The 68,651-nt window shown below is 51.8% G+C and overlaps 5 protein-coding genes across 5 annotated transcripts in view; 1 reads left to right on the top strand and 4 right to left on the bottom strand.

Moving 5' to 3' along the window:
* The window catches only part of UBE2F (ubiquitin conjugating enzyme E2 F (putative)), an 83,720-nt gene extending 80,015 nt beyond the window's left edge, over positions 1-3,705 (bottom strand). The window contains exons 1-2 of the mRNA XM_071562444.1: positions 3,557-3,705; positions 141-273 (exon numbers count right to left, since the gene is read on the bottom strand). Coding sequence (XP_071418545.1) covers positions 141-258 — 118 coding nt within the window. The 5' untranslated portion in view covers positions 259-273; positions 3,557-3,705. The remainder of the gene's footprint in view (positions 1-140; positions 274-3,556) is intronic.
* On the bottom strand, positions 2,550-3,830 carry LOC139675371 (basic proline-rich protein-like). The gene has a single exon (XM_071562986.1). The coding sequence runs from the start codon at positions 3,828-3,830 to the stop codon at positions 2,550-2,552; it is 1,281 nt and encodes a 426-aa protein (XP_071419087.1).
* Positions 3,831-8,234: 4,404 nt separating this feature from the next.
* LOC139675370 (interferon lambda-3-like) lies at positions 8,235-9,764 on the bottom strand. The gene is made up of 4 exons (XM_071562985.1): positions 9,600-9,764; positions 9,258-9,332; positions 8,782-9,111; positions 8,235-8,330 (listed from the first exon to the last, which is right to left on the bottom strand). Exons 1-4 carry the CDS (start codon positions 9,762-9,764, stop codon positions 8,235-8,237), a joined length of 666 nt encoding a protein of 221 aa, XP_071419086.1.
* Positions 9,765-15,527: 5,763 nt separating this feature from the next.
* Positions 15,528-20,159, bottom strand: LOC139675038 (putative methyltransferase DDB_G0268948). The gene is made up of 7 exons (XM_071562210.1): positions 20,092-20,159; positions 19,007-19,135; positions 18,577-18,737; positions 18,099-18,312; positions 17,373-17,473; positions 16,490-16,627; positions 15,528-15,959 (listed from the first exon to the last, which is right to left on the bottom strand). Exons 2-7 carry the CDS (start codon positions 19,115-19,117, stop codon positions 15,869-15,871), a joined length of 816 nt encoding a protein of 271 aa, XP_071418311.1. The 5' UTR covers positions 19,118-19,135; positions 20,092-20,159; the 3' UTR covers positions 15,528-15,868.
* An 8,125-nt stretch (positions 20,160-28,284) lies between these two features.
* On the top strand, positions 28,285-46,150 carry MREG (melanoregulin). Its single transcript, XM_071562152.1, has 5 exons — positions 28,285-28,428; positions 33,084-33,243; positions 41,794-41,884; positions 43,497-43,660; positions 44,465-46,150. Exons 1-5 carry the CDS (start codon positions 28,337-28,339, stop codon positions 44,597-44,599), a joined length of 642 nt encoding a protein of 213 aa, XP_071418253.1. The 5' UTR covers positions 28,285-28,336; the 3' UTR covers positions 44,600-46,150.
* Positions 46,151-68,651: the final 22,501 nt, after the last annotated feature.

The raw sequence follows: 68,651 nt of genomic DNA, 5'->3' as shown, positions 1-68,651 counted from the left end.
GCACTTGGCCTTGTTGAACTCCATCCCATTGTAATCAGCCCATCTCTCCAGTCTCTCCAGATCCAGAAATTCATATGCAATTTGTTTACTGGCAACCCCCCTGCAAACTGTAAATCCCCAAGCACTTCAATGCAAGTCACCTTTAACCAGCAGCTTGTCTCGCACAGACACCCTCCGGGTGGAGTCGGACGCTGGGTTGGCCGCACGGGGTCCCCTGACGCCATCGTCCCTCTTCAGCTTGCTGGCCAGCGTGAGCATCACTGCTGCCTCCACCTGCAGCACACAGGGAGCAAACCCATCACCAGACACCAGGCACTGCTGTGGAGCACGGAAACAACTCACAGGAGTTGAATAAGGAATGAACTACCAAGGTGTGTCGGGAATTAAAACTGTGGCATTTTGGTCTGTGTTTTTGCCATTGCCACCTGTGAAAAGGTTTATCCTTTTCCTGCCAAGTTCCAGGGAACAAAAGCTGAGAGTGAAGGCCTCGTCCTTGAAGAGAGAGTTTGCATAAACTACAGTTACTTGAGTCTCTTCTACTGGTTGGAGAGCTGATGGGGGGGAGCAAGGAGGAAGAGAGAGGAGAAAAAAAAAAGTGAGCGAGAGTGAGCAGCAGGGTCTGTGACCTCCTCCTGGTGGGGGTGGAGGCCTCATCTCCCTGGGCAGAGTCTCCAGGAGGCTCAAAGGGAAGGGTGAGATGGCTGGTGCTCTTGGCATTGGTAGTTTTTTCCCCCAAAAAAGCCAGCAGGGACACCTGCTGTGTGCCAATGCCTAGAGGATGTAGCCCCTGCCTTGGGGGAGTGTCCTGAGTTGGTAGGACGACCTTATGTGAGCAGCTCTGGTGACTGGGGTGCTTACACGTTTGGGCTTGGTGCTTTAGTCTCCCTCCTCTCTCCCTTCTCTTTGAGTTCCTGCTATTCAGTCACTCCTGTTCATAAAGATACTGTTTTCTGAACTCTCTACGGTGCTCAGCCTCACTTTCCCATCAGCTGTAGAACCCCCCTATCACACACGGTGTTCTCAAACACAAACAAGCTGCACCAGCTACAGGACTGAGACTCAAGGGGAGGACGGCCCAGAGTACCTGAACAATGATTTTGTTTGGGCTGTGAAAACTGAGAGAGCAGCAGCACGTTAGGCCAGGGGGAAGTTCAGTTTTGCAGCAGAAAGGTCAGGCTTCCATCAGTGCTTACAATCCCACTGCCCTGCTTGACATTGCTCCTTCAGAGGAACTGCTGTGCAAACACCCCTGCCAGGCACTCTGCTCCAGCCATCCCCACCCACAGCCCACAGGACAACACTCACAGCTGCTTTTCAGCTGGCCAAAAGATAGAAATAAAAAAGAGAAAGGGGAGGGATCACTGGGACAATGCTTTAATAGTAGGAAGTGAGCTCTGAGGCAGCTCCCAGGACACAGGAAAGGAAGTTCTGGCCAGGTGGGGGTTGGTCTCTTCTCCCAGGCACTCAGCAATAGGACAAGGGGGCACGATGGGCTCAAGCTCTGCCAGGGGACATTGAAGTTGGAGAGCAGAAAAAACTTCTTTGCAGAGAGAGTGCTCAGGCATTGGAATGGGCTGCCCAGAGAGGGGGTGGATTCCCCATCCCTGGAGGTTTTTCAGCTGAGCTTGGCCGTGGCACTGAGTGCCATGATCTGGTAAAGGGACTGGAGTTGGCCCAAGGGTTGGACTTGATGATCTCGGGGGTCTTTTCCAACCCAATCCATTCTATGATTCTAATGCTGACAAGATCCAAGCCCTTCAGGCCCCATCACCACTAAAATGGTAGGAGAAAACATTTATCCTTTAATCACATGAATTAATTCAACCAAATAAAAGGGGGGAAAAGCCTGCAAAAAGTCAGGATATAATCCCTTCTTGGGGGTTGAGAAGAATATAACAGGTAAGTGAGCAACCAGACCTTAAAAATGGGAGAACACCTCACAACAGTCCCTAACAGTGTGAAACTCTGGTGAGATCCATGGAAGGTCAAGAGCTCTGAGGCTGACAAAGAGGGGTGTGTGAACTTCAAAACATATTTAAAAACAAAAGTAAGTTCGGGGTAAATGTAAAATCCATCTGGCTCAACTGAAACGTGCCAAAGTTTATTTGTCCTGCTACCCCTAAAGAAAAAATAAGGAGACAACACAGTCTTTTTTTTCCTTGGAAAAGGGAAAAACAACAGCTGCTTTGAAAGGAAAAGGAAGTGGGGAGTAGGGCAGTCTGGGAAGTCGTGAACAGGGATCTAAATAAAAAAAAAAGAAAAAAAATCTGTAAATTGCAGGCATGCTCTCACTTCCAAAACCCCCCCACCTTTGAGGTGCCATTTCCAAATTAAGTCAACTTCCATGGGCATTAAATGCCTAAATACTTTTATAGCCTGTCCTAGAAAACCGGGAAACTCAAGAGAAGCCTGACCACTGTGGAAAAGAAATTACTCGCTTCAACACACCCCAAATTCCAACGGGGCACAGCAAGGAAGCTCCCAACAGCCCAAGGGAAGTTCCCGCACTGCAGACCCCGGGGAGGCAGCGCAGGGAGGGGGAGCTGCGCTTATTTACGGGGAAGGGCGTGAGAGCCCCGGGAATTCTCCAGCTCCCCCAGGAGCGGAGGCCCCTCGGCAGGCGCGGGGGGATCGCTGTGTTCCGAGGGTCGGCACAGCAGGGCCCGGGGGGGGTCGGCACAGCAGGGCCCGGGGGGGAGGTCGGCAGAGCAGCGCCCGGGGGGGAGGTCGGCAGAGCAGCGCCCGGGGGCGGGGGTCGGCAGAGCAGGGCCCGGAGGAGGGGGGGTCGGCAGAGCAGGGCCCGGGGGGGGGGGGGTCGGCAGAGCAGGGCCCGAGGGGGGGGGGTCGGCAGAGCAGGGCCCGGAGTGGGGGGGTCGGCAGAGCAGGGCCCGGAGTGGGGGGGTCGGCAGAGCAGCGCCCGGAGTGGGGGGGTCGGCAGAGCAGCGCCCGGAGTGGGGGGGTCGGCAGAGCAGCGCCCGGAGTGGGGGGGTCGGCAGAGCAGCGCCCGGAGTGGGGGGGTCGGCAGAGCAGCGCCCGGAGTGGGGGGGTCGGCAGAGCAGCGCCCGGGGGCGGGGGTCGGCAGAGCAGGGCCCGGAGTGGGGGGGTCGGCAGAGCAGGGCCCGGGGGGGAGGTCGGCAGAGCAGGGCCCGGAGGGGGGGGGGTCGGCAGAGCAGGGCCCGGAGGGGGGGGGTCGGCAGAGCAGGGCCCGGAGGGGGGGGGTCGGCAGAGCAGGGCCCGGAAGGGGGGGGTCGGCACGGCAGGGCCCAGAGGGGGGGGGGTCGGCACAGCAGGGCCCGGAGGAGGGTCGGCACAGCAGGGCCCGGAGGAGGGTCGGCACAGCAGGGCCCGGGGATCGGCAGAGCAGGGCCCGGAGGGAGGTCGGCAGAGCAGGGCCCGGAGGGGGGGGTCGGCACAGCAGGGCCCGGGGGGGATCGGCACGGCAGGGCCCGGGGGGGAGGTCGGCACGGCAGGGTCGGGCCGGGAGCGGTGGCAGCACCGGGAGGGGCCAGGCCCGAACTCGGAGGGCTCTGAGCGGAGGGGGGCGGCCCGCACGTACCTGAGCGCGGCGTCAGGGCCCGGCTGCCGCTGCCAACACCATCCCCGGCGCCGGCCCGGGCAGGAGCAGCGGCTCCTTCGGGCTCTTTCTTCCTCCTCTCCTTCCTCCTCCTCCCCTCCCTCCTCGAGGGGGGATCTCGCGAGAGCGCGGGTGGGGCTGGGCAGTGCGCCCGCGGGGCTCTCGCGAGATGTGGCGATGGCGCGCGCTGCCCGCTCTCGGCCGGGAGGGCGGCGCCATCTTGGGCTGGCAGAGACCCCTCAGGTGGCGCCGCCATGGCCAGATCTCCCTCAGGGCCGCCACAGACCCCTCAGGCGACGCCGCCATGGCCAGACCTCCCTCAGGGCCGCCACAGACCCCTCAGGCGGCCCCGACATGGCCGGATCTCCCTCAGGGCCGCCACAGACCCCTCAGGCGGCGCCGCCATGGCCAGATCTCCCTCAGGGCCGCCACAGACCCCTCAGGCGGCGCCGCCATGGCCGGACCCCCCTCAGAGCCACAGCACCCGGGGCCTCGCAGTGCCCGAGGGGAGCTGAGGTCTTCAAGCTAAGCTGTCTGTCCGCAGGATGGATTTTCTCACTTTTGGTTAACAGAATCTCAAATAGGTTGGAAAAGGCCTCTGCTATCGTTGATCCAACCCATGGCAACCAGATCCGTGGCCAGCCTTTCCTCAAACACCTCCAGGGATGGGAACTCCAACACCTCCCTGGGCAGCCCGTTTAATAAATTGCATTATCTTACTATCCCCTTTAGAGCCTGAATTAAGAAACAATCAAATCCAGTAGAACAGAACAAAATTCTTCCTTTTATTCAGCACTGGGAATATGGGGGATAATTCCACCAAAGACATGTCAACAAGATGTTTGTGTTTCCAGGTTTATATTCTTAGTTACAACTGAAACCCCTCCCCAAAGTCAAGCAGTTTAGTTTGGGTGACTTTTAACAGATCTAATGGGCTGTTCTTACCTCTGCAGCTCCTTTTAACTGAATAATATTACAGCTTCAGGCCTCCAACCTAGACAGGTTTTCTGATTTATTTCATACAGCTTTAATCTAAACAAGGTTTTGGTTTATTTCTTAAAGTTCATTTTACAGCTGCAGGGTTAAATTCCTCTTTGTCTAAAGCTCTGCATGGTTAAGATAACTGGCAAACTAAGGTACAAGCTAAAATAAAACAATTATATAAAATATGAAGTTAGCAAAGGTCTGATTAAAAACTTAGTGAAGACCATTATGATGTTATGGAGAAGGGGTAAAGTCCTTGAGGGGTCCCTGTATGAAGCTGTGAAAAGGGGGGTGGTTCAGATGCAACATAAATCAATATAAGTTACACTGAGCCTGTAGCAAACAGCAACACACCCAGACAGGATTAAAACAACAATTGTCAGGGCAACTCCAGGCCTGCCAGCCTGACCTCGGTGCCTGGCAGGGTTATGGAGCAGATCATCCTGAGTGCAATCACACGGCACCTTCAGGGTGGACAAGGGATCAGACCCAGCCAGCAGGGGTTTAGGAGGGGCAGGTCCTGTCTGACCAACCTGATCTCCTTTTCTGATCAGGTGACCCACGTGTTGGATGAGGGGAAGGCTGTGGATGTGTCTGCCTGGACTTCAGCAAGGCCTTTGACACTGTCTCCCATAATCACAGATCACAGGCTATTCTGAGTTGGAAAGGACCCACAAGGATCATCGAGTCCAACTCTCAAGTCAATGGCCCACAGAAGGGATTGAACCCATGACCTTGGCATTATTACAGCCAAGTTTTAACCAATATACTCCTGGAAAAGCTGGTAGCCCATGGCTTGGACAGATGTACCCTCTGCTGGGTCAGGAGCTGGCTGGAGGGCCCAGAGGGTGCTGGTGAACGGGGCTGTGTCCAGCTGGTCACCAGTGGTGTCCCCAGGGGTCAGTGTTCGGTCCAGTCCTGTTTAACATCTTTAGTGATGATTTAGATGAGGGGATTGAGTCCATCCTCAGCAAATTTACTGCTGACACCAAGCTGGGAGGGAGTGTCGACCTGCTGGAAGGCAGGAGGGCTCTGCAGAGGGATCTGGAGAGACTGGAGAGATGGGCTGATTGCAATGGGATGGAGTTCAACAAGGCCAAGTGCAGGTCCTGCCATTTGGCCACCAGAATCAATTGGGTTGGAAAATACCTCCGAGATCATCAAGTCCAACCCTTGGGCCAACTCCAGTCCCTTTACCAGATCATGGCACTCAGTGCCACGGCCAAGCTCAGCTGAAAAACCTCCAGGGATGGGGAATCCACCCCCTCTCTGGGCAGCCCATTCCAATGCCTGAGCACTCTCTCTGCAAACAAGTTTTTTCTACTCTCCAACTTCAATTTCCCCTGGCAGAGCTTGAGCCCATCGTGCCCCCTTGTCCTATTGCTGAGTGCCTGGGAGAAGAGACCAACCCCCACCTGGCCAGAACTTCCCTTCAGGCAGTTCCAGACAGTGCCGAGGTCACCTCTGAGCCTCCTCTTCTCCAGGCTAAACACCCCCAGTTCCCTCAGCCTCTCCCCACAGCACTTGTGCTCCAGTCCCTTCTCCAGCCTCGTTGCTCTTCTCTGGCCCCGCTCCAGCCCCTCAATCTCTTGCCTCAACTGAGGGGCCCAGAACTGAACACAACACTCAAGGTGTGGCCTCCCCAAGGCAGAGTCCAGGGGAAGGGTCACTGCCCTGGGCCTGCTGGCCATGCTAGTTTGGATCCAGGCCAGGATCCCCTTGGCCTTCTTGGCCACCTGGCCACACTGGTGGCTCCTCTTGAGCTTCCTGTCCCTCAGTCCCCCCAGGTCCCTCTGCCTGGCTGCTCTCCAGCCACTCTGTGCCCAGCCTGGAGCGCTGCAGGGGGTTGGGGTGGCCAAAGGGCAGGACCTGCACTTGGCCTTGTTGAACTTCATCCCAAAGAAGGACTGCTGTTCCTGGGAGTGATTTCTGCCCTCACCTTCTGCTCGGGGAATAGAGCTGAGATGCTCCTGCTGTTCAGGAATGGGGCTGATTCCCTTCCCTGGAGCAGCTGTGCCGTAGCCCTGCGCCTCCCTCCCAGGTGCAGTGGCATCACACGCCGTGTCACAGCAGCTGGGTTTCACAATGCCTTGATAGATACCTTAATGAGAGCAGGATAATCTAAATACATCTATTTTGGGGGATGAATAAACACCATCTTCTCTCCTTAGGCTTTTCTTTCCAGATCCATGTATTGTTTGGCTATCACAGTACAGCACTTTAAGCCAGTAATGTTCTAAAATCTGTTGCCTGAAAAGTCTGTAAAAAAGACTCCAGCCCATTTTGGTAGGGGATAAGAGAGCAGTGGCTTTAATGAGCACCCAGGAACACATCAACAAGCTCTAATTTCCATGGCTTTTATAATATGATCTATCCAATCATTGCACATCTCCAGTTCAACTTTTTCCCACCCCTCAGGATTTGAGTCGGGGGTTGGTGAGACCTCCTCTTCATCAGTTCTCCTCTTCCTCAGACTTCTGGAGTTTTTCCAGTGTTCTGACTTCTGGGTCACTCTGCCCTGTGTTTATGTCTCCTTTTGATATTCAACTTTCTGCTTTAAAAAAATACTAAACAGCTAAAGGAATTTGAGCTTACTGTTTTGGGATGGGGTAGCGATAGAAAGACATTAAACTCAAGCTGCTAGAGATATTAACACACTAGATCCACTTTGCTACAGCTACTGTGTTCCTAAAATCTATAAAATGTGAAAATTAAAAATCAAATCCCCTTCCTGCATCAAAACAACCTCCCCTGCCTGATGTTGGCTGTACATAGGCTCCATAGGGAGGGATTTCTTACAAGGCTTCACAACTGAGGGGTGAACTTGTGAGCAGGGCCAGGGAAGGGGTCCCAAGGCAGGCGTTGGTGTTATCTGCCTTTTCCTGGGAGTCCATGGACACACAGGCAAAGCCTTGCAGCAGCCTAATTTTTGAGGGATCAGCTGTACCTCGCTGTAACCAAACCCAGGAATCCATGTGCCATTCCAGATACACCTCTGGGGCTTTTCCTGCCTGTCTGTCCTGTTGGTCCAGGGGCATTTCCCTCCTGATGGGTTTTCATTGCCTCGGGTGCTGCTCCTGCCATCAGGTGGCAGCAAATGGGGCATGGCCAGGTGATAAAATCTATTAAAGCTGCCCTAAGCACCCAACACTCAGGCATTTTTCCCTCCCTGTCCTCAAACCAAATGGAATGAGGTTTCATTTGGACAATGTCCTTGTACGGATGTGCATGCCATACCTGACCTGTTGTATTACAGCAAAGTGTAGTAAAAACATGATGACAGCTTGTGTGTTTATAGTATCTATTTTATTTTTCATATTAAATGCCTTGTAAGAAAATAATTTATACAGAAAAATACGCATAAAATACTCTGTAATAAATAGCAGGTAAAGAAATAGATTTCCTTAAAAACATTTTGAAAACCATAAAAACAAAGATATCTCATAAATATGTTCATTCCTGTTCTTTCAGGAGGGTATTCTTTACCTCCTCCTGAGCCACTTATAACTACATAATAAACCTTAATAATTTAAGAGACTGTGAAAAAAAAACCTGTTCCCTGAGCTCAAAACAGTAAGAAAAAGGCTTAAATAGGGAGCAGAGTGCAGTGATGCAATGGAAGTTGTTTTTCCCGACCCTTGGGGCATCCCTCGGGGCCGGTGAGGCTTGGCGGGGTCTAAGCGCACTTCTCCTGCAGGGCAGCGCAGTTCAGGTCGCCCAGCACTTCGAAGAGGTGGCGGATGGCATAGTCCCGCAGGCAGCTGGAGGAGTCCTGCGGCGGGAGAAAGGGAGGGTTAGTGTGGGGCTCACTCTTCATCGAGGTAAGGTAGATTAGCGGCAATCGAGGAGGCAGAGACAACTCAGGCAGCAGTTAGATCAGAATAGACCGAGGATAAAGGACTTTATTCTTAGTTACAACTTCACTTTTTTTGTACTTTCTCCCACACTGTGTCATCCCATAATGGGTCAGTCAGCTCAGCCAAGCATATATGGAAGCATTCTACAGGCTAAAAGGTCTCCTGCATTCTGCAGGTGCTTTCGTCCCCTTTAAGGGCGCACTGCAAACTGCTTTCATTCAAGAATACACTCTGACCTGCTTCATATCAATTCCTCAAACATTAGGGGGTCCGCAGACCTGCTGAGTTAGCCCCCACGGGTTAGCACTGCAGTTGGGGAGCAGCCGTGCGGGCGCTGACACCCCGAAACCCCCTGGCCCCGCTGACCTGCGTTACTGTTCCCATGGCCACCTGCAGGTTGTGCAGCCACTGCCTCAGTTCCTCGGAGGGCTGATGCGAAGGAGACACCTGCAAGGAAAGCGGCTGGGTAAGGACCAGTGATGCCCCGCGGCGCTGCCACAGCACCGGGGCCGCTGAGCTGGCACGGGGCAGGGGCGCTTGGGGGGCACTCACGCAGCCCTGCAGATCCTTCCGGGCTGTGCTGAGGACGTGCAGGAGCCGCTGGCGCGTCTTGGCGAAGCTGGGGCGAGCGGGGAGCTGCAGCATGGCGATGGTGAAGTTCAGCTCGGCTTCCACCAGCAACACTCGGTCAGGCACCTGTGGGCAGCAGCGTCCTGCTTAGGCACCCAAAGCACCAGAGCTGGAGGATGGGGGTCTGGAAGACCTGGTTGGGGTGCGGGTGGGGGTGGGACTGGCTGACAGGAGAGGTGTACCCTCTTGTCACAGCATCACCTCGCTCTTACCGACAGGTGTGCCGATGTCCAGTTCCGATCCAAGAGCGAGGTGTTGCAGTTGCGGTTCAGCCGCCTGTTGCTGCGCTGCGGGCACAAACCAAGAGAGAGGACTGAAATACTGTCACTGTGACTTCTGGCGATGTTGTGCAAGCCCGGCCAGCCATTTGGGCTTTGAAAACAGGACAAAGTTTGGCCCAGCATCGTTCATGTCCCCAAACTCCCTCGGAAAACAACCTCTTTCTCCCCAAACTGCTGCAAAAAACATCCACCTTATCGCTCAGGTCTCGAATTCAGCATCTCCTCTGGCTTGCCCCCCATCAGCCCACAGCCCCCATTGCCAGCAATACTTACAAACGCCTTTTGCATCTCCTCCACAGCATGCCTCTCTTGGAATATGACTTGCTTGTACCTGAACAGGCTGCAGCCCTTCCCTGGGGTTCCTTCATGGGGAAAGGCAGCCCCCAGGCTGACCACCAGCACCAGCACAGGCAGTGGGGTGAGGCGGAGACACAGCATTTTGATGACGAGAGCTCGGCGGTGAGCGATGGGTTAAGGAGGCTTCGGTGCAAAATGCCAGAGAGGATGAACCAGAGAACTCCGGGCGGGATGCGCTAAATTCCTGATGCAAAGATGCCTGACAGATGCCACAGGTGACTCACTCGGCTGGGGAGTTGCTGGGTTGGTGGCTGTCCCGAGGAGCTGCTTTGCTTGCTTTTCTATCTTGGCTTTGCTCTGGTCGTTGTGGGTGCTTTGCTGCCCCATCTCCCCGGCTTTTTATTCCACCTGCTCGGTGTGATTGCGCTTTCAGGTTGGCAGGAAAACCCACGGCCTGGCAGCTCTAGCTAGAAACGGGAAAGCGAAAGCCGTGCTGTCCGGAATCCCGTCCTGCTCCGTTACCTGCCCTGCTCTGTGCTCCGCCTCGACAGGGCGAGCGCACCGGCAATGCGGGGGATGGATGCTCGGGCTGCCTCCAGCGCGCACTCTCCGAGGGGGCTGAGCAGGGGGACGCTGCTGCCACCCCGGGTGGCACAGAGGTGCTGGCAAGTTCCCTGGGCACGACCCAGCCCCGCACCACGCTGAGAGCTGCGAGAGACCCCCGCGCATGGAGCCCCACGGGGACAGCAGGCTCGGGGTGGCCAGGAGGGTTTCGATGCCTCCTGAGCGGCAGCAGAGCCCATGCCTGTTTGCCCATGGGAATGGCCATCACTGGGAGGGGGCGAAGGCAGCAGCACGGAGCAGGCACTGCACAGTGCAGGCTGCAGGCAGGACCTCTATGCCTGTATTGTCCTGGGGGACCAGGCTTGCCACCCAAGCAGGGAAAAGGGTGTAAGCAGAAGCATTTCCACCTAATGTTTCCCAGGTGGGACACAGAGTTGTGAGGGGAGACTGGCAGAGGTGAGAGGGGCTGCCACCCTACAAGTCACTGGAGCTGGCTGTGTTTTCCTCCCTGTTTAGCGTGGAAACACAAATATGGTGTATTGACACACCTCTACTGACAGCTGGAATGGTGCCCCCATTCAGTGAACTGTCCTGCTCTTGAGGTAACATCCTGCGATTGCTACTGGGCTTTTAGTTTCATGTGTTCATCAAGCATGAAATACAGAAAATTAGAGCAATACCTGGTCTTTTTAAAGCAAAGAGAATAAGGCAGTAACAGGCATAAATGCACTTTGCACTGTCTCACAGGGTAACCACACACAGAGGAGCAGTGGTGCAGGAGGACCTGATTTTTAATGTTCATATTTGGAAACAAACTGCTGATTTCAAAGAGTCCAAGCAAGTCTTGAGCAAGCGTGTGGGAAGATACACCCATGGGTGGGCAGAGTGGCATGGATGTGGTCATGGGGATGGCCTGGAATCTCTGGCCATCATCCAGTCCAACCCTTGCTTTGGAAGGGTCAGCTGGCATGCATTGCCCAGGACTGTGTGCAGTTTTAAATATCTCCAAGGATGGAACGGTGACTCTGCAGCCTCTCTGTGAGTGTTTTTTTGTGTTCAGATGCACTTTCACATGCTTCAGGTTGTACCTGTTTTCTGCTGGGCACCACCAAGAGTCCCTAAGCCTTCTCTCTCAGCCTCTTCTCGTAGGAGATGTTCCTGTCCACCATCTTCATGACCTTGACTGGACTCTGTACAGTATGTCCCATGTCTCTCTGCCCCTGGGGAGCCCGAAACGACCCAGCACTCCAGGGGTGACCTCACCAGCACTGAGTAGAAGGGAAGGATCACCTCCCTCATCCTGCTGGAAATGCTCCTCCCAGTGCAGCCCCGGATACCACTCACCTTCTTTGCCACAAGGACATGGCTCATGTTCAACCTGGTGCCCACCAGGCTCCCCAGCTCCTTTTCTGCCATGTTGCTTTCTATCTGGGCAGCCCCCAGCATGTCCTGGTGCCCAGTGCTGTTCCTGCTCAGGTTCAGGACTTTGTCCTTTGCCTTGTTGAACTTCAAGAGGTTTCCATGAGCCCATTTCTCCAGCTCTGTCCCTATGGACAGCAGCACGAACCTCTGCTGTGTCATCCATTTCTCCCAGTTTGGCGTCACCACTGGACTTGGTACACTGATGGTACCCTCTCCCTCCTTGTCCAGATCATTTCTGAAGAGGCAGAGCAGGACCAGCTGCTGACTCGCAAGGTCCATCCAACCCTTCTTGAGCTGTTCCTCTGCTCCAACAGCATCTCTGATTGCTCAGAGATGTGATGGAAATGAAGAGGAAAAAAGGGGCAGCATGGATTGGACAGTGGCTATTTCCACCTTGACCAACCTGGATGAAGATACAGCTTGGAGAAGATCCAGGACAGCAAAGCATGGTGGTGGCACAGGTTTTCTGGTCACAGACATGGCCACTGCGCCAGGATCCAGTGCCAGCCTTCCCCCTGGCACCAGGTTTGGTCAAGGTCAGTAATGAGCCTTGGCCTGGGGTTTTTGCCCACTCTCTTGGTAAACAGGACAATGGCTCTTTCTTTTCTCCGCCATTAAAGAAAGACACAGATAATTTTTATTCAATGCAACAAAGTTCACGATGGATACAGCTGTGAAATAGAAGGCCTAACCAGCATAAATAACTCCATGTATGTTGCCCAACCAAGCACAGCTCAGCTGGAAGAGATGTCACCTCAGAGAAAATCCCAGCAAATGTAAAAGAGAAACATGGCACCCAAGAGAGAGGGGTGATGCACCATGAACCACTGTCCCACACCACAGATCCCTGCCGAGACACTCTTGGGTCACCCATGTGGTCACAGCAGAATCACATCCCCATGGGAACCAGCTTTGGCTCCTGTTCCCCATCACCGTGGCTTTTATGTCTCAGCTGTCATTTCTGTTTGGAGAAGTAAAGTGAAACCTTCATCTCTTCACACACGTAAAAGGAAATTCAGAGGCACCAAAGAAAAGCGAAACCTGGGAGGTGAAGCCGGGCCGTGCGCGCAGCCCCCGGCACTCAGGGTGGATGAGATGGAGGGTGAGGAGCTCTCCTGGGTGCCTTGCTCAGGTTTGTGTGCTGCACTCACACACAGCTGTAGCCAAACCCCAGGTGTCTGGCCGAGCACCAGTGAGGAATTTTTCCCAACAGGCTGGGATCTTGCCATCCTGGCTGTTGGTGTGCATCTCACATGATGATGCCACGCTCCACCATATCCCAGTCCAGCCAGCAAGGCGTGGCTGAATTCACCACAGCTCCTCTAAACGCTGTGAGTGGCAGCTCCTGCCATGGCAGTGCAGGGTCCCCCAAAGTCAGCATGGGCTGGGCACACCACGCAGTGCCCAGCGGGGCCTGCAGAACACTGGGGACCCAGTGCAGTCACCGCTCCAGCCCTGAGTGCAGGCAGTGCTATGCCAGGAGTGTGGCACAGAGGGTGGTGATTGATGGAGCCCCCTTGGATTCACATGGCCCAGTGTGCTGGAGCCATTCAAGCTTGCTCAGAGCAAGAAATTCCAGGTGCATGGGAAGTTCCAGGTGCGAGAAGGAAAATGAAACACGGCCATGGATAGAGCTGGCACCAGCACTGGGTGAGGCAATTGCTCCATGGTGACTCATCAGACACTACGTGTCACAAGCGTGGGAAAGCCTTGGGTACAAGCCATGCCCGTGGAGTGGGTAAGGACGAGCCCAGATGGCTCCTTCCTGACCCTTTTTGTAGCCAGTGAGCTTATCTGGGAGGAAGTGGCTCCTGCTAAAGTCGTAGATCTGGGAAATAAGATACAAAAGACAAAAACTGTGCCCCCAAAAAGCCACCTTTAAAAATAAACCCCGAGGTGATGTGTGGGAGCTCTGTGCATGACCTAATCATGCCAGGACAGGTGACACCAGGTGGGCTCCTCTTGGCAGCCAGCACCTGACCTGTCCCCACCAGCCTAGGGTATTGGTGCCACCACAGTGCCACTGGGTCCACTACACACCCCAGAACCCTTCAGCACCTCTTGGCACATGGCCTGCCACCACTGCAGTGGTTTGTGCTCCCCTAGCAATGCTATGCCTGAGCTCATTGGTGATGTAATCCCTGGTGTTACATCATGGCTGGTCACCGCTGCACGATCCTGGCAATGCGCAGAGGGAAGGGCTATAAATTACAAAGGTAATTACTGAGCAGACTTAAAAAAACTTGCTTGAAACTGAAAGTGAGGAAGAAACCCAAACATTTTTTCCCCAGAGCCTTTTTGCCAGAACTGTAGGGACATGTGGTGTCCCCTCCTGGGGGACCCCTCCCTGCCCTGCTACGGCTCTGGAGATGCATCTCACTGGGACAAGCCCTGCCAGCAGAGTTGGGGCTGCCCCTCACCAGGACAAGCCCTGCCAACAGACCTGGGGCTGCCCCCCACCAGGATAAGCCCTGCCAGCAGACCTGGGGCTGCCCCTCGCCAGGACAAGCCCTGCCAGCAGACCTGGGGCTGCCCCTCACCAGGACAAGCCCTGCCAGCAGAGCTGGGGCTGCCCCTCGCCAGGACAAGCCCTGCCAGCAGACCTGGGGCTGCCCCTCACCAGGACAAGCCCTGCCAGCAGAGCTGGGGCTGCCCCTCGCCAGGACAAGCCCTGCCAGCAGACCTGGGGCTGCCCCTCACCAGGACAAGCCCTGCCAGCAGAGCTGGGGCTGCCCCTCGCCAGGACAAGCCCTGCCAGCAGAGCTGGGGCTGCCCCAGCCCAGGCAGCCAGACAGGCCACTGGCACTCCAGTAGTGGCACTTGCTGCCATCCCAGGAAGAGAGAGACCTCTTTGCTGCCTCAGGAGATGACAAGCCACCAACCCCATCCTCACCTGCCAATGGCTGCTGCTGTCCCAAACCCAACCTGCACCAGGTGACAGCAGCAGGGCTTGATCCAGCATCACTGCTCTAGCACATGGCCATGGACACAGACCAGCCTCACACCCATGATGGGCTTCCTGCCCCCTAGCTGTCCTCCTGGGACCTCACCACCCTCCAGGAGACCACCAACTGAAGGCAAAGACTTTGCTCCCCACCCTGGGCAAGCTGACCCCAGTGAAGATATGCCCCGGGTTCAGCACCTTTGCCAGGTTGAAGGGGCTCAGTCAGGACCATATCTGAGAGCTGAGGATCACAGTGGAAGCAACTCCAGCCCCTCTAACCCCCTCTCTGGGTGTGCTCTCTCTGGGACAGGGAGCAGAGGCGTCACTTTACCTCAGAGCATTGTTAGGAAAGGCAGAACAGAGTGAGGGCATTGCCTTTGCCGTGGTGTCAGGGCAGCCTTCTTGCCATGGGCACAAATTACAGGAAAGGGAACAGTCCTTACAGGGGCTGTGCCTTGACTTCAAATATGCAGAAAGCAAACAGGAGGGGCCCGTGCTGGGCTGTGCCTGCTCTGAGCCCTCACATCTCCCTCTGCCCTTCCCCAAAACGCAGCCTCTAAACCTTCCCTTGGCAGCGTGGGTGGCTGATAGTGGGCACAAACCTGCTCCCTGTGGCAGTGATCCCGGGCAGGCTCCCAGGCTGTGCTGAGGGTGAGGGGCTCACAAGGGCAAAGCACTCCTGGGGTAGGTAAGCTGCTGACACACCTGCACCAACCAGCAAAGCACCAGTGATGGGGGCACATCGTGGGCGAGAACAGCCCCTTTCCAGGTCAGCCTTCAAAGACAGCACACAGCTCCTTGCTTAGCCTGGGCATGGAAAGGGGCAAATGGCCCTTCCTATCCAAAGCCCTCCTCTCCCCCAGAGCAGAGAGGCACTCAGAGCCTCAGGACACTCAAAGTCTATGTAGCACAGTCATTTCCACTCCAGCATGTGCTCCACAGCCTCTCTTAAAAAGAAGAAACCATCCACAACATTTTCTCATAATTTTTTTTAATTATTATTAATTGTGTAAGAAATGCAGCAAGTTTCTCAGCTATTACTGTGATTCTCTTCCCCACGTGTAATCCAAGCCCCACCAGTCCAAAACAAGACCCTTCCAGTGCTGGGGGGACAGCACCAGGCAAACTGCAGGACCAAGGTGGGCAGGAACCCAAGGGGCATAAAACCCCCTCTGCTTTCCACAGAAGACCAAAATTTTAATCACCGAAATCACCATCAATCTTCCGGAAGAATAAGAGCAGCTACAAGTAGGGTATTAGGAGACAATCCATTTTTTCCTTCCATTCTAACACCAGATCAGAAGGGTTTCCTCTCTCACTGTCCCTTGCACCCCAGCACACAGACATGCCTCACCCAGAACTCCACTGGGGTTTCACGAGAAGAAACTCCCATTGTCTCCAGCATCCTGAAACGAGAAGCAGAGGAAGGGTCTCATCCTGTCCAGCCAGCTCCCCCCTGACACCCACAACCAGAGACAGGTCTCTTCCACCCACAGCACAAAGGCCTGGATGGCAGATGCTTCCAGCAGCTGCACAAGGGTTGTTCTGGTCAGTGAATAATTGAGCAGGCACTGGGATGTCTCCCCTTCCCAGAAGGCTCTTGTTGAAGGTTAAAACAGATTGGTGAAGGTGCAACCACCGATATTTTTCATGCCCTATGCTAATCCAAACTGAGATAAAGAAACTCCAGATACCTCTGACACAAGATTTCCATGGATACATCAGTGCAAGCAGACCACACAGCTTCATAGACTTAATAGTGAAGGACCTGCTGTTTAACCCTTGACAGACACCCACCCACACCTGGGGGAAGGAGGGAGCATATCCCTGGCCAGCTCACTTCTAGCTTTGAAGGGGTCTCCATAACCTCACTCTTTGTGCACTGTTTAAGCCAGGTCCTCCACATCCTGCTTGTTTTCCCAAGTGCTTTCCTCACCTCTTTTCAGTCTCTTGGAGGAGGGATTTTGCAGCTTCAGGGTCGTTCTTCATAAAGGTTTGATATGGAGAGGCAGACTCCATGTAACCAACCACACCCTCAACAGTCATGGGAATTTTGTCATAGATGTCAGTGATTCTACAAGAGAGGTGGGGAAGAAATGAGCATTGACAAGTTAAATCTCAAAGGCAGAGGAACATGGACAACATGGTGAATGTCAGTGACACCATGAATAAAATATCTGACACCATCAAAGGTCCAGCAGATGGAAACAACATCCAGTTGTGGCATGTGGTGTGTCAGGAGCCCTGACTGAAGCACTACAGAAGAGGAGATGGTCCCAGAGACCATTTCACATGGGATGCTCAAGTCACAGACTTTTTAGTACAGGCCTTACCGCAGAGCCCCATCCCCTCCAGCACCCAGGACACCAACACCTTCACACCACCACTGCATCCTTTTTACCTGCAGAGCCAGCCCCTGGTGGTGGGAGGCAGGCACTGGCTCCCCAGGGGCCTCAGGCATGTTTGCTGTCTCACTATTTTCCCCTTCATCCACAAAGTGAATTGCCCAGAAACCTCAAATTGTGGTAAACCACCACCTAGAGAGTCTAACCCAATGCTGCCTGTGGCAGGAAGGGTCCCCACAGCCCTCAGACCACACCTGCTGGCCCAGTGCAGAGCTGCATTACAGCCAGGAGCAGTGGGAATGCAGCCACAGGGCTCTGCCTCCATGCACAGGGGGTTGCTGACCCCTGGGCTGGGGTTCTGGCAAACTCCACTCCCTTGTGTCCTCGTGGGGCTGGAGGCAGAGCAGCCCCATAGAGGAGCAGAGACACCCCCTCCACTCACTCCTGGTGCTGCACCCAGGGGGTTCTGCTCACCTCTTCTTGTCAGGGAACGGCAAGGCCTCGAAGATCTCTTTGTAGTTTTCCAAGACTAATTTTAGTCTATTATGTGAGTATTTTAAAATCCTGTCCCAGCACTGTAAAGACAGTGTATTGAAATCAAACACAAACCAACTTGTAGTTCTCAGTTTCCACTTAACTCAGGTTTGGACCTAGATCTGATGCACTCATACATGTCTTTTTTTTTTTTTTTTAATAATCATTGCATCAAAACACACCAAAAATCTTGCTTAGTGCCCAGAATTTAAGGGTGCCATTTTATTATAGCTATAAGGGTTCTGTCTTCCTCCCTACTCTTACTGATAGTGGAAATATTCCTTTTATACAGTTTTTCAATCATCCTTTGTCAAGAAAGATTACTAACAAAGGACTTTTTCCACGCAGTTTATAATTGTCATTCTTTGTGATCAACAAGAGGACACCACCAGCCCCCAGATCTGCTCTGGTGCCCTTCTCACCCCACCAGAGTCTGCCCTATCAATCCTAGTGTCCCTTTCCTCCTCACCCAGTCAGGGAGCCCCTAAATCCCATCTCAGCCTTGTCTGTGTGTTTAACCATCCCTCTGCCCCACTGTGCATTAGGATTCCTCCAGCCATACCCCCTCAATCCCATTGCTTCCTCTCTGTATCCCAGTACTCCTACCCATTTCCCGCCACCCAGACCAGGAGGGGAAGCCCTGAGGTTTGGGTTCCCCGCCCTCACCTCCCTGAAGATTTTGGTGAGCCTTTCAGAGCAGTCTCCGTAGCGCAGGCTCATGTCCACGGTGTAGGTGCTGATGGCCACGCAGCCGCCCGGCCTCACCACCCGGCTCACCTCCCTCATGAACTTCTCAATGTCAAACCAGTGTGCGGCCGTGAACGAGGTCAGGACATCCACAGAGGCGTCCTGGAATGGCAGCTCCTCTGCAGGGCACACCCTGCAAGGGGGAAGGAGAGAAAGCCATGTGGGATGTGGGACTTAGAGGGTAGGACATGAAGTCAGTGGGTATTTTTTGGAATTGATGCGGGATGCAAGACCATGGCTAATGGAAGTCTAGGATAATGCCTGTTCACCTCAGGAATTCCATCAAACGGGGTTTTCTTTGGTGCCAGCTGGCTCTGACAACCATACTCACAAAGCACCATCTCCATGTGAGGACCCGAATTTTGCCGTCGGCTGAGCTTGCTCCCCCGACACTCACAGGTAGGAGACATTGGGCATGGAGAGGGTGTCCCTGGCCTCCTGGATCTGTGCTTCGCTGATGTCCGTCCCCACCACCTTCTTGAAGTGCTCTGCAAGGAAGTGGGTGCCTTGTCCGGACCCACAGCCAACATCCACTACCAGCTCAGCAGGGATTGCTTTCTGCAGGGAGAAAGGGATGTGTCTCAGTGGGCAGCCACACAATTTCTGTGCTTTTGCCCCCCTGCTTCCCCCAGCATCCCCTCAGTGATGGCCTTGGCATGGCAGAACCTGTGGAAAGCTTCTCCTGTGCCCCCACCTTGCCTCAAGCCCTGCTGATTTATCATTTCCTGTGGCACCGACCCAGGTAACACTCCCAGCAAGGTAAATACCACCACCCACAAATAAAGATATCCTGGATTTTTCCTCCCGCCCGGGCATTACCCACTCACCTTCTCCTGCAGGTAGGCAAGGATGGTTTGCTGCAGCTCTTTGCCTGGTGCAAACCTGTACTTCTGGTAGACGGCTGCATGGCCTTTCCCCTCGAACATCTGGGTGCTCATGCTTGGATAACCTGGCACCTGGGAGGAGGATGAAGCCAGGTTTGCCACCACGGGATCAAACTCCTGCTGCCTCCTTAGCCTGTGACCGCGGGCACTGAAGCCTCCAGTCCTGGCAGGGGCCCCGGGAGGACTTTGCCCATAAGGCTCCGACAAGGGAGCGTGAACCTGCTCTCTGAGAATCCCTCCCACTGGGAGCTGATCCAGGAGCAAACCAGCAGCGCCCAACCCGGAAAAGCTTTCCAGGTTTTTAAGCACTCCCTGTTTCTTTTGCTTCCCCCACCCTCCTGGGTGTTTTCTGAAATATATCACCATTACGGTAGAACAGTTGGGAGGTTTTTTGTTTGCTTGTTTCTTTGCTTTTTAGGGGGAAGTTGTTTCTTTTATTAAGGAAAACCAACTTTTAGTATGAACACCGCAATCACAACTCGCCTCTGCGCTTTCTGCACCACCCGGTATTTTGTTGTCTCTCACGGACCCCGCACACGCCGTTCCCTTTCTGCCCCCCCAGGATGCTCCAGCCTCTGGTCCCGCATCCCCCTCACGCAGCCCCATCCCATCCCATCCCATCCCATCCCATCCCATCCCATCCCATCCCATCCCATCCCATCCCGCAGCACCGGAAGGCTCCCGCCCGTATCCTGTTTGCCTCGGTGCCCGAGCAGGCGCTGTGCGGCACAGCGACAGCTCCCTGCGCTGGTGACAGACCCCAAGAACCTGCGCGAAGGGCTCCCCGCCCCGTCTGTCGGGTTACAACACCCTCTCGTGTGCCCACACACGATGCGAGAGTTGCGGAGTTATCGAGCGACACGCAAATGCATCGCCCAACCGAGGGTTCTTGTCTTGCGGTGCAGGAATTGATGCTCAGCCAGCGCACTCCCGGCAGGGCACAGCGGCGCTCCAAAGCCCTTTCTGGAGGGATGCTCCAGCTGCTTTCCCGTGTCCCCGCACCCCTCCCGCACGTCCGCCGCCCTTACCGCCGGCAGCCCCGCAGCTCCCGGCGCCTCCCAGTGCGGAGCTCGGCCCGGCACCGAGGGGAAGGAAGGCGGGGGATGGCCGGCACCGCCCCCGGTGCGAACCGCCCGCCCCGGCTGCTCGTCCCTGCCCAGCCGAGCGGAGTCGGGGGTACAATCCAGAGGGCAGCTTCCAGAGGCTCATCCTGCCGCCATCCTGGAGCCCCAGCGCCTCAGCCTTTACACAGCCCTGCCGTTACTGCCAGCTTTCAAAACGCCCACGGATCCCGGGATGGCTCAGCAGCCCCCACGTCTCGGGAAGGACATACAGAGCCCAGAATCATAGAATCGCTGGCGTTGGAAAAGACCTCTGAGATCATCAAGTCCAACCCTTGGGCCAACTCCAGTCCCTTTACCAGATCATGGCACTCAGTGCCACGGCCAAGCTCAGCTGAAAAACCTCCAGGGATGGGGAATCCACCCCCTCTCTGGGCAGCCCATTCCAATGCCTGAGCACTCTCTCTGCAAACAAGTTTTTTCTGCTCTCCAACTTCAATTTCCCCTGGCAGAGCTTGAGCCCATCGTGCCCCCTTGTCCTATTGCTGAGTGCCTGGGAGAAGAGACCAACCCCCACCTGGCCAGAACTTCCCTTCAGGCAGTTCCAGACAGTGCTGAGGTCACCTCTGAGCCTCCTCTTCTCCAGGCTAAACACCCCCAGCTCCCTCAGCCTCTCCCCACAGCACTTGTGCTCCAGTCCCTTCTCCAGCCTCCTTGCTCTTCTCTGGCCCCACTCCAGCCCCTCAATCTCTTGCCTCAACTGAGGGGCCCAGAACTGAACACAACAGTCAAGGTGTGGCCTCCCCAAGGCAGAGTCCAGGGGAAGGGTCACTGCCCTGGGCCTGCTGGCCACGCTAGTTTTGATGCTCTAAGACAGCAGAACAGGATGCAGAGCCGTGGCAGCCACGCCCTTACCCACCGCGCTCCAGTCGCCCCCTTCTGTTGTCCAGCAGAAAGGGAACATTGCAGAAATAGAACACACTCCACCAACTTTAGGAACACAGAGCACTGGCATTTCTGGAGTAGACAATCTGCCCTGACTAGGGGCAGGATTTTACTCCTCTACACATGAGAGTAAGGCTAATTCCACGCAGCTGAAGCCATGAGTCATGGTTCACTATAGAAGCACTCAGTTTATGCTTTGCACAGCAGTTGTATTGTATTGGATGGCCAAACTTCATGAACGAAGATTTGGGCAGGGCTCTCCCCACATGCCCTTACAGCCTGTACAGTGGATTTTTCAGGTGAGGCACAGCGTGCACAAAATTGGCCCCACTGTTTAAGTCCCAAGGTCCATTTGCCACAGCTGAGCGAGCTCGGACAGTGACAGTGAAGTCCTTGGGACTGTCACAGCCCCTGGTACTGACCGGGGCTGACCCTGCTGAGCATCCGAGATCTGACAGGATGGGATGGCAGGGAGGGATTGAACTGCCAGGGGACGGTCCCCACTGAGACTCAAACTCAGGTCCTTGGGATTTGGAGTCTGGAGTGCTCTCCATTACACCACGGGACTGCCCACAGCAGTCGTGGGTCCTTGCTCATTAGCACAGCCTTGAAGCCCCTCCTAATTTGAAGAGAAATCAGTGGAACGTTCCCAGGCACCACCTTGAAGCAGTTTGCTGAATCAAAGCATGGGTTGGAGTTACTGGGCTTGTGTCCCAAGTGTTTCATTTGGGGCACCTGCTGCTTAGTCCTGCTGGGGTGGTCCCTGCACCAAGAGAAAATACCACACAAGCACCAAAATCCCATGTTTCCATAACCTGGCCTTTTGGGGGCTTAGATACCCTAATTTTGCCTGTGTTTTGGTGAAAGCATGGCTGTAGACAGGAAGGGATGATGTCCTGGGCTTCAGTCACCTGCCCTCTTCCAAACTTGGAGATCTCCACTGCTCAGGCTGTTCTCCTGGGCAATGCACAGATGATATTTGACTGATTATCCTCCAGCTACAGCTGAAACCAAACACCTGCAGGGAAAGAAAACACCAGCCAGGCATAGGCTGCAGATGGCACCAGTCTCCCAGCCTCTGGCACACTGGATTCAGCTGCCTTTGACTCCCTGTTCCAACACTCTTGTATTCCCCATCTGACAGTGAATCTCCAATGTCCCTAAACCATGCAGCAAGAAATTGGTCTTATTGCCCTTTGGGTTACTGAGCCTTAGTCCAAACATGAATTTAAACACCAGGCACAGAGAATCAGACACTGTCCACCATCCCTACCAGCCCACTCACTAAGTCCATAGGCTTTAGGGAATGCCAAAGTGCCCTGGGGTCTTCCCAACTTGTTCCCCAAACCTACAGGCCATGTGGATTTAAACTACATAGCAGGATGCTGGATTAATAGACCTTCAAACACTGACCTTAATGCAGAAAAGGAGAATGTAAGATCCTTACATCCCTCCACGCCTGCTCTCCTGAAGTCTTGCCCCAGTTGGCTCTGCCCTATCCCCAGCTTTGTGCCTCTGCAGTGGCAAAACAGCTCTCAGGTCTCTGCTTTTCCAAAGAGGCCATCAAGCTAAGCCCTAACCTCACCAATGGCAGGAGATAATTCCTGCCCTTGGGATACAGCAAGGTGCTCACTTGAGTGCGTCTGACACCTCCACGTGCTCCTCCACTGCCAGCACTCCCAGCCCATACCATGTCCTTGCCTTCCTGCGGCGATGTGGGTGCACAGCCATTCTCCTCACTCAGTCACTGGGGTTTCACTGCAGCCCTGGGACTAGTTCCAGGGAGATGTGCTTTTTTTTTTTTTCCAAGGGGATGCATCACTCTGAAACTTATGAAAAGAAAAATCAATTTATTCTGAGAGAAAAAGCCCACAGGAGACTCCTGTCAGTCTGCCTGTCTCACTTATAGAATCAGAGAATCATAGAATGGATTGGGTTGGAAAGACCTCCGAGATCATCAAGTCCAACCCTTGGTCCAACTCCAGTCCCTTTACCAGATCATGGCACTCAGTGCCACGGCCAAGCTCAGTTGAAAAACCTCCAGGGATGGGGAATCCACCCCCTCTCTGGGCAGCCCATTCCAATCCCTGAGCACTCTCTCTGCAGAGAATTTTTTTCTGCTCTCCAAGTTAAATTTCCCCTGGCAGAGCTTGAGCCCATCGTGCCCCCTTGTCCTATTGCTGAGTGCCTGGGAGAAGAGACCAACCCCCACCTGGCCAGAACTTCCCTTCAGTGAGTTGTTGATATTTTTCACCAACAGAACCGAGGTTTCCCCAGCACTGAAATGTCTCATCTTGATATGGAAAAAGCCTTTTTGTTTCTATTCTTGTGTTTCATTTTGCCACAAATCCGTAAATATGATACTGAATTCTTTTCATCCCAGAGAAAGAGCACTGCCTCCTGAAAACAAAACAGCTGACATCCCCTCAGCCAGATGCTTTGATGTTGCTGACGAGTTCCTTTCCCCTCCCACCTTGGCAGGAAGAGCTGCTCTGTTTGATCCAGAGTACAGATGTCCCTCTTGGCCCAAGCCTGGCTCTGTAACTGTGTTCCCACTGTCCCCAGCAATAACTTTCTGGCAGAAAAACCTTCCCTAATTTCACCTGGAGAACTTTTAACCAGCTTCTTTACGTGCAGCTACAAAACATGTGTCACAAACCTCATAAACACCTTCTCATTAATTATGTCTATTGCTCAAATGGAAAACTAATTCTCATCTATTTTATGGTTCAAACACTGCCGGACACGCCACGCTGCATTTTTCAGAGGGTCATCCAATTTTAGAAGCTCCAAGAACTGAAATAATTGCACAATGTCCTCTGCTCAGCAGGTTCAATTCTCCACCTTCTCTGTGGACAATCCCCTACCTGAAAAACACTCCAGGCCTTGGCTTCCCACACCTGCCTGGTGAAATTTCAGGAAAACCCTCACAGTTCTGACCAGCTGCATCAGAGGTGCACCTTTGGCTGGGTCTTTAAACCAAAGTGGCAGCAATTCTGTAGCCCCCAGCCAAGGGCTTGTGCCTTGGCACCTCCACTGCATCCTGCCCCTGCCCATGGGAGGAAGGTGAAGGAGGGGGCACGATGACCTTCCCATCTGGGCAGAGCAGTGCTGTGCCATGAAATGTCCACCCCTGTTTTCAGACAACCTGAACATGCAGCAATTCCCCAGGAGCAGCTGGGGACAAGCAGGGTCCCAGTGCACATGCTGGAGCCAGCATCACTGCCTGTGATGAACTGTAGGATGTTATCCAGGGAAAAGAAATCCAGACCCAGTGAGTGCATGAAGGAATGGGCTGTGCCCACCCCGATGGGAGCCCTGCTGATGGCCAGGGATGTATTTCAGCCAACACTGCTCTGAGTCCTCAGCAGGACCTGTGGCAAATGCTGAGCCCCGTCCTGTGCTGTGCTGGCCCTGTGGCTCCGAACCCTGCAGATGGATTGTGTGTGGTGTGGAGATAAAGGAAGAAGAGGCAAATCGCCCCATTGCCCTCCTGCATTTAATTCACAAATTTAATTATTTTACATTTCATTTCAGCTTTGATTCACTCAGCAGCTCCTTGCCAGAGCACACTAGGGGGAGGATACCCAAAGGGCTGGGGTCAACCTCCCCATCCCCAGGATCCTGTGAAGAACCTGCTGATATTTCTCTTACCTTGTGAAAAACTTGATTTGCTTTTAAGATCCCAATGAGGCTTTGGCTCTTGGGAGATCTTCCCCTGTGTATTTGTTCTCTGGTGGAAAAGGAACAAGATTTAGAATCACAACAAAGAATAAAGGGATTGGAAAATACTTGGTGTTTCTACAAGGATCTTTTTAAACCTAGAGGGCTCAGACTTTAAATTAAGGATGAACATAATTCTCCTGGCTTACAAGCAGCAGGGCATGGATAAAATCTCCTTGTAGGGAAGGAAGTTGGCCACAAATTAAGGATGTCTCAGCTGATTACACAGCTGTGTGTTAGAGCTGTGCCTCAAGGTCTCGCCTATCTCTACCCTCTCCCTGGCAGGTCTGCAACCCAGGGAAAATCAGTGCTTATATGACAAGGGAACCCAAACGAATGATAGCCCCAGAGGATCAGCCAGAGGGGAGGGAGATGAGAATCTCTGCAGCAGTGACTATTTTTGGGGAACTGCATCCACACCCGTGCAATTGCTGCATTCTTGTAATTGTAGACATCACGTTGGCTGGTTATTGTCATACTCAAGCACACAAAAGGCTGGAGGAAAATTAAGGCAGGCAGAGGCACACTCCAGGGCAGAGGAGGAAGCCTGCAGAGGAGAGCACACTTGACTTTGAAATCTTGCCTCACCCCTTAGCTCATCCAGTCGTAAATCCTTCCTGATGGAATGATGGATGTGCAGTGCGTGTGGGAGCTGCGAGACCAGGCTGAGAGCAAAGCCCCAGCACTGGGAGCTTCCAGAAACAATAAAAACAACTCCTTCTCTCATAATGTCACCTTTTAACTAAGGAAGGTGGGAAGACTGATTTTGGGGCTGATGAATTGAACAAAATTTAGAAGTAACCTGAGAATCCATGGCAGAACACACTGAGATCTCCCATTCCCCCCAGTCCAGAGGCTCCTCCTTTGCTTCCTGGCTCATCTTCCCTCTTTCCTTGCTGACAAAGCAACACCACCAGCATATCACTGTCTCCCTTTCATTGTCACTGCAGAGCCATCGATCTCTAGTTTATCAATGGCCTTAAACAGGCAGAACATCCCAACTTACGCTGGTTCCCAAGGCGCCTGTAGAAGGAGAAGATGATGATTTCAGTGTTTTGGGCACAGCTGGTTCCCAATGGAAGGCTGCCAGTCGTGTCAGATTTGGCTTTTGGTGTTGAAATTTGTCACTGTCTGCTGTTCCCAACACAGTGGCTGGGAGAGAGGGCGGGGTGGGAGAAGCAGCCCATCCCTATTTTGGCAGTGGGGTGTCTCTTCTCATCAGATATGCTTATTTTTGAGCACTTGGGAGCAAAGAGGGTCTCAGAGAGAGACAGAGGACTCAGTCTTCAGTGCTTTTTGGAGACCATCAGATGTGCAGACTGAGGTTAAACACCTCAGACTGTCGTGCAGTAGCTGAGCAGCCACACACCTCAACCTTCAGCTTCAGACCCTGCATTTTGGGTTCCCAGGGGTCTCCCACCTCCTGTCTCCTCTGGTGGCTACAGAATCAGAGAGGGAAGGTGAGTCCATGGAGGAAACCACCACTGATGCTGCCTGGGTTTGTGGGTGATGTTCCTTTAGGGCTTTTTGCAGTGCTGTGACAGAATGATTGTGCCTCCTCTTGCCCAATGCTTCATTATCCAGCACTCCTGGGTGTCCAAGAGGACATGATCCCCTGCTGATGGATTAACAACTTTGAAACTGAAAAGAGGGAGAGAAATGTGAGTGCAAATTGATCTTATTTCACCTTTCCTTGAGTGTGCAGGCTGGAGGATATACAAGGATCTAGTAGATGATATTATTATATCTGCTGGCATATGCAAAAGATCCAGTGGTGTTGGGAAGCTGCTGTAGTAAAATTAAACACTCTTGGGGACGTACATGGCCAAACCAGAGTTGGGTCTGGCTGCTGCCTGATGGGCTGTTCTGAAATGCAAACAAATCTGTGGCATCTACATGAGATCCAGGATTGTCTTAATTCAGAGTTTAGGGTTTTCTTCTTGGAATCCCAGCTAGGCATGTGATAGGAATATTTATTGTAGGATAGGGAGAAATAAAGGGGAAAGGGGGAGCAATATTTTAGGCTCTTTTCTTCTTCCAAAAGCCCCTGTACCAGGAGACATCTGGGTCCATCACGTCTGCCCATTTCCCACTGCAGTTCCCAGATACAACCCTGTGGAGGGCTGGAAAGGAGGGATTTTTGCTTCTGGCCATGCCACGCTGGCCAGTGATGGTCTGTTTCAGTGATGGCACGAGGGCTGGAGGCTGCAAATGCTGGGCAATGTGGCATCAAGGAGGGTGCAGGAGGGTGTGGCAGTGGGTGTGAGGATGCAAGAGGGTGGAGGAGGATGCAGGAAGGTGCTGCAGATGCAGAAGAGCACAAGGAAAAGCAAGAGGGTGTGGTAGGATGCAGGAGGGTGAGGAAGCACGGAGGAGGAAGTGGGAAAATGCAAGAGGGTGCATGAGGACCCTCCTGCTCCCTGTTGGAGGGAGTGGGAGGATGCAGGAGCGTGCAGGGTGTGCATGAGGATGCAGTGGGATGGAGGAGGGCACGTGGGGATGCCAGAGGGTACAGGAAGGTGCAGCAGAGAGAGTACAGGAGGGTGCTTCGGGATGCAGAAGGGTGTTGCAGGATGTGAGAGAATGCAGGAGGGTGCAGAAGGAAGATGCAGGAAGGTGCAGCAAGATGCAGGAGGGCACGGGAACAGACAGGAGGAAGATGCAGGAGGAAGGTGGAGGAGGGTAGTTCAAAGAGGGTGCAGGAAGGTGCAGAGGTTGCAGAGGAGTGCGGGAACACGCAGGAGGAAGATGCAGGAGGGTTGTTCAAGGAGGATGCAGGACGGTGTAAGAAGATGCATAGGGGTGAAGGGGGAGGTGCAGGAGATGCCGCAGGATGCAGGAAAAGGATACAGGAGGGTGGCTCAAGGAGTATGCACAAGGATGCAGGAGGGCGCAGCAACCCCGTGGCTGAGCCGGCGCGGCAGCAGCCGCTCCCATGGGGTCGGGCCGTGCCGTGCCGTGCGGGGCAGGGCGGCGGTGCGGTGCGGTGCGGGGCAGGACGGCGGGGCCGTGCCGTGCCGAGCGGGGCAGGGCAGCGGGGCGGTGCGGGGCAGGACGGCGGGGCCGTGCCGTGCGGGGCAGGGCGGCGGCGCGGTGCGGGGCAGGGCAGGGTAGCGGGGCCGTGCCGTGCCGTGCGGGGCAGGGCGGCGGGGTGGAACAGGGCAGGACAGCGGGGCCGTGCCGTGCCGTGCGGGGCAGGGCGGCGGGGCGGTGCGGGGCAGGACGGCGGGGCCGTGCCGTTCCGTGCCGTGCGGGGCAGGGCGACGGGGTGGAACGGGGCAGGGCGGTGCGGGGCAGGACGGCAGGGCCGTGCCGTGCGGGGCAGGGCGGCGGGGCGGAGCGGGGCAGGACGGCGGGGCCGTGCCGTGCCGAGCGGGGCAGGGCAGCGGGGCGGTGCGGGGCAGGACGGCGGGGCCGTGCCGTGCGGGGCAGGGCGGCGGGGCGGAGCGGGGCAGGGCGGCGGGGCGGTGCGAGCCCGGCCCGGCCCCGCTGCGGGGGAGGGCCCGCCGGGCCGGCCCGCCCTGCGCGGCTCTCGGCGGCGCCGATGGGGCTGCGGGCCTGGTTGCGAGCGCTCGGCGGCTGCTGCGGATGCTGCGGCGGGGACGCGGCGCCGCCCGAGAAGGAGCCCCTGCTCAGGTGAGACCCCGGCCCGGCCCCCGCGGCGGGGGATGCGCCCACCCCGGTTCCCGCTCCCCAGCCGCGCCGGAGCCCCGCTGTGCTCCCAGCACTGTCACTGGGGCTGGGCATCCCCTGCCAGAGCGCTCGGGGCTCCGTAGGGATCTTCCAGCGGCGCCAGCAAGCGGCTTCCCGTGCCCTTTCCGCCGGGGTTGGCTGCCACAGGGGCTGGGTTCCTCCTGCCCGCCCGCGGTGCCCTCGGAATGCTGCCGAGAGAGGGATGTTCTGCCGTGAGGGTGCTGGGAGTGAACGGAGAGTGGCATCTCTTTGTGTTCCCCGTGCTCCCGGTCCATAGGGACGGCCCAGCGCTTGTCTTCCCACGATGGGATTTCAATAGAGGAGGCTGAGACACTGAACAAAAAGGGATCAGATCTCACCGTCAGGCAGCTCTGCGCTGTGCAGAGCTCAGTTCCCGGGTCGGGATCAGGGTGATAGAATCACAGAATGATTTGGGTTGGAAGGGACCATAAGGATCATCGTGTTCCACCCCTGTGCCACTTTCCACCAGCGCAAGGTTGCTCCAAGCCCTGTCCAACCTGGCCTTGGACACTTCCAGGGATGGGGCAGCCACAGCTTCTCTGGGCAACCCGTGCCAGGGCCTCATGACCCACACAGGGGAGAATTTCTTCAAACCATCTAATCTGAATCTCTCTTTTAAGACCATTCCCCCTTGTCCTATCACTATCTGCCCATGTAAAAGGTCGCTCTCCCTCTTTTTTACAAGCCCCCTTTAAGCAGTGGAGGGAGCTACAAAGTCTCCCTAAAACCTTCTCTTCTCCAGGCTGAACAGCCCCAGCTCTCTCAGGCTGTCCCCATCCAGGGATGCTGCAGAGGAGCTGAGGACGCACAGCCGTAGCTGTATGAGAGGTCTCCAGGGAGCAGATCTTTCTCTCCCGCTGTCGGTCGCATCTGCTTTGTGCACAGAGCCGTGAGGTTGGGGGTTGTGTGAGAAGATAAAGCCCTGAGTCGTGGAGCTGTGAGCTGCGGGAGAATGTGAGGAGCGTTCGCATGCTTTAAAACACCCGTGCAGGGGGTTTGCGGCGCCTTTCCCTCCTTCCCCCGCTCCCAGGCACGATCCCGGCATCACCAGTGGGTATCCCAGCGCTGGGATGGGGCAGGGACCGTGCCCTCCCTGCGTCACCAGGGCGACTGAGGCGTATCCAGGGGAGTGTGGGACGCTCCCGGTGTGCCCTACATAGGTGTCAGGCAAAAGCAGAGCTGGTGACAGGGCTTGAAACGTCCTGATTTCGCGCTGTTAAAGCAGTTACCTAAATAATTACCAGATAATCCCGAGCATGAGGTGTCCAGCCCAGGAAATTGGCATTAACCTGCCGGGAGCTGAGCACACATGTGGAGAGGCTCCTTCCTGCTGCCACAGTGGCTGTCCCTCACCTGGCTCCTTTCTTTAGTAACCAGCGATCCAATTAATGCTTGCTATTAGTAGGAAAGCCTCTGTAAATTCTGGGAATTCGAAAGGCACCTGCTCTTGTAGGAGTGTGCCAGCATAATTAATCTAACAGCCCAATCACTGGCCTGTTGCTCCTTGGGTGGCTTTTGGGTTTTACTTCATAGCAGGGATCTTTCAGGAGCTTGCTGGTTTTATTTTTATTTTTATTGCAGCTTTGTATGAAATGAGTGACTTGCTTGAGATTTCAGATTTTTAGCTGAGTTTCAGGTTTTGGTGACCTGGTGTTGCTGGTGTGGCAAAGCATCCAGACTGCCTGGCTGTCTCTTGATGTGCAAAGGTGGGGTCTGGCTCGGATGGTGTACTCAGGATGAAAATAAACTAAATATTTTGGGGTCCAAATCCCAAAATGAGTTTAATGTGGACTCAAAGTCCCCTGGAGAAGAAATCTGTTGATGAAGCATTAGTGCTCACCATTTTCTGGATAAAATCCAGAGTGTGAAATGGTCTGAGTCCCTTGTGGTCCCACAGAGATTCCTGTAACCTGCAGAGCAGCTGCTGTTCATGTGTTCCTTTTTTGCTCCCATTTCTTCCTTTTCAGTGTTGCTTGCAAGAGTTGTTGACAGAGCTCTCTGACTGTATGGATTTGCTGATTCCTGGGCACTGCCTGCATTCCTTACAGGCTGCTGGATGCTCCATGCTGTGATTTGGAAATCGGGATGCACTGGGAAGCTGGGAGGGAGGGAGTGGCTGGGAACAGCTCAGGTGTGGGAGTGCTATTGCCAAATACTGGTGCTTTAAGTAATTCATGTATTAAGAGTACTGGTAAATCCCTGAGTGGGAAGAAGCCTGTTGAAGACAGGATGGGGCTGAACTCATGTTGATGGCACATCTGGCTCCTGAGTGATCCTTTCCACGCTGGGGTCCTGTCTGGTCCACAAGGGAAAAGCAGTTTGAGCAAAGCTGTGCTGGTTCTGGTGTAGGGATGGCTGAGTTATCCACACCCTCCAAGTTACCTTGTTTGCTTGTCTTTAATGAGAGATTGTAAGAGATTATCATTTTTCTTATTACCTGTTGCTCAGGTTTTTGGTTTGTTGGAAGGCTAATTAACCTTCCTGCAGGAATGCTGATGGGAATTATTTTTTTTTCTGTTTCATCTGTGTGCTAGAGCTCCTTTTAGCATCTTTTTATGGCTTGCCATCACAGTGCCCATAGTGTTATCTGAGGTTTCATGGGGTAGGTTCCTGGCAAAAGGAATGGGCTTTGGATAGCAAACAAAATAAACAGTGGGTTGTTCTAACAAGAACTGAGCGGGGATTGCCACAGGGTGGCTGAGGAGACTATTGGGTAAGGCCTAAAATAGTTCTGCACTTTGATTGTCCTGCTCAAGTGCCTGGACATCCTGATGAGACACTTTATGGAAATCCCCTGATGAAAGTTCTCCTGGCACAAGTTAGTATCCCTATTAAAAAAATGCACATCCCAATGGCAACATAAATCCATAAAACACAGAACTGCCCCCTGTGCAGAAAAAAGCTCCCTGCCTTCCCAAGGAACAGCCTTCCCAGAAGATGACACTCTGCTTTGTTGACTGCTAAGCAAATAAAGCCCACACACAAACATGCTGGGGATGTTTCCATGTCCACGTAAAGATGGGGATAAATGTCCTTTCTGTTTCTTGGTGGTCCTTGTGTGGCTCAGCACATCGCTGTCTCTCTGAGGGAGGAGCTGCTGGGGTAGGGGGCACCTGCAGGGATTGCCTGCTTGGTTTGGTAGGAATTGGGCTGCTGGGGAGAAAACAGAGCTTCAGGGTCCCTCACAGACATGGTCCTGGACCTCTGCAGAGAATCCAATCCCTGCTTGAGCAGGGGCAGCTGGAGCAGTTTCATCATCACAGAGCGGTTTGTGTTGGGAGGGACCTTAAAGATTATTCAGTTCCAACTCCCTGCCCTAAGCAGAGGTGCCACCCACAAGGTGGGAAGGCAGGAAGCTGTGGGAGCAATGGGAAGATGCCAGCTTTCACCCTGGCAGATGGATGCTCCCAGTTCTTCCAGCCTAGTTGCTCAAATAATATCCAATGTCTTTATCAAATTCATGTGTCTCTTGACTTTCCTGGTGGCACTGCCTGGTTTGAGCCATGGCTTGTGTGGTCAGGATGTTTGTTAAGGTAAAAATTCTGCCTCTCTTCCAATTCCCCACTGCAATCCTTCCTTCCCTGTCCTGGGCAGGAAAGTGGGCTGTGAGAGGGGATGACAACAAGTTGGGAGGGAGTGTCGACCTGCTGGAAGGCAGGAGGTCTCTGTAGAGGGATCTGGAGAGACTGGAGAGATGGGCTGATTGCAATGGGATGGAGTTCAACAAGACCAAGTGCAGGTCCTGCCCTTTGGCCACCCCAACCCCTGCAGCGCTCCAGGCTGGGCACAGAGTGGCTGGAGAGCAGCCAGGCAGAGGGACCTGGGGGGACTGAGGGACAGGAAGCTCAAGAGGAGCCACCAGTGTGCCCAGGTGGCCAAGAAGGCCAAGGGGATCCTGGCCTGGATCCAAAGTAGCGTGGCCAGCAGGCCCAGGGCAGTGACCCTTTCTCTGGACTCTGCCTTGGGGAGGCCACACCTTGAGTGTTGTGTTCAGTTCTGGGCCCCTCAGTTGAGGCAAGAGATTGAGGGGCTGGAGCGGGGCCAGAGAAGAGCAACGAGGCTGGAGAAGGGACTGGAGCACAAGTGCTGTGGGGAGAGGCTGAGGGAGCTGGGGGTGTTTAGCCTGGAGAAGAGGAGGCTCAGAGGTGACCTCAGCACTGTCTGGAACTGCGTGAAGGGAAGTTCTGGCCAGGTGGGGGTTGGTCTCTTCTCCCAGGCACTCAGCAATAGGACAAGGGGGCACGATGGGCTCAAGCTCTGCCAGGGGAAATTGAAGTTGGAGAGCAGAAAAAACTTGTTTGCAGAGAGACTGCTCAGGCATTGGAATGGGCTGCCCAGAGAGGGGGTGGATTCCCCATCCCTGGAGGTTTTTCAGCTGAGCTTGGCCGTGGCACTGAGTGCCATGATCTGGTAAAGGGACTGGAGTTGGACCAAGGGTTGGACTTGATGATCTCGGAGGTCTTTTCCAACCCAATCCATTCTATGATTCTGTGCCAGAGCAGTGGGCACTTTTCCCTGGGAAGGCACAGGGAGGCAATGTGGTGCTGACACTGCCTGGCCTCTGCCCCTCTCTGCAGCAACAACAACCCCTACGCGTCGTTCGGGGCCACGCTGGCGCGGGATGAGGAGCAGAACCTGTGGAGCACCCCCCACGACGTGACCCACACCGAGTCGGACGACGACCGCGTGCTGTACAACATGATCGTGGTCAGGAACCAGCTGGACAAGGACTCAGAGGTGAGGCAGTGCCGGTCCGAGCGCTCGGGCTCACCATGGAGGTTCCATCACACGTTGGGCTCATTGCATGCTTTGGCAGCACTTCTGTTTAATCACAGAATCACAGGGTGGGTTGGGTTGGAAGGGAACTGAAGTCTCATCTCATTCCACCCCCTGCCATGGGCAGGGACACCTCCCACCAGCCCAGGTTGCTCCAAGTCCTGTCCAACCTGGCCTTGGACACTTTCAGGGATGGAGCAGCCACAGCTTCTCTGGGCTCCCTGTGCCAGGGCCTGCCCACCCTCACAGGGAAGTGTTTCTTCCTAATATCTAATCTAAACCTACTCTCTATAGTTTGAAGCCATCAACCCTTGTCCTGTCACTCCAAGCCCTTGTAAATAGTTTCTCTCCATCTTTCCTGTGAGCCCCTTTAGGTGCTGGAAGGCCACAATCAGGTCACCCCAGAGCTTCTCTTCCCCAGGCTGAATAATCCCAATTCTCTCAGCCTTTCCCCATAGGAGAGGTATTCCATCCCTCTAATCAATCTGGTGGCCTCTTCTGGACACAGTCCAACAGGTCCATGTCCTTCCTTGATTTAAGCTGCTGTAAATACCTCAAAGTCCCCCAGTGTGGGTCATGAAGGTATCAGGTCCTCCCATCTGTTCCATCACCCTCCAGACTTTATCCTGGTTTGGATGGGTCTGTGGCCATCTCATCCTTGGGTAGCCCAGGGGTGTCTCTGGCACCTGAACCAGGAAGAGTCACCCTGAGCTGTGATGCTTTTCTCATCCTTGGTACCCTCAGTTTCATCTTCCTCTGTTTTGTGAATCTCTGCTCTCCTTGTCTTGGATACTTTTAGTGCCCTCCCAGGGCATTATCCCATTGAGCAACTTTTGTTCCCGCCTCCAGATCCCCTTCACTGGGTATCTGTTTCTGTACATCTTTGGTCAGCCAAACCCAAGGGTTATATCCCTTCCCTGGAGGAGGAAGGGAACAGAGCAGCTGACACTTGGAAACCAGGGAAGTCTGAAGGCCAGTGATGGGCTGGCTATATCCAGGGATGTGGGAAAGGACACAAGGTAGACTTCAGATGGAGACCAAGGACAAACAAACCTCTTGGGGAAGGAAACTGGGAGGAGGAATAGAAGAGATAAAAAGGGAAAGGTAGTGGCAGGAAATGGGGAGAACGTGAGGAAGATGCTTTAGAGAGGACAAGAAGCATTTGTTTCACATGTCTCAGGAAGCAGAGAGATCTCCAGGGAGGTTTCCCAGGCATTCATTGTCACTAGAACATGCACAGGAACAATCCCCTGGGAGCACCTCAACCCCCTCCACCACAAAACGTGCTGGAAGTGCTGGGACCCGCAGCCCCGTTTCCCCAGTTTGGACCCCCAGTTTGTCCTTTCCATGCCAGGCTGGCATTATCCCTGCCTGCCGTGGCGTTTGCCCGGCAGAGGCAGCGCTGGGAGCGGAGCTGCTGCTCCGGCAACGTGTCAAGTTCAATCCTTCTCCAGTGGGTTGTACGGCAATTATTGGGAAGCAGAGACCTGGCACAGCTCTTACTGTGCAAGGGAAAAATCACTGCTGTTACATAAAGGCTGTTTTGCAGTCCTGATTTCCTTTGCTAAGGCCCTTCAGTGCAAAGGAGATTTCAGTGGCCTGATTAGGAGCAGGCTGTGGTAAACAGTGACACGTTTTCCCCCTCTGATTGCTCTGACTCCAGAATGTTTGCAGGAAGGCCTGGGGGTTTCACATCTAATTGCAACACAATCTCACTTCATCCAACAGTCTGCAAGAGTGTGACTCTTCCTCCTGTGGTAGTCCCCTTGAACCAAAAGCTAGCTCAGCTTTCACAGCAAGCCTTAAACTCCAGTGAGGTTAAAAGTCAAATGAGATAATGCAATCCTTGTATACAACTGGCCAGAATCCCCATTCAAGCAGCCTTTCAGCTTGATTTAGGGCTCATGACGAGCCAGGCCTCCTGGAAACTGGTATGATTTATAAAAAAGTATCATAAGTGGCCAGACTGCTAAAAAGCCTTCTCCTTGGGCATGGGAGTGCTGTGTGGCAGCCCCTTCTGGCTGCAGAGGAGAGCAGCAGTTGTGGGTGAGCAGGAGAGTGAGTGCTCCTGTGCCTGCCTATCCTAACCCAGTGTGCCTGCTTGTCCTAAATCCAACCCTTCCTCCCTGCCTTCAGCGTATCCACAAGGATTTTAGAGGCTCTGAGCAGTTGCTGTGCCTGCCAGAGGAAAAGGAAACCCCAAAACACACGGGGCTTCTCTCCACAGCAAATGTAGGATCACAAACCCTGGGTTTGTAAGCAGTGCAGTTGTGAGAAGCCTGAGGGTACAACATCAGGCCACCTTTGAGGAAAGCCAGTGCACAGGACACTTGATTTGAGTTATGGCACTGTTGCAGCTTGGGGCTGTTGGCTGCTCTGCTGCCTCCCTTGCACAGCTGGGGAAACTGAGGCACCACATAACCCAGCAGGCTGTTGGAGTTTCCAGCTGCAGCTCTTTCTGGGTGGCAGGACAGGGAGGGACTTGGCTGGCAAAGCCAACATTCCTGCATTTGGCTCTGGCCAAAATCTCTCCTTACTCCAGCAAACATTTTAAAACTAGGCCAGATTGCAGTGCCCTCCCCTCCTAATGAGACTTGAGAAAGAGAAAGAAAAAAAGTCTAATTGCAGAAAAGCTCTGGGCTGCAAAAGCCATAATCTGCTTTGGGGCCTGCTCTGTTCCCAGAGTCCCCAGGGAGACCATGTGGATGCTGCAGGACAGGGGCTGGAGGAACAGCTTCTTTGTGCAGTGCACAAGTGTTATGAAACCATGGGCCCTTTTTTCCTGTGGTTAAAACTGACTGAAAGGAGAACTACTGCTTGTCTTTCTTCTTCATTTAACGAAGAATCACAGAATGGTTTGTGTTGGAAAAGACCTTAAAGATCATGTAGTTCCAATCTCTCTTCTGTGGGCAGGGACACAGAGTTTTTCCCAAGCTTTGTGGGCAAGATCATTAATTGTAATTTTGCCATTTAAGAGACTGATTCACAGGACTTCTTCAGAACTGAGATTAAAAAAGTTGTGGTTATGAAAATAGGCCCCTAAAAATTATGCATTAAAAACCAGTCAAGATATGAAGCAAAAATGTTTGCATACTTAAGGAGAATTTATGTGAAGCAGAAGTAACGTTTTTGAAACAGTTCTTAAAGAAATATGTTTTTAAGAGAAGTTCTGAGAGAAGAAAAGGAGAATAAAATTTTGGCCTGCAGTGCACTCACTGCTTTGCCATTCCCTCTTTATCCCAGGGATTTCCTAGCACAGGACTCTGGAAGGATCCCAAAGAGCAGGTCACTCTACATCGTGTGTGCTTTATCTCAGCAGTGCTGGTTCCTCCCTAGGGGTCAGTTCCTTGCCCCCACCATGGGGCTGGACCCACACCCGACCTATGCAGAGTTGTTTCTTCCCCCTGCCCCTTTGGACAGCCATGCCCTGGGAAATTTGGCAGCTCCAGCCCAAATTCAGGGTGACGTTGGAGATCAGAGCTGTCATCAAAGCTTTTGAAGGCTGGGATCAGTGTTTCAAATATGGGAAAAATGGGTTTTATTCCTCCTCCAGCTCTGCAGCATCATTTAATCTGTTGTGGTAAAAAGTAAATCCCAAACCTGCAAGTGAAATGAGCAGCAAAGCTGCACTGGGGGTGTTGCTGGGCTCATGTGTGTGATGTGGCAGATAACCCTCTCCATGAGGGGCAGCTTGTTTCTCCATGTCCTGTGGTGGAGCCAGGCTCAGAGAAGGAGCCAGACTCAGAGCAGCTGTGCCACAGCTCTGTGAACAGAAGCTCAGGGGGGATTTTGCATTATGACTGAGATAAAAACCCCTATTCCTATGGCTTGCTGTAGCATTTCTCTGTTTTGCCTTATTGCATTGGGGAAGGTGGGCTCATAAAGCCCACTAGCAAAGGCAATTCCTCAGCCTGAACCCTGCCAAGGGCCTGGCTGGCAGAGCAACACCATCCTCCTGAAAAGCCCATTAATGAACTGACAAGGACAATTTTTCTTCTTCCTCCTGCTCTCTGACAGGATTATTCTTTTTTAACCAGGTTACAGAGAAGGTCAGTGTTGTGACAAGCTGTTTCTGGGGCACAGGGAGGTGATGGGATTTATCCAGGGCTGGGGATGCTGCTCGGGGAGCCCAGAACAGACATTCTTAGTGCCTGCATGCCTCTCTGAAAATGAATCCAATTTAAGCTTATGCTAAGCTGAGGTCTCCATTGATGGATCTGTAGTTTGTATTTGCTCAACTACTTCCAGTGGATCCGGAGCAGGAGTATCCCAGGATGTGGCCTGGTACCTGCCTGGACTGGGACTTTGCATCTTTCCCTGATAACTCTGTTTTTACCTCATTTCCAAAAAAACTCCTGAACAGAACAGTGACCCCAATTGCTTTTAAGGGAGTAAAGGGAAAGCTTTGGTAGAGAATTGCTTTGGCAACATGAAGAAAGCTCCTTCCTAATTAGTAAATTTTCATAGGATCAGGATGAGAAGTTGGACAGTCTAGCTTGTTCTCTTGGCACATCTTCCCACAGAGCTCTGAGTTATGGACCAGCCTGGCTCATTTCATGCCATTTGGCATTTCCAGATTTAGTGTGTCACACTAGAGAGTCTGGGGAAGTTTTCCAGGTAAACATGTGAAGGGCTGAGCACATAGAGAAGAGAGGTAGAGGGGTTTTCCTGCTGCTCCAGGGATATTCTTATCCCATATACACAGAGTTTTCTCAAGCCCCTACTGGTATATGTTGTGCCCTACTCTGTAGGTTTAAAAGGGCAAAACTGGTTGCAAGAAACAGGGCTGGGAACGGCATCCTGATCTCCTGTGGTTAATTCAGATTTTGGCAACAGGGTGATTTTCTTAAAGGACTGCATTTGGATGCATTGCCGGGATGTCCCAGACCCACAGAAACACCGGGAGGTTTGGTGCAGACCAGTCTCCTGCTGCACTTTCCCAGTTCTGTGCACAAGAAGCCTCCTCACCACTCCAGAAGTTACACTGACCTTTCCAAGGAACTGTGGGAGAGGAATTTGGTGTGGAGCCACAGCCTGCCCTGTGGTGCTGAGCAGCCTCAGCCTCGTGATGCCACTTGGGCCCTCCAAGTCGCTCCCTCCACAGGTCATGAGTGCTGGTGACTCATGGGATGTGTGTGGGGAACACCCTCCCCAAAGCCTCTGATGTTGCCCATGCCTATGCATGGGTGGGACAAGCTTTGCTCTTCCTCTGCTGTGTAGTTCAGGGGAGATGCTTTTTAGAATAATTTCAGGGATGGCACGGTGCTCTGAAGTTTATTTCCTCATTAAAGCCACAGAGAGGACAGCCCACAGCAGTCAGGGTGTCTCTGCTACAAGGAATTGCCTGGGAAAACCCAGTGGTTTCTGAGGGAGAGAGAGAGCAGGGCACGAGTCCCTTTGTGAGCTCAGCCCCACCCCATCCTGATAATCATAGAATCATAGAATAGAATCATAGAATGGATTGGGTTGGAAAAGACCTCCGAGATCATCGAGTCCAACCCTTGGTCCAACTCCAGTCCCTTTACCAGATCATGGCACTCAGTGCCACGGCCAAGCTCAGCTGAAAAACCTCCAGGGATGGGGAATCCACCCCCTCTCTGGGCAGCCCATTCCAATGCCTGAGCACTCTCTCTGCAAACAAGCTTTTTCTCATCTCCACCTTCAATTTCCCCTGGCAGAGCTTGAGCCCATCGTGCCCCCTTGTCCTATTGCTGAGTGCCTGGGAGAAGAGACCAACCCCCACCTGGCCAGAACTTCCCTTCAGGCAGTTCCAGACAGTGCTGAGGTCACCTCTGAGCCTCCTCTTCTCCAGGCTAAACACCCCCAGCTCCCTCAGCCTCTCCCCACAGCACTTGTGCTCCAGTCCCTTCTCCAGCCTCGTTGCTCTTCTCTGGCCCCGCTCCAGCCCCTCAATCTCTTTCCTCAACTGAGGGGCCCAGAACTCTGCTTCTCTAGTTGCTTTTCCACAACTGGCACCATGTGCATCCTCCTCCTCCCAGGTTTCTCTACAGAAATACAAATGCATTCAGCTCCATGCTCAGGCAAAAGAAATCCCTCTGGAACAAGAGGTCCCTCCCAGGCACAACCACTAAGCATCATTTTCTGTACTGAAGCAGTTCCTTTGCACACTCCCCAAGTTCCTCATTGACAGGACCCTGTTAGAGCCCCCCTGGGACTGACAATGCACCGAGTTCACTTCCATAACACAACGCAGTGATTTCGGCGTACGAGAAAGCCATAACCCAGATTCCCTTAAAACAAAAATAGACAAGGGAAAACACACTGCAGTTAATCCAGAGAAAATCAGGAGCAGCTTCCCTGCATGCTAAGCACAGCTCACAGTGCTTAGTGAGGAGTCTGGGTCGCTACCATGGGGTAAATCCCTGCAGCCCTGAAAGCTGCTGCCACCAAACCACGCTTTGAGGAGAGCAGCACCTTTCCCAGCTCCCCCCAGCTCACTAATTCCACAGTGTGAGCACGACTGGGATCACAGTGGCTGTCTGGATCGAGTGTCTGCGTTAAAGCACTTGTTTATTTCTGTGGGAGGGCAGAGACGTGCTGCTTATTCCCCCACCAGCACCCCCAGACTGGCTCACTCTCCTTTCTGCTGGTTCCATGGGGTCATGGAGGGCTGAAATGTTTCCAAGGAATCCCTGCCAGTGAGGAACAAGACATCCTACAGCTTTTTAGTCTCTTTCTAAAATCTTCCAAGTGTTCAATAAACTTCCCACAAAGCTTTAACACAATAAACCCACTCTTTTCCTTTCCACTCCTGTGCAAACAGGAAAGCTTTTTTCAAGTGCCACCACAGCCCAGAGGGAAATGTGCCTCTGGCTGATGGGGAGCAGCAGCACAAAGCTGGAGCCAAAGGGGATTTTGCTCTCTGGGATCAAGTGGCTGCAGGCAGAGCTGGTTTCCCCTGCTCTCCTGACCTGAAGTCACCAGTGTCTTAACCCTGCTGGCTGCTTTTTCCAAAGTGTAATCTCCAAGGGCTTCCTGCAGCTATGGCTGATCAACAGGAAAACAGGCTTGGCTTTTAATTCTCTGCAGTCAGGGTGTGTCAGGAAAAAACCACTGAGGAATCTTCAGCTCCTTATGGATGAAGTCAGCTCTTTCAGGCAGCAGGTATCAGCAAACAGCAGGATTTCTAACACGCAGCTGACCTTTGTGGCCATCGTTTATCTGCTCTGAACCCAGCGTGTTGTGTAGGAAAATCTCAGGGTGATGGCACAGATTAACACCTGTTTATTCTACAGGAGTCCATCTAGGTAATCTGTTGCTGAGAAATGAGATTAATTAAGGTTGTTACTGCAAGGAAGTTATCAGGGTGATGCTGTGACCTGCTGGGGGGCTGCTGCTAAAAATGCACTCTCTGCAGTGAGTGCATCGATTAAACTCCACTAGGAAAAGCACTCCTGGTTCTCCTGCAGAATAACTGCATTTCCACAGGAATGTGTGCTTGTGGAATCATGGGATCATAGAATCATTGAGGTCGGAAAAGCTGTCTAAGATCTTTAAGTCCAACCATTAGCACAGCACTGCCAAGCCCACCACTAACCTTGTGCAGATGTGTTTAAATGTGCTGGTGTGACTTTAATAAATAAACTCAAACCCTTCCCTCTTGGACAGTGTCCCGTGAAGCTGGAGGTCCAGGGCAAGGATTTCAGCTGCACAGTGAAGTGAGGCATTAACTGCAGCAACTGGGGCCAATAAGAGTTATTATGTCAGATGACTCCAGTTCAGCCCTCAGCCATCCATGTGCACCTCTGTTCTCTTTAGAAAAGGGTACCTCAATATTTTGAAAGTCTACTTTCTTGTTTTCTGGTTCTTTTGAACACCTGCCTACTCAGTTCAATGCCAGAGAGAGGGCTGAGCAGTTGGTAGAAGCCCTTGTATGTGTGACCATACTGAGAGAAGGAACTTTGTCCCAAATTTCTCTTCTCCCGTGGCTGTAAGAAAATGTACTGTGCCAGTTTAACTGCAAGGATATGAAAATAAAGTGTTTCAGGGGGTTGTAGAAGGTATTTACTAACTCCTGGTTGTGGCTTCTCAAGCCATAAAGGCCAAATAAGGTATTTTCATAGGCTCAGGTTTTGATATTAGCTAAGTTGTCAAAGTTTGGGATGAAGGGACTATGGACACTCAGGTCTCTCAGGTGAGCTACATTTGGAGTTTATGTTGTTCCCCAACCTAGGACAGCATTACAATGACCAGCACAGAGCTGGAATTTTATTCTCCATGTCTGACTGAGGAGACCACTTTGGTTGTCAGCAACACATAAGTTAAATTCTGTCATTTCAGGGTAAGTGGAAGCTGTTTTGAACAGAGAAGATACAGATGCTGTACCTAATGTTAAGCCAAGTATTCTCTGCTGGTCAGGGTAATTTTTTCCAGGGTCAGCAACCAGTGCCTACCTTAACAGTGCAATCCTGGCTCTGTTCCTAAAAGCTGAAATCCCCTGGAAAGCATAGATTCAAAAGACTGAGTGTCTCTTATCTCTTTGCTTTGCAGGAATGGCAAAAGCTCAACTATGACATTTATACCTTACGACAGACCCGCAAAGAAGTGAGGAGCAGGTGGAAACACATTTTGGAGGATTTAGGTAAGCTGAGGACAAAAGGGTGTCATTTCTGTGGTGCCAAAGGAGGGGTCTCACCGTGGCTGAGCATGGGAGCAGCTCCACAAAATAAGTCTGGTAGAGGAGAAATGGAGGGAAATAAAAGGAGGTTGGTGAGGGATGTCTGTGAGCCTGTGGGAGGCTCAGGCAGGGCTGGGAGGAGACGAGGCCACCGTGTCTGCAGGCACGTCACAGAGCCCATGAACCACGAGCACCTTCCAAGCCCATAACAACATGCACAGTCATCCATTCGAGCTTCCTTGTGGAAGCTTTGCAGTGGGAGTTCACCCTGGGTTTTTCTAAACAAGACAGGCAGGAAGGAATGAATATTCCTTTCAGATAGGATCTATTTTGCTTCCTTAGCCCATGGCAGCTGATCAGAGCTAAACCACTCACTTTGTTTGCTCTCAAGTGGATTTTAAATATTCTTCCAGCAAATGGCATTGCTCCACAGAGGCCCTCTGGCTGTGTCCAAGCTCAAGTGAGCTTCCTCCTCTGGTGCTGTGAAGAAGGCAGGGATGGTTTTGACATTGGGGTTTTCCCAAGTGTCCAGCATGTGACACTCAGGATGTGCCATGCTGGCACAGCAGCTGGGTGACTTGCATCAAGCTCTGGACGTGGTTGGCAACTGATGAGAGGAGGATGTGTGATCGTGTTCAAGGACATCATCCCTGGGAGCCAGAGATGGGTATCTCAGCCACTCCTGCCCTACCTGCCATTCTGGCATCTGCTGGGAGGAACATCATAAATCCATGAGGCATCCCAGTTCATCCTCACCCAGGGGCTCACACAGCCTGTACAGGTCAAACATGGCAGGGATCACTTGATATCCTTCCATCTGTTACTGCACGTTGACAAAGGCTCTGCCACATCTCCCTCACGTCTGCCATGGCTCTGGAGCTGCTTTGCAAAGGGTGGGGAGGCTCAAAGCCAGGGATCATTTGGCCTTGGCAAAGCCAAACAGGTGTGAAACCTGCCAACTTTTGTTATCTACACCTCTGCTTTAATCATAAGAACACTGCTCTTAAGAAGTGTTTTCATGTGGGACACATCGCAGCCCCCTGGAGCTGAACAAACAGTTGGTGACAGGCATTACATTTGAAGATCCCTGCATTCATTCTCCTCCCCTTTCCTCCCCTGGATACCCTTCCTATAATCAATGCCAACAGCTCCAGGAACAATTACCTGGGCATTCATTACTGCCACAGGTTTCATCAGTGTTAACCCCCAGCAAAATATAGGTGTAGTCACTGGGGTGCTCAGGAAGCCCCACCAGCCCTGAAAGCTCTGGCAGCATCAGGAACGTGGAAGAGCTGGATGAACATCCTGGGGAGGTGTGTCCATACACTTTTTCTCAGGAAAACTAGCAACAAACTTGCTCTGAATGCTTTTGTGATTTTCTCTTCCCACCAGCAAGTTCATACCTGCCCCAAGTGCAGATACAGAGCCTGGGGGAAAACACTACTTTGTTTTAGCAAGTAGAGAATGCACCCACTTGAGATAGAGGGGAAATAGAGAACCTTGCAAGAGCCTGGAGGGCTCAGGGATGACCCTGCTTACCTGTTTGACTTGTTTCTGTAACACATCTCTTTCCCAGGTTTCCAGAAGGAAGCAGACTCCCTCTTGTCAGTGACCAAACTCAGCATCATCAGCGACTCTCAGAACATGAGCAAAGCCCGGGACATCTTGTTAAAGCTCTCGGAAGAGACAAACATCTTCCCAACCAGCTGGGAGCTTTCTGAGCGCTACCTCTTCGTGGTGGTGAGTACTCTGAGCTTGCCTTTCCTCCCCAGCCATCCCCAGCTCTGCCAGTGAGCTCACACAAAGGGAGGCAAGTGGGTGAAATGCACCAGAGGATGCTCAATACATGGTGGCACCTGGAGTGATCCTGGCACTTGTAGCTTGGTGGTTCAGCTTCCTTGGAAATGTCAGTGTTGTAGCACCATGAATTCCACATTCCTTTAACCCTGTGCAATTGGATGCTCTTGCATCCTGTTAACTAAATGGGAAAAGATCAGACCTAATGCCTTGCTTAATCTGAGAGTGGCTGTGAAGGCAGGACATGTTAAGCCATTAGAGAGTGTCCAAAGGAAGGCAGTGAAGGTGGTGAAGGACCTTGAGGGGAAGCATGTGAGAAGCAGCTGAGGGCACTTGGTGTGTTCAGCTGGAGAAGGGGAGACTGAGGGAGACCTCAATGCAGTTACAACTCCCTTGTCAGGGGAAGAGAAGGGGCAGGCACTTTGCTCTGAGGTGACAGGACCCAAGGGAATGACCTGAAGGTGTGTCAGGAGAGGTTTGGGTTGGATATTAGAAAAAGGTTCTTCCCCCAGAGGGTGGTGGCACTGACCAGTCTCCCCAGGACAGTGGTCACAGCATCAAGCCTGTCAGAGCTCCAGGAGTGTTTGGACAGCACTCTAAGGCACAGGGTGTGACTCTTGGGGATGGTCCTGTGCAGGGCCAAAAGTTGGACTTGATGGTCCCTCCGGAGCCCTTCCAACTCGGCATATTCTGTGTTCTGTGCCCCTGGCCAGGGAGCTGCCTGACACTGCCCCTTTGCTTTGGCAGGACCGGCTCATCGCTCTGGACGCTGCGGATGAGTTCTTCAGGATGGCCAGCACGGTGTACCCCAAGCGCCCCAGCGGGGACAGAGCGGACGAGAGCCAGAAGGTGCCACGGTGCATGTCCGTGGTGGTGCCCTGAGGGACGTCCCTCCCTGGCCGGCGTGAGACGGACAGCGGGACCCATCCCCTCTGCCCAGGGGTCAGCACGGGTGGTGCCGCTCCCTCTTTCCCTGCGGAGCAGCAAGTGGGCTGGCCGGAGTGCAGGGGTCAGCGAGCTGTGCCCACCGGGAGGGCACGGACAGGCGGGCACTGCCCCAGGGTCCTCCCAAAGAGAGGGGAGCAAGAACTGCTGTAGAGTAGCCCTGGTGGGAGAGCAGTAGCCAAGTAGTGTATGTGATAGGCACGGGGGGAATCTGCCACGCAAGGCCTTACTGCCCTAACTGCAAAGGCTGAGGTGCCTCCAGTTCCAAGTGCTGCCAGGAGATCCGCTTTTCCAGCTCCTACTGGGACCTGCCACTGCCCCATCCCTGCATCCTGCTCGCCAGGAGGAGCAGCGAGAGGGGGAAAATACCTCAGTCATAGAACCTTAGAATCAGCCAGGTTGGAAGAGACCTCTGAGATCATCAAGTCCACCCCTTGATCCAACTCCACTTTGATTACTCCATCATGGCTCTCAGTGCCATGTCCAGTCTCATCTGAAAAAACCTCCAGGGATGGGGAATCCACCCCCTCTCTGGGCAGCCCATTCCAATGCCTGAGCATTCTCTCTGCAAACAAGTTTCTTCTGATCTCCACCTTCAATTTCCCCTGGCAGAGCTTGAGCCCGTGCCCTCTTGTTCTACTGCTGGTTGGCTGGGAGAAGAGACCAATCCCCACCTGGCTACAACATCCTTTCAGGAAGATGTAGAGAGTGATGAGGTCTCCCCTGAGCCTCCTCTACCCCAGGCTAAACACCCCCAGCTCCCTCAACCTTTCCTCATAGCACTTGTGCTCAAGTGACCAGCCTCTAAAACTCCATCCTCTTCCTCGCCCATGGCAGCGCTGCCAGGCAGGTCCCAGGGGATCCGGGAAGGAGGCAGGAGCAGCAGAGCCAGGAGAGGAGCTCATCCCAGGCAGCAAAGCCTTGGAGCAATGTCACAGCTGGTGCTGTCCCCAGCCATTAGTGCTCTGGGGGTGTTTGTGTCAGGGCTGCTCAGTCTGGCATCTTCAAAGAAGGCAGAGTTTAGGAAGGTGCCAAGGGCAGAGCTGCTGAGAATTTGGCTCCTCAGGTTGGTTGCCCAGCATCTCAATTAATTTCTGAAAGTTTTGGTCTTAATTGCCTGAAAAAAATCCCACCAGAAAGCTGCATGTACTGTCAATATAAAAGTCCTCATTACCAGCAGGGGTGATATAATGAACATCCTTTTTGTCTCGGGGTTTCGTCTGGTAACAAGCAATAATTTTAAAACACTGGATTTAAAAACAAGTGGAAGTTCTTCATTGATTAACACACATGCTGCTAATTGGCCAGTTGAAAATGCTGGTTACACAGGACCTCCCAAAGTAGCAAACCAGAGATTTTATTTGTTTATACCTACAGTGTTAAAAAGATATATATTTATGAATTGTTTCTGTTTGTCAGTCTTCCTGGGGAGCATTTTTGTCAACTCAGAAGCTGGCAAAAGTTGTGTTTAATAAACAAAACCTTACAAAGCCAGCCTTGCTTACTCTCTCTGTAACCCTACTCAGGTAACAAATTTATCTTGACTGCTGATAACAAAAGGGTTGGGGTATTTGTAGAGCCTCTGCAACCTGTTCTCCACACAATTTAAATTGCCTGTTGACTTACAAGAATTGGGTTGTTTGCCAGCCTAAGACCAGAGTCTTTGTAGGAGATGATGGGGATCAAATTTAATTTCGGTGGGATTTGGCTTTTCCTACTGATTTATTTTTTTTCTAGCTGCACTTTGGAAAACCTCCCATGTTTTTTTAGAAAATAAACTTCAGTGCAGGACAAATCCAGGGTTTGATTTGAACAAATTGTTACAGAACAGGGAGATGTGGCAGTCTGAGGAACACCGAGCCAAGGTATGTGACTCCACCCCAAAGTCAGCCCTTGGCATGTTATCACTTTACAGTATTGTGTGTTACTTAAAACCACCTGATGAGTTCCAAACTCTCAGGGGCAAAGGAGAGATCCCGTGACTGTGCTGCTTGTTTTGGCCATGGGGTCGACCCCACACAGCACCTTTGCAGAGCTGTCCAGAGCTGTCACTTGTAGCTGTGAAACCTGTTCTGGTGTCAACAAAATGCAGCTTGTTGTAGCTTAATAGGACAAACTGCCCCAAAGGGACAATAATCAGCATCTCTCAATCAGTTTAGCTACTGAAATAAGGCCCTGAGCAGGGAAAATTGCTGAGTTTCTGAGCATGGCCACAGGGAGGAGCAGGAATGTGCCGCAGCTTGGGAAGAGAGCGGAGCTGCTCTCAGGGAGGAGCAACCAGGCTCAGAAACTTGGGGACCAGTTTGAGTGCTGACCCCAACAGGAACAGAAAAAGGTCTGTCAGTCCCAGCACTGTGATAAAACTGGTCATAGGGTGTCCTGAAAAAACTGCAGCACCACCCTCGGGAAAGTAGAAGGATGCAGAGCTGCTGAGAATCTGCAACGTGAAAAGTCGCAGGAACCTGCAGAAATTGTTCCTTAAGGGTCCCAGCTCAAGTTTGTCATTCTGTCCATCTTAGTAGGAAATGCCCTGTATTTCATGCACTTGAGGTAGGAGACCAGTAAACCAATTAAAAAGCAAAGAGCTGAGAGTACTTTGCCTTTTCCAAATTACATAGGAATGACCAGGGAGATGCACAACTTAAACTTGTGTTTTGCTCAGGTTTGGGCTTCATCTCCTGCCAGGAGAGGGAAATACAGTCTCCATCCTCCCCTTGTTTGTCTCCAATAAGGCTTTGGCTGTGTCTGGGGGGCCAGCAGGAAAGGAGCCTCCACCCAGAGACAGCACAGGGTCACCATAAGGTTCAGGCACTACCCAGTTGCCCATTGGTACTAGGCTGCCAGTCAGAGGCCCCTTGGTGATGCTGTATCACTGCCACAGTCCCAGAATTCATCCCCCAACACAGTGATTATCTTTTTCAGCATAAATTTGGGGTTCTGGGCACCACCCACATCTCTTGAGCCTCCCACATGACCTCTGTCACACCTGGACACTTGCAGAGGTGCCCTGGGCATCCCACAGGTCCCGGGTGCCACTGGATCCCTGCAGGTGGGGAGCCAAACGCTGCCCATGCCCGGGAATGTGCCAGCAGCCGCCTGGGAAGCAGAGGCTGCAGGAGAGCCCAGCGAACACCAGATGCCACTGTTCCCTCAGCCGTGCTGGGGGAAACCTGCCTACAATGCAGGGAAATTTTCCCAACATTTCCTGCATGCAGCGAGTCTCTCCAGCCTGCAAGAACTGGCTTTCTCTTCAAGGTTGGGGTTTAGACATTCAGTGATTACTCTGGTGCTTTCCAGGAGACAGAGGTGAGCCCGTGTCCCTTCCAAAGGTCTGCAGGTCTCCTGCTTAGAAGTGCCACTTGGCCCGAGGCTGGCTGCTGCAGGAATTAGCATGTTCACTAAGAACATTTGTTTTTCTAAGTAGAGGGTGACTTTGACATCCCTTCCTGGAAAAATACCAAAGATTCTTTAAAATGAGTGATGTGAGAGGGTTAAAAGTACAGCTGGGTTCACTTGGTTTTCATATACCATTTTTTCTCTCAACTTGACATTGTATTTAAACATTTCATTGGGAAAGAAAGAAAGAAGAAAGGGGCATTTTTTCCATCCATAAGCCATAGATGTGCTCCACTCAGGTTTCCTTTCAGAGAATCACAGGATGCTTAAGGTTGGAAGGGACCTTATAGCTCATCATATTCCACCCCCTGCCATGGGCAGGGACACCTTCCTCTAGCCCAGGGTGCTCCAAGCCCTGTCCAGCCTGGCCTGGGACACTCCCAGGGATGGGGCAGCCACAGCTTCTCTGGGAAACCTGTGCCAGGGCCTGCCCACCCTCACAGGGAAGAATTTATTATTATCTGGCCCTGTTTCAGTTGTCCTTAAGCCACAGTAGAAGCAGACACAATGAGCAGAGTTCATGTGATGCCTGAAACAGATAACCCCTGGTATGAATGAGGGGAGCTTATTTGCAGTGAGAAATCCTGATTTATACCAACTCATGGTCTAATCTTTGTCTTCCATCATCACCCATTGGGTTATATTGCTGTTGAGCAAATCTGGAAAGACACTTGTCAGCATATTGGCTAACAGTGCCTGAGCAAAGTTTTTCAGTCTTTTGGGTCATGGGGAGCAACACTGGAGAGTTCCCTTCCTCTAAATTAAAGCCAGAAATTACACACAGTGCAATCACCATCTGTAATAGAGACCAGCTAGAAAAAAATCAGTTTACAGGCTGTCTTGACTGTGCATGTGCACACGTGGTTTCTTCTTTGTATTCCACATTTTCCTAGGACATACATCATGAATTTGGCAGGATAAGGGGAAAAAAGGAAAAGAATCGTGGTGGAAATTGAGCTGTGAGCTGTAAGACAGGCAGAAGGTGGCAGTGCAGGAGTTTGGTAAAGGCTGGAGCAGCAGGGGAAGGAGATGGGATGCAGTGGCCTGGAAGGAGCCAGGCTTATCCATTTTACTTGTTATGGATGTAAATCACACCTTAAGTTCTGATAAATAATGAGAATGGACACGGGAAAGAAAATTGCCATCTTTTAAATTTCAGCTATAGGAAAAATTACCATTTCAAACCCCTCAGTTTCAATCATTTCTAATGTCAGAAATTCCAACACTTGCATACTCTTCCTGGAGGGAAAGCATGTACTTTTCTAATCTAATGAGGATCAGCAACGTTGAGTGACTTTCCACAAAATAGCCCTCCAAAAGCTTTCCTTTGAAGGCAAGAAGCCATTTTTGTGTGGGGAGTCCTTGTTAAGCAAGTTATGGATTATCAAAAACATTTCTTTGTCTTACAAATCACAGACCTCGTGGACACATCCATAGAGAAGCTCTCCTTGCACAAGGGACACCACGGAGAAATCCCCTTCAAAAAAGGCACTCAGAAAGGACCTGCACAGCCAAGAGCTTGTCTGGTTTGTCCGTGCTGTTTGGTCTAATGAAACATTCCACTTCTCCCCATAAGCCTTTTCCTTACTCTTACAGAGAACAGTCATTTTTCAAAGGGATTTTGTCTTGTACTGGGAAAGGGGACACCATGGAGAAGGTGGGCACCATTTGTAGGATCTCAGCGGCACTAAAATAAACAGATTTAGGAAGTCAAGCCAAGAGGCAAAGAGGTAGAGTCAATGGGTGGATGGAGCCACGTGGTCTAGAGGAAGGTGGTCCCTGTCCATGGCAAGGAAATGGACCTGGATGGTCTTCAAGGTCTCTTCCAACCCAAACCATTCCATGATGTCAAAGCAGAGACAGCAAGGCAGCAAACAGGCAGACAGGCCCAGCCCCTGCCCAAGGGCAGGAAAGAGTCCTTGGGGTGTGGAGAAGGTTGTGTGCACCGGGTGCAGCGCTGGTGCCAAACCCCACTGAGATGGTGTGTCATGTGGGCAGCACCAGCAGCACGGAATGTGCTCACACATGCCCAAATATCCACCGCTAAAATCCCTGCCCAATGGCAGCCACCAACGCATCAGAAGGAAGGGATTTAGGAAACCATGTGTTGCCCGAAGTTTATCCTTCCAAGAGTGGCAGCTTTGTATCTGTTAAGCTGCTGGGATTCTTTCCACTGGCTTGAACTGGGTTTGAGTCAGACTTTGGAGATGCAAACACCAGAGCAAGTCCAGACACCACTGGAGTCATAAACAAACCTTCTGCCAGCTGCCCATCTACTCCTCTTCTGCACCAAAGTCTCAAAAATAACACCTATGGTTCCTGAGAGGATTTTTTACAAGTGATGAGAGGGTCTACCTGCACTTGTCTGAAGGAAAAAAATAAATCCCAAACCATTTCTCATGGCAAAGGGATCACAGGGAAAATTCGGGTTGGAGGAAACCACACAAGGCCCCCTCAGCCAACCTTCTTTCTTTGAATCTTCCTTCTCCTTCTGAAAATGGCATGAACAACTTGTATGTGAAACATTGCTGGCATACACAGTGTTTCATTCAACCAGAGTAGTGCTGGTTGGTACAAAAGAAATACATTTATTTTTTGTTTTAATTAAAAGAAAGTGAAGCAGAAGTTTTGTGAAACTCATCTGGAGGGCAGGTTAGGAATTAATTAATCCCTCCATGAGATATTCCTAACTCAAGTGACCAGTGTTAGCTTTGAACTCTCACTTCCATTCTCCCTCAGGTGAAGGAACTGCAGAGAGGAGTGCTGGGAGTTTGGAGCCTTTCACCCACCTGGGCCATGCCCTGTGGGGTGTTTGGTTAGCAGGGACCCCCTGGCACCTGTGGGGGTGGCAGCTCTGCATGAGCCAGCTGGGGATGGAGGGGAAGGAAGGGAAGGGAATGGTGTTATCCTGGTGACAGGCACTTGGCCTGGGATTTGGAAATCCATTCCCAGACCTGCCCCATCTCCCCCTGCCCTTCAGGTCAGCCAAGAGCAGGATGGGGAGGTCAGACCTACTGGAGCTGGTGGCAAAATTATCGAGGTCTGGATCTTTCTGCATCTGTCTTCAAGCAAAATTTTGTATCTTTAAAATGTTCACAATGCTATTAACCAAAAGACTCTGCTATAACAATTTCAAGATGTTTGCCTTCAGTTTTGACTTTTTTTTTTAATAATGCTCTCCAGCTTTTTAGCAGAAGCCAAATAAAGCATTGTTTCTATCCAGAAAATAAAGTTTCAAATTTAGATCACAGCAGTGCTAAACCAGTTGGGTTCTCTCTAAATTCAGGGGAATACCTATTCCCCAAATAGTTTCAATTCTGATAAATCAGCTTTTCCAGGCAGAAAATCAGTTAGTTTTGTTTCAAGTCCTAGTAATTAACTCTTTCTGTGATCTGGGGATGCACTAACACAGTGTGCTGCCTGGCCAGCAGTAGCATCCCAATTACTTTTCAAGTGAAATACACATTTCAAAACAAAAGGCAAGGGCATCTTTTAATCATTTTGACTGTGTTTAAATGAGATCACCAAGAGAGAGTATAGCTGTGCAAAGGCATGTGCAGGCATGCCTTGGAATTTGGCTTGCCTGCAGTTTATCTGTCCCAATTAAAGGCAGATGCAGCCTTTTACTTCCACGGCCGTTTATGAACTGGCAGATCTGCTAACAGGGAGACAGCAACTGGTCCTGAACTAATCAGACACATTTGCACAGTGGTGTTTGGCTTCAACTTGCCCAACTGCATGAATATTTTCTGTTTTCCTTCCTACTCCTTGGACAAGATGCAGCACAGAAATTACCCAAGGCCGGGTAATCACGTAGTTTGCAGTTTATGTCACTTCTCCAAAGTCTGTGGCAAAAGAGGGAAATTGGAGGATGCACAGAGTGGCTTATGCTCCAATTTTGCTTTGCAGACAAGAAGGAGCCTCCCTGGAGGATATGCAAATGTGCTGGGAATGCTGGTGGAGGGTTCCGAAAGCCCAACAGGTGCTTAAATACCCAGGGGATCTCACTGGACCCGAAACCCCCATTCCCATGCTGAGGTACTTTGTGATACCTGCCCATGAGCATATGGTGAAGCTGCAGCCAGGTCTTCCCAGTGACAATTGTACAGCTGGTTTGCTCATTTTTCAACTCATCACCTTCTTTCAGATTCTTCCCTTACTTTTTATTGTTCTTATTTCACGTTACGTTTGTCTTTCTGTGTTCCCCCCCTTTGAGCCTCACCTCTCCCACCTCCCTCTTTCCTAGTTTATATCATTGCAAACCTGCAGGTTTGAAGAGCTCATGAGGTGGTAGGGGCTGGCTGGGAACAGGACTACATAAACTCACTGATTACCAGGTTTTTCCTATATTTAGTGCAAGATGGAACCCTGAAACCACGTGAGCTGACAGACAGCAAACCTGCAGCTACTGTGAAATATGTGGCACAGACATAACCACTGACCTGCCACCGAATCTCCACCCATCTCACTGAGCAGAAAGCCTTGCTTAGAGACAGCAGAACTCTTGCCTTTTTAAATGATTCATGCAAATACAACCTTTGACTGCAGCGGAGAGAGCTTGAGGCTTAAATCTGGGAGGGCTGGTAACAACCATGTGGTTTCTAGGTAAAAATAAACACATTCTCAGCATTGAAGAAGCATCATCCAGAGGGGGTGAGTGGTCCACTCCACCCACCTTTTCATTCCTGTGTTTGCAGCTTCTTTTGGAGATGCTGTCCTCCATTTTTTCCATTTCTTTTACTTTGGAGACCAGTTGCACTTCAAGAAAGGGAAAACCAAAGATGAGCAAGCAGGAGAGGGATGGCCATGATCCTGATGTCCTGACCATTTCCACAGTGGGTTTTCCCTTGCTAAGCTACAACTCCTGAGAACTAGTCCTGCAGTGCAATCTCTTTCAAATATAGAAAAAGGGCAGAATACATCCATTTAATCTTTCCATCTTGCACAGAAAGGGGGTTTTACATGCCAGGAGCAGATAACTGTGGGTAAGGACGAGGTCAGCATGGATGTCTGTGACTAAGCTGTAAACACACCTGATTGAAGCAGTTTATCTCTTGCTCTAAGTGCACCAAACTCTATTTTTCACTCGGATTCCTTTCTCCAGCTCCTCCCTGGTTCAACAGGATGTCAGCCTGCACCCCCCAGGCCAGCAGAGCACCATCACTCATGGCAGGCACACCCTTGGGATGTTCCTGTAGCTCCAAAGGTTGGTGAGCAGCAGCAGGGTGAGAGGATATCCAAGCCTTCAAGTGACAGGGTTCCCAGGGTGCCATCCCATCCCATTCCTGCCTATCCTGCAGGGAAGATGAGTGTTGCTCAGGGCACAGCCCTCTCCCAATGGCATTGTCAAGCTCTCCTGGGCGAGACCAACTCTCTGGCTGATGCACAAGTGGAGGGGTTCATGCCCTGGGGTTCCTCACATAAATCACTGTGGCCCTACTGAGTCCAGGTGTCTCAGGACATGGCCCCAAACACTGTGTTTGGGCAGTTTCTTCCGTCTCCAGCTGTCTTGGAATGATTTGTGTCTTTTGGAGGTGCAGGAATGATTCCATCCCCAGGCAGGGCAGTGGCTCCCTGAGAGGCAGTGACCTGTTGCCTGGGTTGGTCCATGATATATGACAGTGAGGACTGAAGGGCATTTGCTCCCACTCTTTGCTATAAGTCTGCAGTAAACAAGGGGATGGGAGGAAATACACTTTCCTCACTATTAACTTTTCAGATTGAACTTACAGCACTCATTGCAGCTTTTTTTGAATGACTTTTCCACCCCTAGAAAAGGCAGAGGTGAGGTTTTCACAGGCTGCATGTGCTTTGTGCTTGCTTTGCACTGCACAGGTCGGCACCTTGCTCAGCTGGAGAACAGCAGTGGGTACAACCATTTCAGCTGAGGCTTTTGTTTAGTTTTAGTCTTCTTTCAGACCACATGTCTGCACTGAGAGGAAGGAAGGATTCCTTGCCAGGAAGAGGTGGACATTTAGGCAACATAGTTTGATGGGAGAGCTCAAAAAGGCCCCCATGACCCTACATTTGCCCACCCTGGAGCAGAGCAGCCTCTCCATAAAAGACTTTGGGAAGAGGAGGAGATGGCAGACAGCTGTCTCCTTCTACCCTTACAGGCACTAGCCCCTCTTGAGCTGACATTATTCTCTATGAAATAGCCTATAAAAGATTAAATTCAAGCTATCTGTTCCTATTTGTATTCCTCCTGTGTAGTCCTTTGAAGCATATTTTAATTCTCCCCATTCCCCAACCTCATTTCAGCTGGTGGTGCTGGAAGGTATTTAAAGTTACAGCCATAATCCCATGGGTCACCATGAAAGAAATTAGAAAAAAAAAAAAGGAGGAAGAAACTCAGAAAGAAAGCCTGGGTCTGTCTGATGCACAGCAAAGCTTATATTTCAATTACAGAGAGCGAAGGGCCAGACTCAACAGTCTGAGACAGGGAAAGGAAGAATTATGTTGGAAAACCAGACATTGAAGCCATAAAAGAGCGACTGGCTGTAAATGACTAATCCAGGTAGCACAGCAGGCAGGTGGTGACCACACTTCCAGTCTGGATTGAACGCCCTCATAGTGGGACACAGCGATTTACTGGGCTGTGCTGCTCCTGCAGGGCAGGAGTGACCCCCAGGCCCCCATGGAATGGCATTCCAAAAGCAGCACACCCAAAAAAGACCTGCTTGGCTTTCTCTCCTGCGTCTCACACAGAGCTGGTGCTCCCCAACACCATTCCCTCGCTCCTTCCTTCCTCCAGATGTGGGGATGGGGAATTGTGCCCTGCCCACTGATGCTTTGCCTCCTGCAGGGTTGGACTTGATGATCTCAGAGGTCTTTTCCAACCCAATCGATTCTGTGATTCGTGGCCGGTCTGACCTGTTGCTGCCAAACCCTGCAAGGGGAGGCAAAGGCAGCCCAAAACCAGGCACGGAGGGATGCAGGAGCTCTGATAAACCAACCTGTCGAAGCCCAGACCAACCAGGGCACGGCTCCCTTCACACATCCAGACTTTGGTGGGATTTTATGAATGAGACTGGGCAGGGATTTGCGTGTTGGAGGTGACACAGTGCAGCTGCCTCCCCAGGGGCGGCTGAGGGTGAGATAAACAGCCCAACTGGCTCCTCCAGGCCACTTCTCCCATTACCCAATATTTTCCTGCGGGCTCTGCTCTCCCTGGCTCATAAATCCGCTCACTGCTTGGCCCCTGAGCGGCGATGGGGGCAGCGAACGTGCGCCCAAGTGATGTGCCCTGTTCCCCAGCTAACAAGGGAGTGTTCAAAAGGCGCCCTGAGTGGGATGATGCCAAGCCAGAAACCTCGGGAGGATGTCGCAAGTCGGCCTTTGAAGGCTGGGTTTGTTTAGGGATGTCAGATTTCAGCTGGATTCACTGATCCCGGACGTGCCAATGAGAAATCCCAACTACCAGGCGAAACTGAGTAAGAGACCTTTAGCTGAGCAGCACATAAACATCCTGCCCTCTGCTTGGCAGGGGTGGAAGGAGAAACCGCTCTGCCCTGCGTGCTCTGAGTTAAATCAGAGCTCTCAGACTTCCCCACAGCCATCAGCGCCTCTGCCTTCCCCCTGCACCGAGCAATAACAAACCAGGGGGAGCACAAAGCCAGCAGAGGCTCAGGATTGACTGCGTGTGTGTTGAGGAGTGCAAAGGAGAATTACACCTGAGACTAGAGCTGAGCTATGTCAGATTCCACTGTGATCCTACAGAGATGTCAGTCAGGCTTATTGAAGTCACCAGGAGAGCTGTAAACAGACAGTGTTTCATCTTTATAAAGAACTAAAATAGTAAGAAATCCTGCTTGACATCAAGGACAACCAGAGAATGGGATATGGGCTTCTGAATTCCCAAACTGGGGGATCTGATCCTACCAAAAATAACGTTTCAAAAGGAGTTTAATTCTTTCTATTCCTGTCTGTCTCTGTCCAAGCTTTTCAAATAGAAGGTGAGGGGATGCTTTGTTTCTGGTTTGCTGCTCTCAGTCAGGTCGCATCACGAGTCCTGGAAGCTGCATCAAACAGCTTGGTGCTTTTAGGAGATGCAGCAGATGCAGTCAGGCTTTTATCTTCCAGAGCCTCCAATTGCTGGATTTGTATTTTATTTTAATGATCTCTCAACTGCTGGTGATTACATAGAGCAGGAGAACAGACCCATTTGGACAACTTTTGCTTGGACAAAGCCTATATTTAACCTCAATTCCTGTCTCCCTTTCCAGCAGTCCATTTTCCAGCCCGCACCTTATCATCCAAAAGTCTTCAAAGGAATCAGCATTAGAGCTGGAAATGATCCCTGCCACCCTGCCTGCCAGGAGTGAGACCAGCTCTTCTGATCACTGAGAGCCTCCTGTACCCACCAGTGCATCCCCAACCTGTAGGAGTGAGGGCAGAGCTCCTGCACCAGCTCTCCCTGTGAACGGTGCCAGCTGCTGGTGGCCTCTCCTGACAGTTTCATTTCACCCCACTGCTATCCAGCTGCAGCTGTATTCCACCAAGTTGCTCTTTGGAAGCTTGATGGCCTTATAAAGCATGATTTGGTTTTGTTTAAAGAAGCAAACCCAACTGCCTGCAGGGTACTTTGATACCAAACAGTACTTTAAGTACTGGAGCAGGGTGAGGCCATGAAATGATGTGCTGGTGAGTCACGACCCCCCTGTCTGCAGTGATGTGCTCTGTCAGACAGCACCCCTGATCTTCTAGCTCAGTGTCAAATATTTGCTGTCTGTCTGAGTATAAAGAACATTTCCCAGCAAAATCAAACACTCATCTTTACAGTGGTGCATCCTTTCTCTGCTGGCCATTCCCTCACACACACTCAGTGGCACAGAGGGGCCAGACATAAAGCCAAGGTGGAAAAGCAGTAATAAAAACTGCACACAAAGCAAAAGATGCCCCCAAATGCCATTAGCTTCCAGGAAACAGCAAGCTCTCAGAGCCCAAATCACCCTGGGTGAGAGCAAGCCCAGCTCCATTAAGTTCAGCAGACTCTGTTATGCTTCACTGAAGTAGGTCTTTTAGGGTTTATTTGAGGTTAACTGCCCAAATCCCTGGCTTGCAGACCTCTTTATGTCCAAGATAACAAATGCAAAGGCAAATGGGGGCTAAGAAAGAAGCTGTGCTAGTGTCTGGTTCCCTGCTCTGGCTCCCTGTGTTTGCTGACAGCACAACTATGCAAAGCATTTGGCTCCACACACATCGTGGCTGTCCTGCTTTTATCCCAGCAGTCCCAAATAAGGCCCATTCCTCCTCTGTTTGCTCATGGGGGCTTTGTCTAACAGCCAGGTGGGAATGCCCATAGAGAGGAAACAAGTCTTACTGGGACTTTTCCTTGGTCGTTGGCACAAAGAGTCAGTTCCAAACAGAGCCTGGTCCCCCCCCAGGCACAGATCTGGGCTTTGCCCACACCTGGGGGATGCTGCAGTGGGAACAGCCTGGCGTAAAATGCTGTGTCTCCATGGTCAGAGGGTGCTGTTTGCTGGTGCTCTGCCAAACTGAGGTGCTGCCTGGAGCTGGTGAACAGGGGTAGGACTCTGACACCCACCCCGACTGCCCCCCTTGGAGCAGCTGCCTGGGCACTGCCCTGCCCAGAAGGTGGGTGGGAGAACAAAGCAGGCCTTGAATAAAGGAGCATGTGTGTGAGCATGGCTGTGTCTGGGGAACACAACCCTGGCCCCTGCCTCATCTCTCAGTGGGGTTGAGAGTGCTCAGGGGGGCTGTTCTACCCAAGTCCCAAAGGCAGTGAGTTGTCTTTTGACATAAAATTGTGCTTTTTCTGTCTCACTTGAACCAGCGCCATGTGTAAAGTAAACCAGAAAAAGCCACCAAACTCCCCTCCCTTTGGCTTTGTCATCCTTCTCTTCCAGTAAGTATGGTGCTTCTAGCAGAAACAAAAGAACATTTAAAAATGGACACTTCTAGAAGAGTAATCTAAAGTATTAGCCCAGCAATGGGGAAAAGGCCTTACTCTTTTTCTTGGTATGTTTTTCCTAAAAGCACACCTTATGCTGCAAGAGATGAGAGCTGTTGGTGTCACAGAGTCACAGAATCGACTGGGTTGGAAAAGACCTCTGAGATCATCAAGTCCAACCCTTGGGCCAACTCCAGTCCCTTTACCAGATCATGGCACTCAGTGCCACAGCCAAGCTCAGCTGAAAAACCTCCAGGGATGGGGAATCCACCCCCTCTCTGGGCAGCCCATTCCAATGCCTGAGCACTCTCTCTGCAAACAAGTTTTTTCTGCTCTCCAACTTCAATTTCCCCTGGCAGAGCTTGAGCCCATCGTGCCCCCTTGTCCTATTGCTGAGTGCCTGGGAGAAGAGACCAACCCCCACCTGGCCAGAACTTCCCTTCAGGCAGTTCCAGACAGTGCTGAGGTCACCTCTGAGCCTCCTCTTCTCCAGGCTGAACACCCCCAGCTCCCTCGGCCTCTCCCCACAGCACTTGTGCTCGAGTCCCTTCTCCAGCCTCATTGCTCTTCTCTTCTCAGTTGGGTTGGAAGAGACCTCTGAGATCATCAAGTCCAACCCTTGATCCAACCCCACTGTGATCACCCCACTCTGTGCCCTGGGCTGGTGATCACAGTGGGGTTGGATCAAGACATGGTGGATTCTCTGCCCCTGGAGGTGTTTAAGAGGACACTCAGTGCCACATCCAGTCCCTTCTCCAGCCTCGTTGCTCTTCTCTGGCCCCGCTCCAGCCCCTCAAGCTCTTGCCTCAACTGAGGGGCCCAGAACTGAATACAGCACTCAAGGTGTGCCCTCCCCAAGGCAGAGTCCAGGGGAAGGGTCACTGCCCTGGGCCTGCTGGCCATGCTAGTTTGGATCCAGGCCAGGATCCCATTGGCCTTCTTGGCCACCTGGGCACACTGGTGGCTCCTGTTGAGGGAGACGCCCCATAGCGAGGATGCCCACAGGGCAAGGACAGAGAGACAACTGGCCAGTTTTCCACCACTGCTCAGCTCCTGGCACAGTAATAGAGATGCAGATCAGCATCAGGCAAATGCCTGGATGTCTGGGATCCCCCAGCACCTCTGTATCATGCTGTTTGCTCTTGCACAAGTCTGGTCTCTGTATGCAAGTGCTGCAGTTGAGCTCATGTTCAAGTGTCTGTGTGACCCAGATTCAGAACCATGAGCCAGTGAAACAGCAAAACTTTCTTTAACGTGTCTTTCTTTACCATGTACCTGTCTCCCAGATAAAAATAGACCAATAAGGGGAGGGGAGGAAGTAGGAACATGCCATTAAAGACCAGGAACTGGACAAAGCAGTGCTATGACTGTAAGTTGTGCCCCTGGGATCAACAACAAACCAGACTGATCTCAAAAGTACACACGTGTTCGGTTTGAGCCATCACGAGGCAGAAATTGTGTGTGGGTAAGAGAGGAATGTCAGCACACACGTAATCTGACCAAGGGGCCAGTTTATATTGCTGTGGGACACACTTCTCCCAGGAAGGAATTCAGACATCACCTCCTTCCTGGGAACTCTGCCCTCTGGATCAGCAACCAGTATGCCCAGACCCAGCACAGGTCACCATGAGAATAATGGGCGAGCAATGGCTCGCGCTCCTTTCCGTGATATTTTGGTTTTCCAAGAGGCAGATTTCTATTCTGCTGTCCCCACACTCACCTCAGGTAACCCCAGAGCTTCACTTTTCCCCACAGCTCCACACCACAGGCTGCCACTTCACAGCAAAGAGGAAACTGGGAACGTGGTGACCAGTCCCAGGCACCGAGGTGGGAGTTGACTGGAGAAAGCCCAAAAGGGAACAGTGAGAAGAGTGAGAAGACACGATTTATGAGGTAAGAGTGAAAGAATGAGGGTTGTTTAGTCTAGAAGATGAATGACTATGACCTCCAGAAACATTCAGGACAGAGGAATGGATACATCTTTCCCAGCAGTTGTGGTGGATAGTTGTAGTTATCGGCTTAAGTTGCATCAAGGATGACTTTGGTTACATATTAGGAAACACTTTAATATTTTCCTGCGCTTACTCTCCGAGCTTGCCTATGGAGTCTTTCTCCCTGAATTTTTAAGCACAAGATTCATTTATTGGTTGATTTCCACCTAGCAGGGGCCTGAGTCATTCATTTTTATGATTTTGTTTTTGTTTTTAATAGGACCAGTACAACCCTCACTTACCAATCTGCTTGTTGTTATTGAAAGACACCCCATGTGGGAAGGACTTTGGATTTGGGGATCAGAGCTCATTATTAGCTGGGGGTGAAAACGGGGGCTCTATGAGATGAGAAAAAGCCCTGGATTCCCAGATGCCTCAGGGGACATGCTGTGGTGCCCTTCCCAAAGGCACAGCCCAAAGTTGCAGCTGGGATAAGGGATCAAGCACCATTCCTCACACTGCAGGAGCAGGAATATCTCCCTGGGCTCATGCAGAGCTTCAGGAAGGATCCAAGCCGTGGTGCTTGCACCTGGCTATTCCCAATATTTTTCCACTTTATTTTGGGAAGACAGTCTTTATTGTCCAGTTGCCCTCCTTGTCCTTGAAGCCTCCTACAGCTCTTGACACTTTCAAGAGAAGCCAGACTAGCAACTGGCAGCAGCTCAGCCTTTCTAGGATGAGGCAGGAGCACCATCCCATTGACTGCCAGAACATGCTCCTTCCCTGTAATTCCCAGAACTGTGCAGGGGTGCAGAACCACCCTTGGCTGGTCTTGCTCCCTGTGCCTGGGGTCAACTGAGAGGTGGGAAATTGGGGAGAATCCCATTGCTCCTTCCAACCCCTTGTGCCACAGCCTTGGGGAGCTGTGGCCTTGTGACAATCAGAGAGACAACCACCTACTTCTCGGCTGCTGTTTCCTCTCCCCCAGCCTGGGAAATGCTCCACTGCCTGTTTTATCTGGGATAGAAGGGCCTCAGTGACGATGCTCTGTCTCCAGCTATCAGGCAGCTTGCGTGATGAAGCTCATTAGCAGCTGTAATTAGACTGGCACTGGCACACGCTCCCAGCAAATTGTTCTGGTTGCTGCCCTGTGCCTTTGCTTTGCTGATGTGTTTCATCAACCCCCAAAGCCCAGTGGGTGTCTTGGTACCAGCAATAACCAAGGGGGTCTGAGCTGCCCTACCCTGAATTCCCAAAGGCCCCCACCAAGCAACACCCCTAAAATTGCCTCGAGTGATTATAGTCAACAATGTTTGGTGAAAAGCTTACACATCAATTTATGATCACATCTACACCCCATACCAGCATTGCCTGGGTCTCTAAGGACCCCAGACCTCTTCCTCCTCTCCTAGCAGGCAAGGTGTGGTGGTTTGGGTCAGTTTTTTCTTCTGGCAAATAGATTTCCCCCCTCCCTGCCACTCCAAACACTAATTTCCTCCTCCTCTCACTTTAAACACTGGCCATAACAGTTCAAGAATACAAACCCTGTCTGAGTCTCCGAGGTCTGGGAAAGGATCTGCTGTACTGGGCACTATAGAAAAACAGCTAATGATGTGAAACTCTGAAGAGATAAAGCCTTGTCAGGGTAAGCTCGTGGGATCCTATTTAAGTGTGAAGCAGAGGAGCTCAACATCCATTATGCCCCAGGGGCACCTACAGAGCTTGTTTGCCTCCATACATCACACCAGCAGCTAAATCCTGCTTTCCTGACAGCATCTCATCCCTAAATTAGTATCAGCTCCCTCCCTCTGGCTTGAGGGCTGACAGCAGTCAGGAATCACAGAATCATAGAATCAGTTGGGTTAGAAGAGACCTCCGAGATCATCAAGTCCAACCCTTGGGCCAACTCCAGTCCCTTTACCAGATCATGGCACTCAGTGCCACGGCCAAGCTCAGTTGAAAAACCTCCAGGGATGGGGAATCCACCCCCTCTCTGGGCAGCCCATTCCAATGCCTGAGCACTCTCTCTGCAAACAAGTTTTCTCTCATCTCCATCTTCAATTTCCCCTGGCAGAGCTTGAGCCCATCGTGCCCCCTTGTCCTATTGCTGAGTGCCTGGGAGAAGAGACCAACCCCCACCTGGCCAGAACTTCCCTTCAGGCAGTTCCAGACAGTGCTGAGGTCACCTCTGAGCCTCCTCTTCTCCAGGCTGAACACCCCCAGCTCCCTCAGCCTCTCCCCACAGCACTTGTGCTCCAGTCCCTTCTCCAGCCTTGTTGCTCTTCTCTGGCCCCGCTCCAGCCCCTCAATCTCTTTCCTCAACTGAGGGGCCCAGAACTGAACACAACACTCAAGGTGTGGCCTCCCCAAGGCAGAGTCCAGGGGAAGGGTCACTGCCCTGGGCCTGCTGGCCACGCTAGTTTGGATCCAGGCCTGGATCCCCTTGGCCTTCTTGGCCACCTGGGCACACTGGTGGCTCCTGTTGAGCTTCCTGTCCCTCAGTCCCCCCAGGTCCCTTCCTGCCAACTCAAAGCATCAACACTACAAATGACCCTGAAACCTCTGGGAGCTGCTTCAACCCAGCCCCAGTATTGGTGACTCCATTCCTTCCAACACTGGCGTTTAAAGTCCACAAATACTCCTGAGGCTTGAGAGAAAAGTCACCCACCTGCACCAGAGTCTGCAGCTGCAGTCCCACCTCAGAGCATCACAGGGGTTACTCGTGGGCTGCAGAGGTGTTTGAAGCCATAAACCAGCATTTTGCTGATTTGGGGCTGGTTTTTGGAGCCCTGGACATGGAGGAAGGGACACAGCGAGTGCTGCCCTTGCACCTCAGCAGGAGGTGAGTTATCTCAGGGCTGCCAGCACATCTGGGATGGAGGAGTTCCCAGGGGATGCTCTCAGGGACAGAGGGAGATGGTGGGAAGGGAAGGAGGCAGCAGGGAGGGCAGAACAACAGTTATTTATTTTGATTTTAAAACCTAAAATTTCCAGTTTGTTTATTCTGAGCTCTGGGGAGAGAGTGTAGATTCCCAGAAAAAGTGTCTGGGAAAAAGAGGCTCCCATGTCCTTCAGCTCATCAAAGACTAGGACTACAATGTTTACTGAATTAGAAATTCAAATAAAATAAAACAAAAGCAAGCAGTAGCCTCTGTCCCCACCCACACATAGATGTTGGTACACGCTTGCCTAGATCATAGAAACATGAAGGCTGGTTTGGGCTGGAAAGGACCTTGAAACTCATCTCATTCCACTCCCTGGCATGGGCACGGACACCTCCCACCAGCTCAGGGTGCTCCAAGCCCTGTCCAACCTGGCCTGGGACACTTCCAGGGATGGGGCAGCCACAGCTTCTCTGGGCACCTGTGCCAGGGCCTGCCCACCCTCACAGTAACCTCGTCTCCAAGCCTCCCCTGGCCCCAGAGCAGCTCTGCTCAAGGGGGTTTATCCTCTGAACAGGCATTTCCATCTCCCATAGCACTGGGAGCTTCATCTTATGTTCATCACCATCAGATTTTGAGGGGGGAAATAGGAGAGAGCAGGGAAACAAATGAACAAGTATTTTAACCAACAATCTTTAGTGATTCAGTTCATGTAAATCCACAATTTCGAAGTTACAGAGGAAATCTCTCCTCAGTCACACAATCACTTACACAAACTCTTTCCATTTTGAGAGCAGCCCCCCCTCACCTCCAGGGAGGCCTCAGGAGATGGTCACACACCTGAACTTGCTGCTTCTCTGCCCACCCCTTGGGATGACAAAGCACTACCAGGAATCCTGAAGCAACCCTTGGGAAATGAGGCAGGTGGCTTACCAAGTAGAAACTCTTGGTTTTTTTTAAGCCAAGTTTATCAGACAGTAGAGTGAGATTTTTAGGATTGGAATCCACAATTTTGGTAGGGGTTTATTAACTTTTTTTCCTTCTTCAGGTTATCGTTGGGTCCTCAGACACAAAAGAACATACAATTTGCATGAGCTGGTGACACTACCAGAAAGCAAATTTCTCATCCTTCTTGCCCTGGCTCTGGGAACTGCAAAGGGACAGGAATTCAAGGAAATGGAGCATCTTCCAGTCTGAATCCTGCTCCTTTTATGAGAAACACCATGCAGCAGGCAGAGGCAAGAGTGAAGATGAAGCTGCTCTGCAGGAGCAGCCCTGGGGGGGTTCCAGTGGGCCTTGATGGTACAGAGGAACAGCTTTGCAGTCCTAAAAAAGCACAGCTGTGCCAGAAAGGGAACACCACCAGATTCCCAGGATGGCAGAAAGGGGGAAAAAGGGAGAAGTCTTCCTTAAAAAGAAAAAAAAATCACACAAATGTTAGAATAAGATGTAAGAAAATGCACTGCACATGTTTGTACTTACTTCAAATAATTCACAATGCAAAGCATCATCAGTCTGGCTGAACCCTGAATAGCTGCACAGCCTGACACCTCCTGCCATTGGAGCCATCACAGAGACAGCAGAATTAAATTTATTGCATTTTTCCTGGAGAAGTTTTAGCCAAAGCAACATCTTAGTTCTTTGGTGTCCTGTGAAATATTATACACCAGCCTGATGTGTGAGCTGAGAGACAAAGAGGATTTTTTTGCTTAGACCTCAAACTGGAGAGGTTTGATTTGGCACTGCATTTCAGTAGGAGAGAGTTCACATTTGGCAGGAAAACACCTTTGAAATCAGGGTTATTGCAAGTTTGGAGAAGGAACCTTGCCTGCAACTATCCATGAGCAGATAATCTGCTACATCAAACCTCTTCTGGGGACAGCAGTGGAGAGGAGGCTGAAATGTGAAGCTGCTGCCCAGGGCGCTGTGTTTCCACAAGGACTGATAGCAGAGAGCCACAGCACACAGCCCAGTTCCTCCCTGCATTTGGGATAACCCAGGTCAGCCATCCAGAGTGAGATGGAGAATCCACAACTTTGCACATGGAACTGGAGAAAGGTCACCCCAGCTGCGGGAGAGACAAGGAGGAAGCCTGACACTGAAGAGACCTGGCATGGAGCACAAGTCAAGGAAAAAATCAGGTTGAAAACCTCCTGAAATACATATCCATGTCTTGGGGTCACAAATGCAGAGTCCTGGAGCATCTACAGGGTCCAAAGCACATCTCTTTGCCTGGCTGGAATCAGCTGAGGAGCATTTTCACTCTGTTGCAAGAGTGACAGACACACGAGTTCTGAGTCCCTCAGTAAGGAAAGATCTTGAGGGGCTGGAGCGGGGCCAGAGAAGAGCAACGAGGCTGGAGAAGGGACTGGAGCACAAGTGCTGTGGGGAGAGGCTGAGGGAGCTGGGGGTGTTTAGCCTGGAGAAGAGGAGGCTCAGAGGTGACCTCAGCACTGTCTGGAACTGCGTGAAGGGAAGTTCTGGCCAGGTGGGGGTTGGTCTCTTCTCCCAGGCACTCAGCAATAGGACAAGGGGGCACGATGGGCTCAAGCTCTGCCAGGGGAAATTGAAGGTGGAGATGAGAAAAAACTTGTTTGCAGAGAGAGTGCTCAGGCATTGGAATGGGCTGCCCAGAGAGGGGGTGGATTCCCCATCCCTGGAGGTTTTTCAGCTGAGCTTGGCCATGGCACTGAGTGCCATGATCTGGTAAAGGGACTGGAGTTGGACCAAGGGTTGGACTTGATGATCTCGGAGGTCTTTTCCAACCCAATCCATTCCATGAGTTTGTCTCACCCACCTCCAGGAGTGCAGGTCTGTGCCTCAGACACGTGTTGCAACATTCCCTTGCTGCAGTATTCCCTGCATGTGGTTTCCCTCCAGACTTCAGAGGGGCTTCCTGGCCTCCCCCTTCAGCTGCAAAGGAGGAAGATGATGCAGTTCTGTCACTGTCTCCACTCCTCTGCAGAACACACTGAGAATTTAAGACCCTGTGTGGACTTCAGAGGTCTGACCAACCCTACTGTAACTCTGTTCTTCTCACTGTGTCCCTGACATATTTGCAGAATTCAGAACTACTGGGGCCCAGAGGGTGTCTCTTTGTGGTAGGCAGGACAGTATGTGGTCAAATTTTGGTTTCCATCAAGGGCTAAAGGAAGGCAGGGAAATCCCACACCAAGAGGTGCAAAAGGCTATTTTTATCCTGTCTGGGTTTACATCCACATGTGTGGCTTTGTTGCATGAGCCAATTCTCAGCTGGTTTGCTGACAAAAGCAAGGAGCAACTCATCCTTCTGAATGGGAACACCCTGATTTAAAAGCAGGAGTGATCTGGCCTCTAAGATCCAGTGTGATTATAAAAGTGCACATTTCTTGCTAGCAAGTTGCAGAGGAAATAAACTAACAATGAACTAATTTCAGCATCATTAATGTCTAAATATATTTAGCCTCATGAAAGAAAGCCATTGAAAGAATTTCTGGAATGTAAAATGCTGTTAAGGAGAAAAGGACCAAACTAAAATTTGGTATCTGGTAATCATCCCAGAATACACAAGAGAGTAAACTGGACCAAGGATGTAGACACAGCCTTTGGGCTTTGGAGGTTCCCAGGCTGGGCTGGTGAAATTCGGGTGGGTAAGTCCTTGGATGCTTCCCCTCTGCACCCAACACTGGACACTTAAAGGATGCTGGGAAAAATGGACCTCTGCTCTGAGCCACTTGGAGATGTCCCTTCATTTGGTAAACAATAAAGATTCAGTTGAGCTTTTATTCCCTTACTGTGAATTTTCATATTTCCTTTCTAATAAAGTAATAAAAGAAATAACTTCAGGAAATAAAGTGCAAGGAGGAGCCTCAATTTGTTTTCTGGCAGCAAAAATGTAGGAAAAAAAAACCAAAACAAGAAATTCTCTTGCTTTGCAATTCTGTGCATCTTCCAAAAATCCTTCTCCCACTGCAAGAGGTATTTGGGATTGACCACAAGTGTTTCCCAGCCCATGGAAGTGCTGCTGCAAGCAGGATTTACCTCCTGAACTTCCCTTTCTTCTCACCTCCCCTCCCTGATACACCTCCACACTGATACCCAACTGCCTCCTCTGAGGAAGTAGAAACTAAAGGCTTCTCCTCTGGGGAAAGTGGGGGTTGTTTGCCTTTTTAAATGGTGAACTTCTTACCCCTCCTCTATCAGAGGTGTTTACATCCTGCAGACTGGACCCTTCACACACCAAAGAGACAGCCCTGACCACGTCTGAGCAATGACAGCACAAATTCAAGATTGTGTACACACCCCCATCACCCCCAAGTTTCCATCCAGTGTGATTGATCAAATATTTGCTTTGCTCAAAGCTGATAACATTTGTGAACTTACAATCTTCAGCCACAAAGCCTTATCCCCCTGTGCTCTTTATCTCCAGAGTACAAAGGCCCATTGATTTCTCCCATGACAGCCAGACCCAGACTCAGCTCCCAGCCCTGGTTTTAGTCTTTGGGTTGGACTCCTTTGGAGAACGAGGGGGAATAACAGGGAAAAAAGGGTGACTAAGGAATAAAAGTGAACCTAGAATAGAGTCACCCCAGTACAAAGGAACCATTCAGCTCCTCTGTACAGGGAAGGACTAATTCAGCTCATAGAGATCTCTAAGGCTCTCACACCAATTTCTGGTGCTCTGAGCAGAGGTTGCCACTTGCAAGGGGCAGCTCGAGCCTCTTAAATAAGTTACAGAAACTACACAGTGGCTGAAGTCAGGTGAGTTTTCAGTCAGGGAGGGGATGCCATCCCACCAGGTGCTCCAAAGTACCAAATACAGTTACAGAGCCTCAGGATTAACTTCAGAACCCTGAAACATGAGGGAAAGTTTCCATCATCAGCTGAGAATCAGGAGCAACATGCTGGTCTGCAAAGCCCCAAAGCACAGAAGGGCACAGCCAGAGATAGTGGCAGTGACCAGAAAAGCACAGCTTGGCACAGAGATGAGCCATCACTGCTGCTGAGTGTCCCTCACACACTTCAGATGCAGGGAGGCTGCTGGAAGAGCAATACCATGAGGATCCAGAGCCTGAGGATGACCTTCAGGAATGGAATCACTTCAGGAAACAGAACTATGAGAAAAAGAACCATTAAAAAACAGCAGTGGAAAAAATGCATCACTTGGCTTAGTTTTAGTTTTGAAAGTAAGGGGAAGAGCCTTGAGTCTCAGTCTTGCATTTTGTTTTTCTTGACCCTTTGCTACACGGGAAAGATCTGTTGTGCCCATGACTTGTGGCTGTTGCCTGAGTGCAAGGAGAGCTGCACCCACCATCAGTGGAGAACCCCTTGTTACTGCAGAGCCAGCCCTTTGTCTCTGTACCATGTCTGCTTTTCAAGTGGCAGGGAACTACCCCCAGGTGTCCTTGCTGCCCTTGTAACCCTCTTCACTCTGCTGAACTGCTGAGCAGGGCAGTTGGACACCTGAACTGCTCAGTTCAGGGCAGGCCTAGTTCCTCCAAGCTCTTTTCCCTTTCAGCCTACCTGAAATTGTCCTGTCTTGGGCAGCAATACTGTGAAAAGAAGGGAGACAATAAGAATTAATCCTTTTCAGGGGTGCCATGAGAAGGAGAGTTGGCAGAGCCAGGGCTGGATATGCAGAGGGTTGAAGTATAAAATCAGGTGGGCTGGAGAAATTGGTAGAAAAAAGAGGGCAGAGGAGCAGCCTCCCTATTCATAGAGGGGCAGGGAATCTCCTCTGGGGAGAGCAGATCTCTTGCCAGCAGCCTTTTGTGACATTGGATTTGGCACCCTGAAGCTTTGGGTCCCCTCTTCAGGTTCAGCACAGCCAGGACCTTCTTTCCCCCCCACACACTCTGCCTTTCCACCTTGCTTTGGAAGAGACTCCT

This window comes from Pithys albifrons, chromosome 8 (assembly GCF_047495875.1).
Source record: "Pithys albifrons albifrons isolate INPA30051 chromosome 8, PitAlb_v1, whole genome shotgun sequence".
In the NCBI taxonomy this organism is placed as follows: Eukaryota; Metazoa; Chordata; class Aves; order Passeriformes; family Thamnophilidae; genus Pithys; species Pithys albifrons.
The sequence above is the reverse complement of the archived record's forward strand: the minus strand, read 5'-3'. Positions and strand labels throughout refer to the sequence as shown.

Bases quoted from the DNA above. Each gene is read 5' to 3' on its own strand.
- MREG (XM_071562152.1), top strand. From the start codon at position 28,337: ATGGGGCTGCGGGCCTGGTTGCGAGCGCTCGGCGGCTGCTGCGGATGC. The intron at 28,429-33,083 runs GTGAGACCCCGG...CCCTCTCTGCAG, and splicing joins GAGAAGGAGCCCCTGCTCAG to CAACAACAACCCCTACGCGT. The intron at 33,244-41,793 runs GTGAGGCAGTGC...TTTGCTTTGCAG, and splicing joins AGCTGGACAAGGACTCAGAG to GAATGGCAAAAGCTCAACTA.
- LOC139675038 (XM_071562210.1), bottom strand. From the start codon at position 19,117: ATGAGCACCCAGATGTTCGAGGGGAAAGGCCATGCAGCCGTCTACCAG. The intron at 18,738-19,006 runs GTGAGTGGGTAA...TTCTCCCTGCAG, and splicing joins TTGCCTACCTGCAGGAGAAG to AAAGCAATCCCTGCTGAGCT. The intron at 16,628-17,372 runs GTGAGCAGAACC...CCTCTCTTGTAG, and splicing joins CCGTTCCCTGACAAGAAGAG to AATCACTGACATCTATGACA.
- LOC139675371 (XM_071562986.1), bottom strand. From the start codon at position 3,830: ATGGCGGCGCCACCTGAGGGGTCTCTGCCAGCCCAAGATGGCGCCGCC.
- LOC139675370 (XM_071562985.1), bottom strand. From the start codon at position 9,764: ATGCTGTGTCTCCGCCTCACCCCACTGCCTGTGCTGGTGCTGGTGGTC. The intron at 9,112-9,257 runs GTAAGAGCGAGG...TGCTGCCCACAG, and splicing joins GGACATCGGCACACCTGTCG to GTGCCTGACCGAGTGTTGCT. The intron at 8,331-8,781 runs GTCAGCGGGGCC...CTCCCGCCGCAG, and splicing joins CCATGGGAACAGTAACGCAG to GACTCCTCCAGCTGCCTGCG.